The following is a 72,089-nucleotide window of genomic DNA, read 5'->3' on the forward strand; positions in this document are numbered from 1 at the left end:
CCTCTAACCAGTCAAAATAACTATCTGAGAATCGAACTACTGTCGCGCCCTCGTCAGGATGCCGGGCCATCACCGCAACCCATCGTATCAGCTTTGGCTGCTGAGGACCCAAGATATCAACAGTGAGTTGCTGAGGGATCAGCATTGGAATTCTCTCCAAGGCAAAGCTCACGACTATAGGCCCATATCCAAAAGTCTTTAGTCGTCCGTTCTTTGCCTTGGTCAGTTGGCTCTTCATATGAGCCGACACAGCTTCACACCAGTTGAAAATGGTGCCTTGGTAACAGTCAATTGCCATCCGCATTTGGGATCCGGAAGCAATGTGTAAAGCGGCCGCGCCGCAAATTCTGGTAACCGTGAACGCTATGACTTTGAGTTCCGGTAGAGTGATGTGTTTTATCTCTATGCCTTTTGAATGGTGAGCCCCAGGTGTGCACCAATCTCGCGGAGACTATCAAGGGATTGGCCACCCGGCCTAGTCCCCGCAAGACTGAGTTGCTCACCTCTGTTTGGCAAGCCAGTGAGAAAGTATACATCCGAGGGCTCTATCTCGAGCTGGTGCCCTCCTATGTAAAAGCATTGTTCTTGTACGTTCCATCGCTCAACCAGCCATTCCAAGAATCTTACCTGGCCCCTCATGCCCGGTATGGTCCAATATTTGTATAATCCGCATGCTCTTAGGGCATCCAGGGAAGGTTGATGATTTATTGCAGCTTCATCTTCCTCTACATGCTCTCTTTCTCTCCAGTCTAACATGATTAATGCCCTGCATATCAAAAATAGCAATTAGAAATTGATTTGGGAATTTTTGGTGGTTTTTTGAGAGAGTTGGGGTTTTGAAATGCGCGTTTCTCGGAGGACGCACCCCGGCTTTGTAGCACAGGGCGCCCGGACGCAGCTGGCCTGAAGGCGGGCTGCGTCTTCCGACCGTTTTCCCGTATGAGAAAAAGTCGGGGGACGCAGGTCACCCGAAGGGCACCTGCGTCCGCCGAGAGGCGCATTCCAAAACCAAAACCCCCCCAAAAAATGAAACTAAAACCTAAAAATTGATTCTAAACGGATAGAAATGCAGAGTAGGATGTGTAAAATACCTGGATGAGACGGCGTTCGATTCCGACGGTCAGATTTTCCGCAGCGACCACGGGAAGTTTCTTGTCAAAAGCTCCTTTTTCAACCTCAACAGTGAAACGGTAAAAATGACATGGTAAAAGGTCTTTTTATAGGTTTTTTGGATGAATTAGTTCATTTTTTACCATGAAAAGATGTTTTTGAATGTATTTTTGCCTATTTTAAACAGGTATGAGTAATGTGTTGCTTTTGTGCAGGACAAAGGGATTTCGAGGGAAATTGTAATTTTTCACAAACAAAAATATCAGAGTCATCTTTTAAGCCCTTTTCTGACTCCTAAAACATGAAAAGATCGCCGAGTGTTTCTTTTTCACTCGTTAAAACGGAATTAAAAGACGGTCCCCTTTTAGCTCTTTTCTGACCGCAAAATCAGGAAAAGATTGCCGGGTTTTTGTCGTTTCGAACTCGATAAGGAAATAAAACGACGTGTCCTTGATCGCTTTTTACTTTTCAGGTTAACGACACTATTATGAAAGTACTCCTTGGTCGCAAGATCAAGCGGTTCCCCCAGGTATTATTTTATACTTTTTCGGGCTTGAGGGACACAAATATACGAAAAAGTTCAACGTGGAGTCTCCTTTAGTTTTTTCAGACTCTCTAAAATTGAAAAACGCCGAGTTTCTCCTATACTGGGCTCGTTAAACTTTTACAGTAGAGGACCTGTTCAATTACAAACAGGAACGAACCACTCCTTCCTAGGGTTCGAATTTAAACTAGGTTGGACTCGTCCGAAGGATGAGCTTATAATCAAGCATATGTTATCCTCCTCAAGCTTGTTAAAAATAAAGAGGTACTTGCCAGAAATGGTGGGGGAAAAGAGAGAAGAATGAACCTGTTTGTCACCTTTTGTCTCAGAAGAAACTTTATTACCACTCTTGAACACGACACTTTTCATTCACCTGGGTTGGGAAATCTTTTACCTCACAGTTGACCAAATCACTTTGAAAATCTTTAACTGGGTTCAGGGGTTAACTTTGAGTTATTCGTCACCAAGCCATCTGTCGTGTCGTTATGTGTTCAAGAGGTCTGCAAGCAAAACTTTCATCTGCAAAATACTTGTCATCCATTTGACCATCCCTGAGTCAGTCCTTACAGCAACATTTCTTCAACTTGAACAATGATTTCGTGTTGCGGGCTTGCCTGCAACGGGTCGCTTTCTATCGACATCGACACATTATCTAGAAAGATGACTTAGGAATCGACAGTACCTTGAAGTCTGCATGCATCAATGGCAGGTTTCTCGCCTTTGACGTCAGTTTACATCATTGACTTTCGATCAGAGGATTCCGTGAAGTGTTCGACATCAAAACATCTATTCACATTTCACGGGTTGTGCTTGGTACTTTGAGAACCATTGACATTACTGGTGGTTTCTCTCACGCTTGTTAACAGTTTACATCATTGACTGGTAATCAAGTGGTTTCTACCATGTTCGACATCGAATCATTTAATCACATGGCTAGAATCGTACCAATTCGGGAAGTAGAAGTGAAGACCCTGGATCTAGTTTCTACCATCCAGGCTGCGAGGAGTTTTGTATTCATTATCTATGTAGACTAATCATAAACAGATGGCTGCGTCCATACTGTGTCTACAAAAGTCTATAAAAATGATGTACTGCAAGATCATTCCTGTATCAGAATAGTTAGTCCATTAGTTAAAGTTTTGAATCTGAGTATGGGAATGCCTACCTCAGTGATGATATAATCTTATCCATGTATTTTGTGTTGAAAATTGCAGGTTCCAACCAGGCCATCCACAAGGCAATCCTTGAAATGATAAAGCGCTTCACCCTTCCTAGAATTACAAAACCCTATTCTATTCCAGGCTTCGCACTTTAGGGGGCAATCTGTTACACTAAAAAATGTCACCTTGACTACTTACAGTTAGTATGGCTCAAATCAACAGTCATGCTACCCTCTTAGGCAAGTCTCATGCCTCTGTTATCCATCTCAAACTCAAAGAAGAGAGAAAGTCTTGTAAAAACTATGTTTATCTCTGGGGTCGCAGGTTCTCTCTAGCCTTACCTGCGGGGACGCTGACCATGTTCACAAAATATGCGTCCATGGACGCTCTGTATGTTAAGGGACAGGTGCGTCCCTCTGTAAAAGGCAAAATGCGCGAGTTTTATCTTGAAAAAGTTACTTGTGGTTACTTCTAGAACATTCTAGAGGTCGGTTTGATGAAATGGATGCGCCTCCAGTTGGTTCATGTATCTCTATTAGGGGGAACTTATCCCATCAATAAGGGAGCTATCCCACCCAAAGAGGGGGATGATCCCATTGATAGTGGACCTGAATAACCTCTTTACAGCACTATAAATAAAGGCATTGAGCCAGAAGGAGAAGAGGTTGGAGCTATACATTTTCTTTGGGTAAATGCTGCAGGATTTAGGTCTTCCATTAGAGCCTTTGTGAGGAGAGATTGTCTTCACTTGATTCTACTTGGGAGAGGGTGAGCTTTGTCAAAGTAGAGGAAAACCCTTGATGGACCCTGGGAGGAACTTGCACAACACCAAGGCCAGGTTGTAAGAGTTTCTTTGTTTCGTTATTAATACAAACTGGTTTATTTTTCTCAATAGCTTGTGTTAATGAGTTATTTCATGTGTTCCTTGGTCTGCATGTTGAATATATGTTTTATTATATGAAATGCAAGTGCTTGGTAATTGTTTGATTGTTTGTGGTTGCAGGAATTGACTTGAAGGAGGAGCTCATCCGGATCGTCAAGAACGGACTTCAACAACAGCGTTTTGGAATAAGGTAAGCCTAAACACTTGTAGTTTTCATGTTGTAAAAGGTGTATTTAGAGAAAGATCACTCCATTTTGTCTTGTTTGTCATTAGAATGTCTTAGACTTCTAGGAAGGTCAGTCGTGTCCGCACCCTTGACAGATTCCGTGTGACAAAGCGAAAGAGGAAATTTGAGTCTAAATTGGGTAGAAGAAATCCCAAAGTTAGAGTAGAATTTTCCCTGTCATAGTTCAATCCATACATAGATCAAGATGCTCATGCATCTAACATAATTCACTTTTCCACTGGAATCTACATGAACAATGAGAATCCACCTGCCACCAAAGAAATTGCCTCGCCTTGCGAACAAATACCATTAGCCTACTAACTGCATTCTCATCATTTGAACTCCCTCTATGGTTAAAACATTAGGTCTTGAAAATTCCCATGCCTTAGAGATCGAATCAATGATGAAACACATTAAATCTCCCCACCTTATATCTATCAAAGAGCTTCGTACGAAGATGAGAGAATAAATGAAGATCTATCTGATAGAAGATGTTGCCACAGGTAATAAATGTATGGGTCGTGGCTTGCACGCACACCATTAGCCACCTCATCCATGTTGACAGGCCCATCATACCAAATTAAAAATGAATTACTATTAATATTGGAGGAGATAGTGGGCTTAATAAGGGATACCTTAGAGACCTTCATATGATAATTCTATTGGTGCACATATTCAACCACCCTAATGTTGAGAAAAAGGAATAATTCATGGACGCAGAACTTCATGGTATAACTTTCCATCCAGACAAGCCATTGATAATGAACTGACCTACTTCAACAAGACAACCTTGGGTAGCCTGTGCATTCACCTCCTTGTTTTGACTTCTTAAGATGTGATAATAGGTGTTTTGATAAAATAAATCTAGGAGACTAATTATTATGTTGAGAAGGATTCTAAGATGGTTGTTCTTAGGAAGAGAACCCCTTTGGAGGTGTTGAATAGTGATAAGAGGATTTCCTATGATCACTATATTGGAGACATCCTGATCTTTAGCCAATTAGAGGACCAAGAAAGAGCTTGTACCTTTCTGTGAGGTTGTCCATCCTCTTACGTTGTCCCATGAATACTTTACTTCTTGATTTCCCTCGGGACTTAAGAGAATCCCTACCCCTCCTACAACCCCTTCATTTTTAACATTGACATGGAAAAAAATGTGCCATTACATATGTCATAACTCTTTTATAATATTTGCCATTACATATGTCATAACTCTTTTATAATATTTAGTAGTAATATTCTTTATTAAAAACAAAACCAAAAGAAAATGTGAAATTTACATTCTCAAATTGAAACACAAAAAAAATATGTCATTACGTGTGCCATCATTCTTTTATTGATATTTAATAATAACACTTTTTATTAAATATTAAACCATAATTTAGAAGAAAAGTGTGAACTTGAGCTATTGAAGTGTCCAACTATTTAAATAAATATTACAAATTTCAAACACTCCCTTCTAAAGTTGACATGGGAAGTGTCATTACATACATTGCAATCCTAATTTTATTAATAGATTTTAATTAATGCACTCCTTATTAAATGCTAAGCAATGTTGGAAAGTCAAGTTTTCCAACACTAAATCAATATTACAAATTTCAGCAATTACTTTTTAAAATTAAAATGAAAGGTGTCCATATATAATATAATTATATATATTCTTTTAACTAAACGAAGGTGTCATTATATACAATATATAATTATTTTAACAAAGTTTAATAAGATCACTTCTTATTAATGACAAAATAATAAATTAGAAGAGTCCTAAGAGCTTGAGCTTATGAAGTTTCTAAGGCACTAAATATTATAAATTTCAATATTTCTTTTTAAAATTAATACATTGCATTGCATTTCCTTTATATCATTACATGTTTCGTGCTTCATAATTTCTCTAAGTTAATATTACAAATTTCAGCATTCCCTTTTAAAATTAACATTTACATATTGATATTGATATAGAAAAAAACATTACACGTTTCATAACTACTTTAAATTAATAAATTTAGACATTCTTTTTAAAACTAACATAAAATTTCAACATTTCCATTTAAAATTAACCTAATAAGAAATCTCATTACATACTTCATAACACTTTTTAAAAGTCTAATTAGAGCATTTCTATGAAGAAACCTTGTAAAATTGTTCTTATTTAATATTTTAGTAAATTATGTTTAAATTAAATAAATTGATTGGAGCTTTAATCTTTATTTTTAAATTATTTCCTGTTATAATTAAGTTGATAGGATTTTTATTATGAAGTTCTTCCTCACGACATTGTAGCATATTCGCCGGCCTAGAAAGAATATACCAATTCAATGGTGGTTATTGACCCACAATTTATCAACAGTGGTTATTGACTGACAGTTTAAACAAAGACCCAAATGCACATGCTCTTAGCCTTAAGGTGCTAGGGCGTTTAGACAGCCCAGGGATAGGCTAGTATTTCTTACCCTTAACTTCTTGAATTCCCCACTTTCCACAGCCAGAAGTGATCAATTGTGGTGGCCTTAGTGGTGTTCCAGAATTATAGTTATTGACTCATCCATCTTCTTTACACTATCATAACCCAATATTTCCTCTAACATTACCATGGTGCTATATCAGAGCTTTAACTCATCGGAACTTCATTTTCAAAGACATTAGGAAAACACTGAGTTTCGATGTCCTTGGCCCTTCTATGCTTAGCTCCTCCCCATATTTCTCATCACAGGACTACTACCTGTGACCTTCCACTTAGCCTTAAGGTGCCAGGGCATTTTGTTCCTTCTGAGGGTTATTTATCCTTTGTTAAGCGTTTTCTACCCTAGGTCCTTTAAACACTTCTCAACCATGTGCGAGCCCAATATCAGAGCCCCCTTATCGGAAATTTCCAATCACCAACTTCTATAAAGTGCTGAAATATTCAACCTCCAATATGCTGACCTACGATATGACATCATCATATTCCACATGGCACCTTGTGAGTGGTGTCACGTGTCACCCATATTTGACCCCTTAGGCCCCTCAAAACTTCCTACCACATGTCTTGTCCTGTCGCCATGTCATGCTAATGTCAGATAACATTGTAGCTTTATCAGAACCAATCATATGTTGCTAAATGTCTTTATCGGAGCCAATCATATGCTATCATTTCTAGCTTATCGGAACCAATCATATGTTGCCACATGTCCCATTACAGGAGAGAGAAAAGGGCACGTAAACATTTGGTTTTGCGAGGAAATCCTTTGTTAATCTTTAATGGTGCTCCCCAACTGTTTTTAATGATACCGACACCTTATGCATATCGTAGCTTTTTAAAGGTTTTCACCTTAAGAAGTTCTAATTCCTCGACATTTCGATGTGTCGATTCTCTGATATTGGGAGCACTAATGTGCCTAATGCTCTGATGTTGCGATCTCCAATATGCTGGACCTTCGATATGCAATGCGCTGATATACAAGACCTCCGACATCCTGACCTCCAATATGCGGATATTGCGATCTTTAACCTCTGATATGTTGACCTTTGATATGAAGTCATCATATTGCACGTGTCACCTCGTAAGTGGTGCCACATGTCACCCAAATTTGTCCCCTTATGCCCCTCAAAATGCCAAAACTTCTTGCTATGTGTGTTGTCATACCACCACATCATGCTAACGTCGGATACCACTGTAGCTTTATCAAAACCAATCATATACTGCCATGTGTCTTTATTAGAGCCATTCATATGTTTCCATGTGTAGCTTATCGTAACCAATCATATATTTCCACGTGCCCCGCTAGAAGAGAGAGAAAAGGGTCCATTGACCTTTGGTTTTGCGATGAAATAATTTGTTAATATTTATCAACGCTCCTCGGTGGTTTTTAATGCTATTAGTACTTTATGCATATTGCAACTTTTCAAAGGTTGTCACCTTAAGAAGTTTCAATTCTCTGATTCGCCTACCTTCCAATGTGTCGATGCTCCGATATCGCTTTATGCCCTAGGTCCTTTAAACGCTTCTCGACCATGTGCCATCCTAATATTGAAGGCCCCTATCGGAAGTTTCCAATTGCCAACTATTATAAAGTGCCAACATCTTCAACCTCTGATATGCCGACCTCCAATATGATGTCATCACTCCATGTGGCACCCCTTAGGCCCCTCAAAATGTCAAAATTGCCTACCACATGTCTCGTCATACCGCCACGTCATGATGGCGTTAGATACCATTGGAGCTTTATTGGAACCAATCATATGCTACCTTGTGTCTTTATCGGAGCCAATCATATGATGCCATTTGTAGCTTATCAGAACCAATCATATGTTGCCATGTGTCCCGCTCGAGGAGAGAGAAAAGGGCTCGTAAACCTTTGGTTTTGCGATGAAATCATTTGTTAATCTTTATTGGTGCTCCCCGATAGTTTTTAACGCTATCGACACTTTATGCACATCACAACTTTTTAAATGTTGTCACCTTAAGAAGTTTTGATTTTCCGACTTTTCGATGTGTCGATGCTCCGATATTGCGATGTGCCTAATTCTATGATGTTGCAATCGTCAATATGTTGGACCTCCGATATGTGATGCACTGATATGGAGGACCTCCAACATCCTAACCTCCGATATGTCGATATTGTGATATTCAACTTTTGATATGCCGACCTTTGATGTGACATCATCATATTCCACATGGCACCTCATGAGTGGTGCCATGTGTCACCCATATTTGTCCCCTTATGCCTCTCAAAATGCCAAAACTTCCTCCCACATGTCTTGTTGTACTGTCGCTCCATGTTGACATCAGATGCCACTGTAGCTTTATCAGAACCAATCATATGCTATCATGTGTCTTTATTGGAGCCATTCATATGCTTCCATGTCTATATTATCGGAACCAATCATATTTTACCACGTGTCCTACTAGAGGAGAGAGAAAAGGGCCCGTTAACCTTTGGTTTTGTGATTAAATATTTTGTTAATATTTATCGGCGCTCCCCAGCAGTTTTCAACGCTATCAGCAATTTATGCATATTGCAAATTTTAAAAGGTTGTCAGCTTAAGAAGTTCTGATTCTCTGATTGGTCCGCCTTCAAATAGGTTGATTCTCCGATATTTCTTTACTCACTGGGTCCTTTAAACGCTTCTCGACCATGTGCCAACCCAATATCGGAACTCCCTTATTGGAAGTTTCCAATCACCAATTGTTATAAGGTGTCGACATCTTCAACCTCTGATATGCTGACCTCCAATATGAAAGAATCACTCCATGTGGCACCTCATGAGTGGTAACACGTGTCACCCAAAATTGTCCCCTTAGGCCCCTCGAAATGCAAAAACTACCTACCACGTGTCCTGTCATGCTACCACATCATTTTGACATTAGATGTCATTGTACCTTTATCAGAACTAATCATATGTTTCCATGTGTCTTTATCAAATCCATTCATATGTTGCCATATGTAGGTTTTCAGAACCAATCATACGCTGGCATGTGTCCCGCTAGAGGAGAGAGAAAAGGGCCTGTCAACCTTTGGCTTCGTGAAGAAATCCTTTGTTAATATTGTTAATATTTATCAGTGCTCCCCAATAGTTTTTAACGCTATCGACACTTTATGAACATTAGAGAGGCAAGGTGTATCGAGAACCTGCTAACCATATAAGTGATACAACACTCCCTCTGACCTTCGATATTCTCTCCATGTCAATATCGCAATGCACCTCCCCCTCCAACTTTCGATATGTTCCAACCTCTGATATCCATCTGCACTCGCCATTTGTCACACTTTGGTTTCGACATTGCAATATATCAGTGGTATTACTTATACGTGGCAAGAACTGAGTAGTATTGGAGGTAAGCTCATCAGAACTTTTGAAATGAGACAAAATGAAATAGTTGCAATATTGGGCGGGTCCAATATGGAGTGGATTCGATATCACATTCAACTCCCTTCTTCTCTTTACACAACTTAGAATTCAAAGAGACCAAACCCCAATCACATAAATCACAGATCTGTGAAATAATCTCCTATTCTAATAATTCCTCTCTATTCTATTCTCTACTATGTCTTGTGCATTACACCCCCCCCCCTCGACTCATCCAAAAAATCATATTGATACAGGGAGTAATAGTAACAATCCCCCCCATATCTCCCAACATCAGAGTTTATTAAAAGAATATAGATATGGAGGTTATGCTTCTGTTGGAGCTCTTGTTCAATATAGATTTCCATGGTTATGAAAATGCCCAGCTTGGTTAGCAGTTTGATAAGATTGTACAACTTGCATTGAAATGATAGGTGGAATTCACAAACATGGTGATCTTTGAATAAAAACTTCAACAACCCCTACCTATTTTAAGTTTGTTTCATGCCACCTGGAGGATTTTCTTCGAGAATGTTGACTAGATGCATTGATTCTCATCGAATCTATATGCCTCTTTGTTATAACAAAAAATAAAATTAGTTGTAAATAAAGGATTTTTTATTAAAATAGCGAAAATAGGTCAAAACTGTTTAATACATATAAAACATCATTTATGCCATGAGACCCTTTTTAAATTAATTAAGTGGTTTTTTATTACATGGCAGGAGATAAGTGGTATCAGAGGTGATGATGTAGGAAGACAAGTGGCGAGCACAAAGGTATGTCGGAGATTGTCCAATATCAGTAATTTCTATCGTGGTTACATACGAGAGCTCCAATATGCAATGGACATTATACCTTTATAGACCAGAATTAATAAGATATCGGGTCCAACATATTGGAGCCTAGTATCGGAGATCAATGATATGAAGATATCAGAGTATCGGGGATGTCATATATCAGAGGTCAGAAGGATTGATTATCGTAATATCAACGGAGTGCCATATTGTAATATCAACGATCATAGGGATATGAATATCAGAAGTCGGAGAGGCAAGGTGTATCGACATATCAGAGTGAGAGGTTATATCATTATCAGAGATTTGAAGGAGTATTGTATTGGAGTTTTTAAAATCTTGTTCAGTTGAAACTCTGCAATAACTATTGACCCTGCCAGGAGCGGGAGTAATGATTTGGCAAGTGGGTCCTCCCATCGGCTATATGGTTGGAATTTAGGTTTTGATTAATTTTTAATATATGACATAAACCATATAAATATGAGTTTAGACTTTGAATATTTTTAATATAGCTCCAATACTATATCAATATGTGTGTGTGTGTGTGTGTGTCACTTGTTTTAAGCCTTCGACTATGACACTTTTAAATGTGAAAAGTTTAAATCTTCTTTTAAATACTAAGCCATTACATAATAAAAGACTTGGTCTCAGGGGCTACGAAATGCATGATACGAAATAAAAAATAATATTTACAAAAAAATAATTATTTACAAAGAGACAAATTTATAACATAAAAGTTAAAATACATTATATATGGCCAAAGCAGTGAAAAACATCCAATCTTCAATTAGGCGTTATTTGCAAACCAAATGTCCAAATGAGATCAAACGAGTTTTGATAGAAAAACAAATCGAACTCATCAGAGCAATCCAATTTCTCAATAGTCAAATTGTAATATGACCAATCATTTAGTTAAAGAATCCCCATAATGAGAATTAAGTGAATAGTAGACGGGGGTGTGTTTTTACCACGACACGGTCTTGGAAAAAAAAAAAAAAAAAAACCTAACCTAAATTAACAAAATAAATGTTTTTAGATATTCTTCTTATAGTTGGTAAGTTGTTAGTCAGAAATCCCCAAGAACAATTGAAGTGAGGATTCAAAGAACCTTTGTTGCTTCCCAATAAGTAGAGGTGAGGACTCCTTAGAGAATTACTCTGTTTTCAAGAAATGTCGTTACTCAAGTTAATTTCATTGATATTCTCTGGAAATGAAATTAAATTGTTGTTACATAACTTCAATGTAAAGTCATATGGAATACAAATTAATATCGGCTCTTAGATATGTAAAATTGACGTTCCCTCAATGAAATGCAAATCCTTGCAGGAATGCTATTTGAGAATAAAAATATAACATTTATATTATATCAATGTTGGTAACCAACTTGCCACGGAACTCTAAGAAATTACTCCTTCCTTAGGTTTTACATGTCTGTGGTCATTAAAAGCTAATTTGGATTAACTATTTAATCAATATTACTTTCATCATTTAAGGGAATTACTTCCAATTTTACTTATTAATCTATATTAATAAGTAACATTGGAAAATTGTAAAAGCATGTCAACTCAATAAAAATCAGGTACATTTACTTAATAGCCTTATAGTTTACATTATATTAGAGTAATACGTATGCAATGTGTTATCACTGAAAATTCTGTTGCCAAAATTGCTCAGACTAGCTTAAGGACAAAGTGTTTTCGCAGCGCATAAATTCTTTAGCAGTTTCGCAGCGCAACCTGTTTTAGTGATTTCGTAGCGAAAAACACCGACTTTGCACTAACTGCGCTACGAAATGGGGAATTCGTGCTGATCCATAGCAGCTGTCATGCAAAATAGCTCTGGGGTGAATGCACTTTACAGGAGGCATGTTCTCAAGTTCCTGCGTGTATGCTTGTCATCAGTTCTGAATCTGAAGGTGACAGTTTTAGTGATTGCAAGGTACTACCTCAGGTTAAAAGCACCCTTGTTGTTTATCCCATGGTAGCTGTTATTCAATGAAGGAACGAGATTGCTCGGTTCACTGCTGAAGGAGGCACCAAAAACCTGACCTTTTGGTGCAGTACATGGAGAATATCTATGCACCTGTACTAAGCACACCAGCAGTGAAAGTTACAGTCCTATTGGTGTTCAGTGGTTTTGCTTCTGCAAGCATTGCATTAACTACAAGTTTTCAACCAGGTTTAAAGAAACAAGTGGTACTTCTAAGAGACTCTTATCTCCAGGACTATTTCAATAACATATCTGAGTTTAGGTTCAACATATATCAGAGTTTTCCATTCAAACTCAAGTAAGGCAGTTAGCACTCGTCCTGTACCTTTCCATTAATATTTTCAAGCTCTATTATGGAAATGAGGGCCTTTTTGAGGCCATCACTGGTTATGGTCTTCGCGGGTCTTCAATGGCTCTTTTGGAAGAGTTGGTGGAGGAATTTACACTATAGCTGATAATGTTGGTGATAATGTTGGAGACATAGCTGGCATGGGCTCAGATTTGTTTGGATCTTATGCTGAAGCCTCCCTGTACTGTTCTTGTGGTGATATCCATCTCATCATTTGGCATTGATTATGATTCTACGGCCATGTGTTTCTCCCTATTTATCAGTTCAATGGGTATTGTGATCTGCTTGATTACAACACTGCTTGCTACGGACTTATTCGAGATCAAGGCTGTTAAAGATATTGAACCTACTCTGAGGAGACAGCTGTAGGTGATGTTTTCTACAAGCATGTTTCTCTGTTTTAAGTAGTCAACTTCCAGGAGGTATTTAGAGCAGCTGAAAGAATATTTTTGAAAAATGAAAGAGGTTTTTATTCCTAACATACTGAACTAAAAAAACCTCTTTCAGTTTCTTCAAATTGATTATGAGCTGGGAGAAACGGGTGACTAAAAGTTGCGCTACGAAACTGCTGTAGGTGCAGTTTTTAATTTCCTGTTTTACACATCTTCTTCAAGGATCGATTCTGGGCAGCTGGAGTAGTTTTTAAAAAAACCAAGAGAGGTTTTTGTTAAGCACGGATTGGTTCACAAAAACCTCCTTCAGTTTTTCCAAAAACGTTTTCTGTGAGAAGTTATGAGCTCTGTCCCAAAACATATTTTTCAGCCAGAACAGCAGTTTCGTAGCAGCTGAAGCTAAATAACCCAATCTCAATCACTAGTTTGAACTGCAAGTGGAAATTTTGAAAAGGAGACAAGGAAATGTGCATCAGCAGTAAAATTGTTTACCAAGTTCAAGTGCATAAAGAGTAAATACGTTGTAGGTAAACAGAGTTATCTTCAATAACTAAACCAGCATGATAAGGACCTTTTCAATCTACTTGCACAGGTTTTTGGCAATGGTAGCTGTGTCACTTCTGATTCAGATATTAAAAGACAAGACAAATCTGGTGCTCCTTTTTAAGGCAATGAAACTGAAGATAAGGTATACAAACATTGAGACCTTTACTGAAGACTGTGTTTTTGAAATTACACAGCAGTTTCGTAGCGCGCTACGAAACTGCTGTAGGTATTGTTTTATGATGAAGACAAACAGTTTGATGGTGGGAGCAAGATTAAACTGAAAGGAAACGTCCAAGGAACATAAAGGAAACCACATGAGGCTATCCTAGCCATTCAGATAATGACAAGTGTGCCTTTTTGTAAAGGTGAAATATTTTGTCTCAAGTTAAAACTTTTATAAAGGTACTTTATGACCAGTTAGGGTTTGGCAGAAATGGAATACGAGGAGTATTGTTTGGTTGGCACACCTGTCTACCAAGGAAGCCTCCAGCATATCAGGAGCATGGTGTTACCCTATTCTCTTGGGTTATTAAAGGATTAAAGTATCCACTGCTGCATACTCGGTGATGGGGGACCAGAACCGAAAATTTAGGGATATTTTCAGCCAATACAGAACAGATCAAAGCCTTCGGTATTCAAAGCCAGCATGGGACATTAATTGCCCATCTTATGCCATCTCATGCCATCACAGCCACCGCCAGAAGGAGAGCAGCATATCAAATACCGACAAACAGGGGCCTATGTTTCAGGATAACAGAAAAGATGTGTCATGGAAAACAAACATGGAGCATTAAAGGTTTATTACAGCTATCTCAGCCAAACTCCAGATGTCAGAGAACGAAAAGGATTGAAGATCAAGGCTGTTATGGAGTTTAAGTCCTATTTAATTTAGAAGTCTAGAAGATTTAGTGGAATTAGAACTTTAATTGTTTTATGATTCCAGCGCTGTCAATTAGTAATCAGCTGTAATTATTAGTTAGTTAAAAGTTAGTAGGTGTCATCATAGGCAATCATCGAGCTCCCCTCATGTTGGAGGAGGAAGCTCGAATGAGATAGAATAAGCACTTTATAAATAGCTGAAACAGAGATAGACAAGGGGTTGGATATTTTGAAGACTGTTTTGGCTTGTGTGTAAACAGAGTTTTAGTAATACAGAGGACTGTTTTTCTTCTCAGGATTCACAATGGATCTTCTTGTTCAAATGTGTGATGGTATAGTTTATGTAATGTTCTTTTACAGTTTGGTAAATGCATAATCACTCAGAACTCATGGATCATGCTCTGACTTCCTGTATGCCTTTGCAAACTGTGGTTTCATGTAAGTATGTTTGAACATTTAGATGTAAAGTGCCCTGACTTCTATGAAAGATAGTGTTGTTGTTTACTGAGATATGAGTGACTCCATAAGCCCAATGGGAATCAATTCAATGTTGTCCAGCCAATATACTTGTTTATGTGTCTTATAAGAGTTAGCCATCTTGTCATTAGTCTACATTCATAACCTTTGAGAGAGCCCTCTCAGACTAAGGAGGCTAAGCCTTAGTCAAAAGCCTGGTTTGAAATAGTTACACAGAGTCTTGCTGATTGGCAGCCTTCAGTACCTGATTTTGTGATAACACAATGCATACCTTAGAGTTATAGTTTATCTTTCATTTATTCATGTATTATACACTTGTTCTGTAAAAGGATAACTAGTCCCATTATACTAGTCGGAACCACCACTTCAACATATATAAATCTAAGTTACAAATCTTTACTTCATGGATTTCCCCAAATGTTGATCACAGCGTTTTTCCACCAAATAAAACAAATATATACTGACAATGTTTTCCAATATTTTATTTCTTTTTTTTTGTAAACTAGGGAGAGACCTTCTTTTTCTATTATCGCAAATTGAAATCACTACATGCTTGTGGTGATCTCAACCCACCCCGAGGGGAAACCGGGTTTATTGACCACCTTAAGTTTTTTATAGCTATCCAAAAATAAAAGGTTCTCATTCTGTCTTTCCATGCTTTATACACATCACCCTTATGGCTATTAAAATTGGTTTTTGTCTGCATACTAGAATAACAAAAAGTCCTACAGATAAATAACTATAACTAGAGAGAGATTTTATAGAAACCTCTAATTATCATGCTTTCTCTACTGGTTCGCTGTGCCTGCCTGTTGCTCCTTCTCCTTTTTGAGTCCCGATCCACTCGCTTGTAACTGCTGCTGAATTTCGTCCATCTTCTTATCCTGCATGAACAAGGTGATTTGGATGTTCCTTAGCTCCTTTTTCAGATTTGGTATCCCTTGGGATAATTCTGCCATTTCCATGGCCACTTGTTCCATAGCCTTGGCAAGCAGTCTCTTCATAACCCAATAGATGTGAAGAGATTGTTTGTATAGTGTCATGCGACCACGCGTATTGCCCGGATCCGGGAGGAGATATTCCCAGTCCTCTAATTTCGACTCCGACTAACCCTGAATTGCCTCCTCTTCCAGCTGCTTGATAATCCTCCTGATTTTTGGATTGGTATTTTTGCAATAAGCCCTTTCAGCGAACTGCACTTTCCTGCCTATAGATTTCCTCCCCCTCCTGACATTCCCTGTTACGCTGTCCTCTCCGATTCCTGCCGTTCCTCCTCTGCCTCTTCTTCCTTGCCCGCTTCTCTCTCCAGCTCCTCCTCTTCTCCTATATCCTCCCCTGCCTCGCCTTCTTCTCCCTCCTGCCGGACTTCCGCATTCCCCTTCTTCCTCCTGTTCCTAATAGCCCCCTGCGTCATCTTTTCCTCTTTTCGGAACCTTGGCCCTTCCTAAACTTCCTGTCCTGCCGAAATTCTCACTCCCTGGTTCTCCTTTCTCTCTATCAGAGTCGAACATCTCAACGTCGTCCTCTGAGTCATCATGGATTGAGAGAATTTCCTTCTCTGTATCCACCTCCATTATTCCTTTGCCTTTTTCTTCTCGGTCCCCTCGGCCTTGGTTTCCTCCCTCTGTCTTACTCCTCGTCCATCTTCTTGAGGTCATTCTGCTCCCCTCAGCCATATTCTCCTTGCACTCTGACTTCCTCCTCTGAATTACTGCTCTCTCTTCCAGATTCCTAATCGTCCTCCTTCTTCGTTCTGTGTTCGTCATTGCTTTGCCAATTTTCCTCGTTCTTCTACATGCACCTTTCTTGTTCCTTCATTTCTGCCACCTCTTCTCGCTTATACCTCCCCTCCTCCTTCGCCTCTTGTGGTTTGCCTCCCTTTTCATCTTTCTGCCCATTTCCTCCATGCTATCATGTCTCTGTCTAGTCCCTGACACCCTGACAAATCTCCCCTCCTCCATCGGTACTCTACCATCTCCTCGCCTTGAGATGATATCCTTTGCCACGATCCACTTGTCCTCGCTCATCATGACCTGATCACCGCCTGCTTGGTCCTGCATGCTAACTTTCCAAGCATTAATTATCTTGTGCGCTGCCGTTCTCATTAAAAATAAGTTATTCCATTTTGTAGTCATATCGACATATCTTCGCGCCCTTTCCATCCAAATGCTAATATATTATCCACTACTAATGAACTAGACAATGAATAATTTATAGGGTACTCATATTGTAAAACAATAAAACATTAAAACCTATTCGAGGTAAATAAGTTACATAAAAGAGTGCATTATTGTACTTTGTCTCTTTCTTTTTTCACATAGACAAATCCCTGTAGAATTCTCCAGTTTATATACTTCGGTGTTGTCTCTTCAGTCACAAAGGATTACCTACCTATCACACGTATATTAATGTATATATTAATTTTAAAGAGATCATGTGTCATGCTAACTATATTTAAAAATAAAATGTATTTTCTTCAACGAGTGATTAAGAATAAATTCAATAACAATATATTAATTTTTTTTAATATATTTTCCTCGACGAGTGATTAGGAATAAATTCAATAACAATAATTTATTAATTAATTAATTATAATTATATCTTTGGGAAGATAGAATCAACTCTATAACACTTTAGAGATACATCAATAACTAATTTTTTTTAAATAGGCTTTAATTATAATTATTTATTTCGAAAGATAGGAAAGATGAGAGTAAATGTACAATTTTAAAAGAAGCTAAATTTTACTTTCTTAATCACCATTAAAAATAAGAAAATTGAATGGTCATACTGAAATATAGGGATTTATTAATCAATGTTATGGAAACAACACTAACATGTTAAATAATTTATTCATTAGTGGTAAAAATGTCTCAATTCTTATATAAAAATTGGCACTAGAATGGCTAGACAACCTCTATCTTGGGTTTTTATGATAACATCTACACATGTTATTGACTCAAATATAGATTACATAAAGAATGAGAATGCAAAGAGGTGAGAAAATAATAACATGAGAGATCAACCTTAAAGAAACTAGTTAGACTATTAAAATAATAGGCCTTGCTCCTCTCAAAATCTCTACAAGAGTTCTTTAGAAAAATATCAGTCCCCTAGAGTTGTTGATGCCCCCTCTTATAAAGTTTGTCTCCCATATCACTCACAGGTTGTCTTGCACTTCCCATTAATTTGTTAGGCTTGGCGGCTAATTCTCCTACTAGCTATGCGAAATTAAGAAGGTAGTGGGAAGGTGCAACCATGAATGATTATATGCTCATTTCCACCCCTTATCTACTTTGGAAGTCAAAACATTTTGAGATTATACATGTAGTCCCATTTTCTCAATAGGTGACCTTGGTCAAGTTGTCAATTAATATTAAAGAACCACATATGCAAGTGAAATTTGAGCAAGTTGCAAGATATCATGTGAGGCGCACAACTCAAGTTTCAACTAGTGACTTTTGACTGGGTGTTTTCTATTCTTTTGGACTTACTTAGAACCATGTTACAAGATGATCATACACCTTTGTAAACCCTATGACACATTTTTTGGGAAGTTTTCTCACCCCACAAAATTCTAACGGCTTTTCCAAATTCATTTGGTTTATAAAAATTATTTGGGATAATGTCTAAGTGATGAGGTTTATGATGGTCATGATGGCCACCAAACATTGAATATTTCTTAAGATGCCCAATATCATTAAGTCACATATGTTGAAAATTAACATTCAAACTTAGTTTTTTGGAATTTAGATTGAAAAAAAAATACCCTCACCAACCATTAAATGTGAATGAAAGCACCTCTCCCTTTAATATAGAGCAAACCATCCAAAAAATAAAAATAAAAAAACTTAAAGTAAAAACATTTTGAATATTACAAAATAAAAACTAAATAAAAAACTTAAAATGAAAACATTTTGAATATTACAAAATAAAAAATAAATTAAAAAAATATATATCTTGAAGCATAAGAATACTAAAACCCTTAAATACCATGAAGCATAAGAATACTAAAGTGAATACACTACTCCTCCCAGTCTCAACTTCACTTTCTTATGCAATTACTTGAAATTGCAAAATAAGGTTACGTTATAAAAAAACACATTTTAGATTTTCAAATTCAATACAATAATTCAATAATTATGCCCACTATTATTCTTTATCATTATAATAATATTACTTTTGTAACACATTTTTTAAAAAATGTAAAATAAATATACCAACTCATTAAAATATGAACCAACCAACAATAATATGTACATCATATTATTGTAAAGTATTATTTTTTAACACATTTTTTTTAAATTTAAAATAAAAACTCAAACCCATTAAAATATGAACCAACCCATTAGAATATGAACCATCACATTATTGTAAAGTATTATTAACTAAATGTAGAATGAGATTTCATTCTAAAGTAGATCTCAAGCCATCCCAAAATGATAAGCCATCTGTTTGAATGATATAATTACTGAAAATATTATTAATAATTACACTGTGGTTTTTAAAATAATTTAATATGTGTTCAAAATCTCATTAGATTATTAAGAATTAATTTAATATGTGTTCAAAATCTCATTAGATTATTAAGAATTTATATAAAATATAGACATGTAGAAACATCAAAATACTGTGTTTGAATTGAACATTTTAAGAAAAAAAAAAAGATTGTCTAACTAGGATCTAGCTTGGGGATGATCATTTTCCCTAACATGGGAAACTAGATGGTCTCCCTAAGAGTCTTGAGACCCATTTTTAACAATAAAATACCAAACTAGCATATGAAAAGGACAATAGAATAACATAGACTAATTGAAAGTGATCGGGGTCATGTTGAAAATTACTTGAATGGATCACCCTAAATTTTCAATAGCCATGGTGATCTTTCCCATTCAACAAGTGTCCCTCTAGTACTAATGTTGACTTCCTATTGTGGTGTCTCTTCTGTCATATCATTTGTTGTTGCTACCTTGCTGACAATGGCTCGCTCCTTTGCCTCATTGACTAATGAACCTAGTTTTCTTGATTGCTTCTCCTTCCTTTATAGAGACCCCAACTTCTCAGGGGCGAGTGGATTTGCCCCATGAAAGATCAAATCTGGGGAACTCAAAGAAGAGGGATCTAAGTTGTTTGGGGAGTTGGATGAGGGAGGAGTTGGAGGTGGTGGAGGGTACTAGATTCCTAGAGCACTAGCCAAAACTCCCAGAGTCAACCGAGCTTGAACTAGATGGAAATCATAATCAGTAATCCTGGCCTCCCCAACACACAAAACTTCTTCCTGGTCCCTCAAGTGCTGAGTGAGAAAATTTCTAACCACCTAATGACCATCCCCTGTATTTCTTATTTCCTCATATTCTATTATCACGACCATTCACCTGAAGTTTTGTGGCATGCCCTCATCAAATTGATATGCTTCTTGTCCATGCCATGGAGGAGGAGGTTGGCAACCGCTTCCTCTCTCTCCTCTCTTGGAGAAACCACTTTTATGAACCAAATTTGTCTAGTAAGAATGACCTTTTCGATTCCTCCATGCTTTGTGTCCCTCTCCGATTTTTTAACGTTGGAATGAATAGCCCACTTGTGGAGCTCTGCAATTATTTGAACTAGTATTCATGTGCGGAATAAGGTCAAGGTCTACTTCAAAACTTGAAATTAAATGTGTGGTTCTTGATATCTAGGTACCCCATCCCTTGAAATGAATGTGGTTGGTGAGGATAGAAAATGGGGAGCACTATCATTCCCTAACTTTAAATGTACTATAGTGAGCTAGCATGGGATCATGCGCTACCACCAGTCATTAATGGGGCACCTAGATCATGGGAATATAATTCAACATTACTCATGAAGAAGTGGAAGAAATTAATTTCATTATTGTAAGTACCATATAAACCATAATTTTTTTGTGTAATGCAATTCAATGAATGATTATGTGTTCTTTATGCTTGATACAAAATAATGAACATAGTAGAGCATATGAAGTTAGTCAAAAAGATATACAAATTATAAATGAGAAAATAGATATTAAGAGAGGATGAAAGTAGGTAAACAAATAAGGAATTAAATTTCAAGAGAGGATGAATGTCCTTGATGATTAGATTTGAAGTTTTAGTTTTCTTAAAGATTTAAAATCCATTGATTAGGTTGGAAGTTTGATTAATGTTGTATATAAACTTAAATTTCTTTATTTTCTTTTTTCTTTTCAGTATTAGGATAATCGATAGACTTGTCGCCTATCAATAAGGAGGCATGAGACTGAGTTGGAGGGACTTCCCCTATACTCCTAAGCCATAATACGAGACCCAAAAATTTCATATAGGAGGCTACTACTTACATACATCTTACTGACAACTCTACAACTATAAGCACATATAAATTGTCTAAACAAAAAATCAACTTTACAAAAGGCGATTATAAATCATGGAGGGGAGTCAATGGACCTCTATCCGATGGGAAAACGAAATTTCTAATTCTTGTGTTGCGTTGCTCATTGTCATTTCTCTGAGATTGGAATCATGCAAGTTGACAACTAATGGCCTCGGTCTCATCTTCCTATTGGTTTAGTTTATCTTGGAGATGTTTCATTTCGTCAACCAAAAAGAGGATAGTATTTGATTGTTTATGAATCTTCCTTTAAAGGTCATCACTCTTAAATTCCTAGTCGACAGGGGGTTGAGGACATGAATTACATACATTGGTGCATCCCATGGAAACTAGAATAAAGCCATTGTTCTCCATAAGATTTAGGAAGCGGGAGGAGGAGATAAAATTCAAAGTCATAGAGTGACAAATGGGTTGGGATAATGATCCTAGAGGGCTAGGAGATAGGATGGATGATCCAGGTGGCTTTCGGAAGGCTAAAGAGTAAAAAAAAATGGATTTCGTCGAAACCAAGACCAAAATGTAGAGCACATCAACTTGAATCCAACAATGTAGACGACACTCAAATATGACTTTGTACATGCAAGTTATTGAAAGACAAAGTTCAATTCAGAGAGAGCACTATTTTTGCCGCCAACTAAATTTGGAGGCTCACTAAATCTGGCAGGATCCGCTAAAATTGGCAACAACTAACTCAATGACAGTTTGGAACTTAGCGGTTGAAAGAAGTGGTCAAATGGTTGCTTACTTAATTTTTCCATGACCCCTAAAAATATGGCAACATTTTTTTATTATTGACAATGAAATTATATATATATATAGATAGATAGATAGATAGATATATAAAATAAGATGGCAGGCTCAACGGACCCAACAACCTTATTGCCCATTAAACAAAACATTATATATGCAGGGTTCGATGGGGGTCGAACCCGGCCAACCCAGCCAATGAGCAGCCCCATAATTGAATACAACCACCAATTCATACAAAATCCAAACGAAAGTAAAACCAACTGGCATAAAATAAAATGAAAAACCTTGTTTTCTAAGAAAAATATGTCACAAGCATGGCTTGAACCCGAGACCCCGCCGGGTCATATGTCCTTACCACAAACATGCCAATTGAGATTCCAGCAAGGCTGGCTTTGAAATTGACACAACGAAAATGGTATATAGGTGACTTCTGCCATGCGAAGGAGAACACGGGTGGAACAACAATCACGAATTAGAACTAGGCTGAGGGGGTCCTGCGCAGGCACATTTATCGAGACAAGAATATTTTGTGGAATATTTCACAAATATATTCTAGGAGAATATTCTAGATTCTGAAGGAACATTCTTGTGGCAAAATATTGAGGAATCTAAAAGATTCCCTAGTGCCAAATTTTGATAGTGTTAGAAATATGCCAAGTTTATACTCATATAAACTAATTTTTCACTAGGAGTCTAATGGTGTAGTCTGTTTCTTCATTTGAGCCGCCAATTTTCTTCCCATCTCTAAAAGAGAATTTTGTGAGGAATCTAAAATATTCCCAGAGAGCCTAGATTTGACCGTGACAGAAAGGGGTCCTCCTTATACTCAATTTTCACAACTTTTAACTAGGAATTTGATGGTGTAGACAATTTTTTGATCTGAGCAGTTGATTTTCAAAACATCCCAAATATAAGGTGTATTTTTGTCATGTATTCATTTGATTTTATTGTTGATGAATGAAGAGGCATCCCCACTTTGAGCAGTGCCTGGAGGCGTATTCCACATTAGACGAACTCGGTTACCAATTTTTGTGTGTTCCTTGTTTTTAAGGTTTCCTTTGATTTTACTCTTCTTTAAAGTGTATGCACATGTGGTTTTCATGCTCTTTTTACATGAAATTCTCTTATTACATCATTGAATTAAAATATATCAGATCAATGGAGTTGCCCACAATAGGAGGCAAAAATAGGGAAGGGAAGGTTATCCTCATAGAAATGACCAACCAAAATGGAGGGCCAAGATACCGGAGGTACAAGAAGTGCTTTAGACCAAAAGATAAGCAGGAAATAGCCCAAGAGTCTGGTCACAACAAGATTGAAAAATATGCAATAATGAAGTGAAGATTTAAATTGGAGAAAGGGTATCTTTTAAAAACCCGTAAGCTCAAGATTTCCTACAGCTGATCACACGTCAATTTCCCCAATTCAGAATCGACTTTGACCATAGAATAAGAGGTTGGAAGTACACATGATGGCAGAGGATACCCTAATTCAACTGAAAGAACCATTGAACCGACTTGAAAATACTAAAAAATAACCGCTTGTGTCTTCTAAAATACCCCCAACATGCCATAAAGGAAACATTCCCCACTTCTTACCAACCGAAAGAGGAAATTTGAGTCCGAATTGGGTAGAGGAAATCCCAGAGTTTTAGAGTAGAATTTTGCCAGCCATAGTTCAATCCAGGCATATATCAAGATGCCCATGCATCTGACATAATTCACTTTTCCACTGGAATCTACATGAACAAGGAGAATCCACTTGCCACCAAAGAAACTACCTCGCCTTGTGAACAAATACCATTAGCCTACTACCTACATCCTCATCATTTGAACTCCTTCCATGGTTAAAACATCGGGTCCTAAAAATTTCCATGCCTTATAGATCGAATCAGTCACGAAACACATTAAATCTCCTCACCTTGTATCCATCAAAGAGCTTGGTATGAGGATGAAAGAATAAATGAAGATATGTCCGGTAGGAGATGTTGCCACATGTAATAGACGTATGGATGCATGGCTTCCATGCACACCACTAGCCCCCTCATCCATGGTGATAGACCCACCATGCCAAATTAAAAATGCATTATTGTTAATATTGGTGGCGACGGGGGGCTTAACAAGGGATACCTTAGAGACCTTCATACGATAATTCTATTGGTGCACATATTCAACCACCCTAATGTTGAGAACAAGGAAGAATTCATGAATGCATAACTTCATGGTATAACTTTCCATCCATACAAGCCATTGATAATGTATTGACCTGCTTCAAGAAGATAAGCTTGGGTAGCTTGTGCATTCGCCTCCTTGTTTTGACTTCTTAAGATGTGATAATAGGCGTTTTGAGAAAATAAATCCAGGAGACTAATAATTATGTTGAGAAGGAGGCTGAGATGGTTTTTCTTAGGAAGAGAACCCCTTTGGAGGTGTTGAATAGTGATAAGGGAATCACCTATGATCACTATCTTGGAGACGTCCCGATCTTTAGCCAATTAGAGGCCAAGAAAGAGCTCGTACTTTTCTGCGAGGTTGTCCATCCTCTTGCCTTGTCCCCGTGAATACTTTACTTCTTGGTTTCCCTCGAAACTTAAAAGAAGCCCTCCCCTCCTATGACCACTTCCTTTTTAACATTGAGATGGAAAAAATTATGCCATTACATGTGTCATAACCCTTTTAATAATATTTAGTAGTAATATTCTTTATTAAATACCAAACCAAAAGAAAGATGTGAAATTTCCCTAATAAAATTGAAATAGAAAAAAAATGTCATTGCATGTGGCATCACTCTTTTAATGATATTTAATAATAACACTTTTATTAAATATTGAATAATAATTTAGAATAGAAGTGCAAACTTGAGCTAGTGAAGTGTCCAACGCTTTAAATCAATATTAAAAATTTCAACATTCCCTTCTCATGTCCAATGTCATTGCATGTGGCATCACTCTTTTAGTGATATTTAATAATAACAGTTTTTATTAAATATTGAATAATAATTTAGAATAAAAGTGCAAACTTGAGCTAGTGAAGTGTCCAACGGTTTAAATCAATATTAAAAATTTCAACATTCCCTTCTAAGATGGACATGAGAGGTGTCATTACATGTTGAGCAATAATTTAGAAAAAAAGTTTGAAAATTTGAACTTTTAAATGTTCCAACACTAAATCAATATTACAAATTTCAACATTTACTTTTAAAATAAAATAGAAAATGTCATTATATATAATATAATTCTACTAACAAAGTTTAATTAAAACACTTATTAATAACAAAATAATAATTTAGAAGAGCAATAAGAGCTTAGCTTATGAAATGTCTAAAGCACTAATCAATATTATAAATTTCAATATTTCTTTTTTTAAATTAATATATTGCATTGCATTTCCTTTATATTTTTACAGGTTCCGTGCTTCATAATTTCATAATTGTTCTAAGTCAATATTACAAATCTCAACACTCCTTTTTAAAATTAACATATTGATATAAAAAAAGTCAGTACATATTTCATAACCATTTTAAATTAATATTAAAAATTTAAACATTCCTTTTAAAATTTTAATAAAATTTCAACATTCCCTTTTAAAATTAACATAATAACATAAGAAAGCTCATTACATAATTCATAACTCTTTTTTAAATCTAATTAGAGAATTTCTACATAGAAATCTTATAAAATTGTTTTTATTTAATATTTTAGTAAATTAGGTTTAAAAGAAATAAATTAATTTGAGCTCCAACCTTTACTCTTAAATTAATGCTCGTCATAATATATGATCCACTACTAATGAATTGGACAATGAATCATTTAGAGGGTGCTCATATTGTAGAAAATACAACATTAAAACCTATTCGAGGTAAATAAGTTACGCAAAAGATTGGATTATTTTATTCTTTTTCTCACATAGACAAATGCCTTTAGAATTCTCCACTATATATATTTCGGTGATGTCTCTTCAGTCACACAAGATTACCTACCTATCACACTTATATTAATGTATATCTCAATTTTAAAGAGAGCATGTGTCATGCTAACTATATTTAAGAAAAAAAATGGTATTTTCTTCAACGAGTGATGAAGAATAAATTCCATAACACTTTAGAGGCATATATATATTTTGGGAAGATAAAATAAACTCCATAATATTTTAGAGGAATATAAATAACTAATTTTTTTTAAATAAGTTTTAATTATATCTATATATATTTGAAAAAATAAATTAGATGAGAGTAAATATACAATTTTAGAAGAGTCTAAATATTAGTTTTTTAACAACTATTACAAATAAGAAAACTAAATCACTATACTCAAATATAGAGATTTATTAATTAATTTTGATAATTTTGATAAGTAAATGAAAAGATATGTTAATATGGGAACAACACTAACATAACATTAACATGCTAAATCATTTATTCATTAGTGGTAAGAATGTCTCAATTCTTATTTAAAAATTGGCACTAGAATGGCTATACAACCTCTATCTTGGGCTTTTATGATAACCTTTACACATATTATTGACTCAAATCAAGATTACATAAAGAATGAGAATGAAAAGAGGTAAGAATACACTAGCATGAGAGATCAACCTTAAAGAAACTAGTTAGACTATTAAAATAATAGATCTTGCTCCTCTCAAAATATCTACAACAGCTCCTTAGAAAAATCTCAGTCCCCAAGAGTTGTTGATGCCTCCTCTTATAAAGTTTGTCTCCCATGTCACTCACATGGTTGGCTTGCATTTCCCATGAATCTATTAGGCTTGGTAGCTAATTACCCTTACTAGCTATGTAAAATTAAGAAGGTAGTGGAAATGTGCAACCATGAATGATTATATGCTCATTTCCACCCCTTATCTACTTTGGAAGTAAAACCTTTTGAGACTATACATGTAGTCCCATTTGCTCAACAGGTGACCTTGGTCAAGCTATCAATTAATATTAGATGACCATATATTCAAGTGAAAGTTGAGCAAGTGGCAAGATATCATGTGGGGTCCACAACTCAAGTTTCAACTAGTGACTTTCGATTGGGTATTGTCTATTCTTTTGGACTTACTTAGAACCATGTTACAAGATGATCATACACCTTTTTAAACCGTAAGCCACATTTTTTGGGAAGTTTTCCCACCCCACAAAATTCTAATGACTTTTCCAAATTCAATTTGTTTGTAAAATTTATTTGGGACAATGTCTAAGTGATGAGATTTATGATGTTTATAATAACCACCAAACATTAAATATGGCCTAAAATATCCACTATCATTAAGTAGTGTAGGTTGAAAATTAACTTTCAAACTTAATTTTTTATAATTTAGATTAAAAAACAATACTTCACTAACCATTAAATACAAAAACACCATCCTAAAAACATAAAAATTAAAAAAATTAAAATAAAAACATATTGAATATTACAAAATAATTTTATTATTATTATTGAAAACCAAAATACAAGTGAATTCTTCTTATTTTAAAAAGAATAATAATCATCTTTACAGTGAAACCCTTAAAATACCACGAGGCATAATAATAATATAGATTTAAAGTGAACACACAACTCCTCCAAGTCTTATATTCACTTTCTTATTCAATTACCACAAATTGCAAGGTAAGGTGACATTATAAAAAAACAAACACATTTTAGATTCTCAGATTCAATAACTATACCTTATATTATTATTTATCAAAATAGTAATATTACTTTTTGTAACACATTCTTTTAAAAATGTAAAATAAAAGTAACCAAGCCATTAAAATATGAACCAACCAATTAAAATATGTACATCATATTATCATAAAGTATTACTTTTGTAACACATTCTTTTTGAAATGTAAAATATAATTACAAACCAATTAAAATATGAACTAACCAATTAGAATATGAACCATCGTATTATTTATTGTAAAGTATTATCAACTAAATGTAGAATGAGCTTTCACACTAAAGTAAATCTCAACCCATTCCAACATGATAAGCCACCAAATTGAATGATATAATTATTCATAATAACATCAGTATTTACATTGTGATTTTCAATATAGTTTAATATTTTTTTTAAGCAAGTAAAATTTCATTAGATTATTGAGAATTTATATACAGTATAGATAGATAGAAATATTAACAGACCATGTTTGAATTGAGTATGTTCAAGAAAAAAGAAAAGTTTGTCTAACTAGGAGCTAGCTTGGGATGACCATCTTGCCTAAAGTGGGAAACCAAATGGTCTCCCCGGGAGTCTTAAGACTAGTTTTTAACAATAAAATACTAAAATAACATATAAAAAAGACATAACATAGACTAATTGAAAGTGATCAGGGTCATGTTGAGAATTACTTGAATGGATCGTCGTGGCCTTTCAATAGCCATGGTGGTATTTCCTATTCAACAAGTGTCTCTCTAGTGCTGATGTTGGCTTCCTACTGTAGTTTCTCTTCTGTCAGATTGTTTATTGTTGCTACCTTGCTGACAATGGCTCACTCCTTTGCCTCATTGCCTAATGAACTTGATTTTCCTGATTTCTTCTCATTCCTTCGCAAAGACCCCAACTTCTTAGGGGAGGGTGGCTTTGACCATGAACGATAAAGTCTGGGGGACTCAAAGAAGAGGGATCTAAGTTGTTTGGGGAGTTAGAGGAGGTAGGAGTTGGGAGTGGTGGAGGGAATTGAATTCTCATAGCACTAACCAAAACTCACAGAGTTGACCGAGCTTGAACTATATGGAAATTTGAATCGGTTATCCTGACCTCCAAAACATAGAGAAATTCTTCCTAGTCCCTCAAGTGCTGAGTGATAAAATTTCTAACCAACCAATGACTATCCCCTGTATTTATTATTTCCTCTGCTTTCATCGTCGCCGCCATTTACCTAGAGTATTGTGGCATGCCCTCATCAAACTGATATGCTCCCTATCCATGCCATGGAGGAGGAGGTTAGCGACCCCTTCCTCTCTCTCCTCTCTTGGAGAAATTGCGTTCATGAACCAAATATGTCTAGTAAGAATGGCCTCTACCATTCCTCCAAGCTTTGTGTCCCTCTCAGCTTTGAGAACGCTGGAATGAATAACCACCTATGAAGCTTTGCAATTGCTTGAATGAGTAGTCACACACAAAGTAAGTTCGAGCTCTACTTCCCAAGATGAAATTAAATGTGTGCTTCTTGGCATCTAGGCACCCCATCCCTTGCAATGAATGTGGCTGATGAGTATGGAAAATGGGGAGCACCATCATTCCCTAGCTTTAAATGCACTGTAGTGAGCTCGCATTGGAGCATGCGCTACCACTGACTGTTAATGTAGCACCTAGATCAGGGGAATATAATCCAACATTAATTGTGAAGAAGTGGAAGAAATAAATTTCATTATTGTAAGTACCATATAAGCCAGAAATTTGTTTGTCTAATGCAATTCAAAGAATGCTTATGTGTTATTTATGCTTGATACAAAATAATGAAGATAGTAGAGGATATGAAGTTAGTCAAATAGATATACAAATTACAAATGAGGAAATAGATCTTAAGAGAGGATGAAAGTAGATATACAAATAAGGAATTAAATTTCAAGAGAGGATGAATGTCCTTGATGATTAGCTTAGAAGTTTTAGTTTTCTTAAAGATCTAAGATCCATTGATTAGGTTAAAAGTTTGATTAATGTTGTATGCAAACTTTTTCTTTCTTTTCTTTTTTTACTTTCAGTATTGGGATAATCGGTAGACTTGTCGCCTATCACTAATGAGGCACGAGACTGAGTTGGAGGGACTATCCTCTATACTCCTAAGCCAAACACAACTTCCCACAAGCTACACTAGGTGGGTTAACCATGTTTCTTTTTTTTTGCTAAAGCAAGAGTAGGTCCTTCTATTATCTTGTGACTGAAAATATGATACATAAAATACATCGCACCCAAAGAGGAAGAGGGTTAAAGACTTAGGAATCACTTCAATCTTTGGGGAAAGAGTCAACTGCTCATTAAAAAAATAGTCTGCCACCACCACACGAACCTTGGACCAAAGTCAAGCAGTCAAGGAGCAGAACAGAACAAAAACAACTTAACCCAACAAACTGTGCTCGGATCCGAGGAGGTGAATAGTGACTATAAAATAAATATTTCAGGTCTACGAGGGGTTACCCGGACCCACTGACCAGCTCGAAAAACTAGAGCCCTTGATCTACATCTGCAAGATCCAACGGCCGAGGGAGATATTGGGTGGAGAAGAAGCCGGAGGAATACCTTCCCGATGAAGGCAGTATTCTCTCTCCTCCGGAAGCCACGTGTTGATCGCTGAGTGGCATTGGAGACATTTCTAATAAACCACTTTAGGTTTTGAGGACGCCCGATAACCCGGAAACCGCTTGACGCCTGATAACCTGAAAACCACTTTATGCCTGCTAACCACTCGTCGCTAGATAACCGCTTGCCGCGAGATAACCACTTGACGCCTGAGAACTGTTTGACTCTTGATAACCTGATAACTCTACATTACTGCCATCCAATCGACTGAGCCACCCAATTGGACCTGTGCCTCGCAGTTTAGAGCAGATCATCACCATTTTTCTGACTACCTGCTTGCCTGAAGAACCCACGAGTAGGCAGCCTGTAGTATTCCACTGTGAGGCCCGAATGTGCCAAAGCTTAGGTTGACTAACAATCAAACCCTTATCGTCCATTGTTTATAGGTCAACTGGCGGATTCCCCTACATGTGTTGATAATGCTCCTTGTCTGTGAGGGCTAGAGTGTGGCAGCTCTCACGCAGTTGTCCTGCAAGTATTGACTCCCACAAGCAGCACTTGTTGTCTTTTGTGCATCTCACCCCTTCATTAGCGAGCCAGGCCGCTACTTTATTGGCATCTTGTTGATGCCTCGAAAATCGCTGCATCAACATCGGGGATAACCACCCGGTCCGGACCTTAAAGGCAACTCCTTTTCCGTTTGGTGTGGTGGCTCCGACTAGATATAATGGGACCAGTTTCCCAATTATTGGTAAATGGGATGGATAAATAATTGATTTTCTAATATCTAATGATAATGGATGAATGTTCTAATCTAAAAGTAAAATATAAACAACTATTCTATCCCGGGAAATTGCTGTTTTTAGTGTAATTTTGGATGGTCTTCATTCACAACAGGCATATAGATGACTCTTGTTGGTAAGCAAAGATGTTTATTCATATGATAATTACTAAGCCCAAATAGTTGAACAAAGCAATCAAGCAAACATTATTACACTATTTCTCATATATATCATAGACATAGATATGAGTGAAAGAATAACAGTCCTTAGACATTCAATAGTGAAAAGTACAAGGATTGCTGTTAAAACACACACACACACACACACACATATATATATATTCAATGATAGCAAAATTTAAACGAATGCAGATTCACATAAAAATGACAGAAGAGCATAGATAATAGTACCATATGTTTATTCGAGTCACTCCCAATATCAATTGCATTCAAATTCCTTTTTTCAACTTAGAAACACTTCCAGAAAAGGCAATAGTGCACAGATCATCAAAGCTTTCTTTGTCAAAATTCAAAATACTAGCCCAGTCTTTATAAAAAATAGATCAGGAGCACAATAGTGTGACTTCCTGATTTGAGTTTATACAAAAACTGAGGACCCTTTCCAAATGCATGAAAGGGCCTATAAATACTAATTAAGCTAACTAATTACAAAATAAAAATGTTAATTAATTGGTACAACTATGCTATGAATATCTCCTCAAAATCGGCTTGAGCTCAGTCGACAACATGATTCATTGCTTTAGATGATCTCCCTTCGGCTTGAGCTAGCAGATATCTAACATCGGTTGCAACTCTGGGGGGCGGCTTAGGTGAGAATTCAGTTGAGCTGAATATGTGGCATCTTGGATCTCGGGGATCATGCAACTAATAGCATCAGTTAAACATTTGAGCGCGGCCCTCTGACTGTATGGCTTGATTAAGAAAAACCAAAAGGTATCCCAAGTTAAACTTTGGATGCCAGCGATTAATCTTCCTTTCTTTTCCAACTCCTGATTGCATGTTTGTTCCAAGGCTTTGGCCGATGTTAATTTTCCTGGATTACACTATGAAATCATATTAGACAGATAAAGAGTGTCGTTGACAAATTCAATTGAATTGCTAGTAGATAACCAACATCTTGAGTTTCTCTTTTTGCCTTCATTAATTGGGTCTGCCATTCTAGGAACAGGATGTATTTGTGTGACTCAAGAATTTTAGGTAGATCCGAAGCCTGTCGTTCAAGGGAGTCTTGCCAAGCAAGAAAATTGGTTAAGGTCTCATCGGCCTGTTCTAAATCCTGTCTAGCTTCAACTTATTTGTCAACTATAGATGTAGTAATTTCACAAAGAGGTTCAGCCAAAGAAATTTTATGACATAGCAGTTTCAACGGTGTAATCAATTCCTTATTGATTTGTAGAGCTTCTGTTCTGAACTCTGCTACTTGAGGAAGGCTCCTGAACTTTTCCACTTCTTGTGACAATTGAGCGATTTTCTCATCCTTAGTCTTGCTCATTTGTTTGTTCATCGCCTTTAATTTGGCCACTGCTTCAGACAGTTCCTTCTATTTCTGCACTGCACTTGAATCTATCCTTTGTTTCTCTTTGTGTAACTTCTCATTTAATTGGATGTTTGTTTGCCCTGTGTTAATATTTGTTGTTCCAATTTTTCTATTTTCCTCTGTGCTTCGGACACCTGCAACTGCAATGAATCAATCGTTTGATCTTTTTCCTTAAGGAGACTGCTCACTTCCAAGGCTTTATCCATGGTGGCTGCTGAATAAGCTCCGGCATACTGGGAGAGTTTCGTAAGGTCATCGGAAGGGTTCAGTTCCTCCTTCCACACCACATTAGCCATCTTTGTTTGATCTGGCAAAAGGGAAGATTGATCAAGTCTCCTCCTTTTCCTCTATCTTTTCACCACAGCCCTGTGTTTAGGACTGTAAAAGATGTCTACTGGTGGTATGTCTTCTACCTGTAAAACAATTTGATCGGATGGATCTTTGGGGTTATTTCCGGATCTTTACTACTGGGTAGGCTGCTGGTTCCTTCCATCGGAACCGTAGTTGTGGTTGTTTCTTGACTGAATGTCACTCGTGGTATGCTGAATCCTGGTGGAGTCTCGAGGTTGTTTATAATAGAGTCAAATTGCTGCCACTCTTGGATGATTTTGGGATCAATTTGAGTCTCTAAATCAATAACTTCACTGTCATGTTTCTTTCCTTTTTCCTGCTCCGTTTCCTGCTCTGTTTCTTTTTCGGGAATTTCCTTTGTAGCGGGAGACTCGTCAATACTCTTCTGCCCAGGCTCACTTGACTTAGTTGTTGGTGTAGTATCCAACAAGTCCAGAGGTAGAGTTTGCAACCTCTATTCTCTGAGCCTATTGAATTCTACAAGTCCTCCATCATTATATTTCATCCTAGCCAATGTTTTAACCTGAGACAATGATTCCGCTGAAGAAAATAAATCATCAAATTGATCTTTTTCATGGTCAAACTTAGTAAGTTTGGCCTGTTCAAGCACATTATAAGCAACCTTCCGGGGATCGAATTGCCTTCTAGGGATGGTCGCAAGATTGAGCATATTTATTTTTCCTGCCTCCTTCTCAACATGTTTCCAATCAAGTATGGTATAAACACCACATCTTAAAGGGAATATGGGCCATAGCTACTTTTTGGAAGTCCTAAGAGTTTTGGACATTCCAGCGGTTGTGATTTGGTAAGCTAATTCACGTGCCGACAGTTTATCGGGCACATTTAATGGGAGGACATGGGGTTTTGTGGCACTACCAAACACCCATATATATGTGAATTTATCTTCCCCGAACCAATTGCCCACAGCAGTCAAGTCAATTTCGGCCTCTTCGGAAATCCTTGGGGCAGGCTTATCAAAGATAGCATAATAGATAGGCAACATGAAACCATTACAGATTTGATACAAGTGGTCTTTATAATGTGCCTTCCATAACATCTGATGGTAGATGTGAATTGGCTTAGGGTCCTGTGGCGTCCACCTCCACCCAAGTATCGGGTATTCGGAATTAAAACAAAGCATATCCATAACATAAGCACTGTAATAGAAGGGAGGAATAGTCCGGGTGGTTTTGTGTGAATTGAATCTAAAATCAAGAATTGCAGAGGCTAATTTATCAGACAATATATTGGCCCAATCCATGATATAACTACTAGTTGCCGCTTCCATTAAAGGAACCATTTCGATATCAAATTTTGCAGAATCATGCATTCCCCATATCCTACACATCATTGCCCCAGCGTAACAGTAAGGAGATGCTAAGGAATCCACGGAGTACTTACCTGATGACTCATGTTTGTGCTTTTCTGGATTCTGTCTCCACTGTCTAATCGGGGCTGATTCCATCTCATTCTCATCTGTGAATTTCTTTAGAAAAGCTTTGTTGTATTTCTTTTCCGGCTCGGGCAAATGGTACATTTTCCTCAAGTCGTCAAGCTGAAATGAACCGAAAACTCTTCCAAGAACTGTGTAAAGGGTCCTATTAGAAACAAGAATTTGTTCGACCACCCATCTGACCACATCAGTGTAAGGGAGAATTTTCTCTCGAGCTGCTATCTTGTGTAAAAATGAGTCGGCCAAATCTTTCAGCGAGGCTTCTGATTTGTTAGTTGAGTCTGCAGTAGCTTCTTCTTCTATTTCCTCTGGTTCTTCCGCCTCAATCAAATTATAGATGCTTTTCCAGCTTGTATTTCCCAGGCCGAGACATGTAGTGTCTGAAATTAGTCCCTTCTTGCTTGGTCCTGGATCACTGGTGGGCTGGACTGTAACTGCAGGGCCGCTGTTGCAGCGGATCTCTTAGATTTCTTTCCCATTTGCTTAAAACTTGAAACTTCGACGGAATTCTGCACAAGGAAGGAAACCAGCGTGATACAGAGAAACAGATAGCAAGAGCCAATATGAAAGAGTTATATCTTTTAACGAATAATAAAAGATCGTGGTAAAATTGCCGCAGATAGAATCTAAGTGGAAAATCTCGGCATAACTGCTTCATTAATTGGCCGCTTCACCTGTCAGTCATGATAAGGAGGCTTTTAAATAATCCATCATAACATCTATTGATTCAAGCGTGGCTTATATTTTTGGTGGTTAATCGTATTTGATGATTGGCGTCGTGAAAGGGAGGGTTTACATAATAATCCAAAATATCATTCAATCACCAAAGGTGATACAATGCATGCCAATCTTTAATATGTTTAGAAACACGTGCCCTAATTTAATGCATCGCAATCGGGGCAGGGCTCGGGTCACTTTATTTATGCCATTGCGAAATCGTCGATCGCCGATGGCGATACGCCTTATCGCATCGGGGATTTGAAGGTGCCACAATTAACGCATTGATTACCACAGCCGATTGCTGATAGCGATGCCTTTATCGCATCGGAGGAATGGGGGATGCCTTATAACTGATGCGCTTTGTCTTTCCCCGATATCCGATAGCGATTTCCCTCTTCGGATCGGAGTTATTCAATGGGCCTTAATTTATGTTCCTTTCATTATTGCGATATGCGATCTTGCGATCGCTTTATCGTAATAATAAAAGCTTTATGATTTGTTTAAAAAGGCCTTTTTTATCATTGTTTAAAAGCGATATCATATTTCAATTGGACCTTTTGATGAGGGTTTTTCTAAAATATAAGTTAATACCAATTTATTCACACATCTATGTTTAAAAAGGGACCCATTTGATATTATGGTTTTTAAGAAAAATTCTATGAAATGGGGGGTTGTACAACACAACACATCTCTATGCACATGAACAAAACTAAGAGTTCTGAGAATTCTTAGGTGCGACTAAATACAATAATAGACCTGCAAAAGTCTCCAGTGTCTCAAGACTTTGTCAGGTGCAGGACCCGTGCCTAGCCACTTAACTGACTTAATTATTAATTCTGAGTGAGTCTCGATGATTTTATTATGTAAATTGAACTCTATAAGAATCTCTAAGCATTGTTCAATGCCATGAGTTTAGCCATATTATTATTGGCCCTCCCCAAATGACTGTGAAAGATGACTTTTATGTTGCCCTCTTCATCTCTTATGACTCCTCCATAGCCAACATCCCTAGGGTTACCTTTTGAGGCTCCATCAATATTGAATTTTAAAAATCCTTTGGGAGGGGGTTGCCAGAAAGCCTTTCTAGTTGATATTCTCTTTGTTTTCTTGCTTGTTCCCTGAGGGACGAGAGACTGGAGTCCCAACAGTTCCAGGATGTGAGCATCTCGATGACCCGGGGGTTTCTTAGGAGGTTGCTTCCGATGGACATTGATAGTTTCTTTGCGCTGTTTTAGGATTTGAACTATGGTGCTTTGAGTTGAGCCAGATTTATCTTTGAAGATCCTACTGTTACGTTCTTTCCAAATGTCCCAGATCAAGAATCCTAGAATCAGAGCCCAAGCTATGTTTATTGTCTCATTGTCCGAGAAGTCCTTCCTCCAATTATTTAAGTTGTCAGTGATGTCATTTTCGTTCCTGTCTATCTGCTTGAAGATATCAGCTACCCAATTCCATAAGGTGGAGGTGAAAGAGCAGAGGTTGAGAAGGTAGTTTCTTCCTGTTTTCCACATAATTGGCATCTTGATGGCCCAGCAAAACCTCTCTTTCTGAGATTTTCCCAAGTTAAAATCTTTCTGTGCTGGACCAACCACCTGAATAGTTTGATCTTCGTCCAATGTGGGTTGTTCCATAAGTCTTTCCATGTCTTATCAGGGCTTGGGTAGTTAAGCCCCATGGCTATTCTTTTGGCTTCTTTGAGGTTGAAGATGCCCTCGTTGTTTTTACCCCATCTTAGAAGATCATTCAAGGTAGAGGTCAAAATTTGTCTTTTCTCCAGAATATCTTTCAGCACTTTAGCTTGGGTCTTCAAGGGGGTTTCTTCACTGTAGTCTGGTACCTTCCAAATCCTCCATTTACCAGTGTCCCTTGACTGATCCTAGTAGTCACTTACTTTTTCCAGTCCTTTGTTAATGGTATTGATTTTGATAATATCTAGTCCTTCTCTACTGAGGTTATGTTCCTGCTGCCAGTTGTCCTCCCAAAACCATGCAAGCTTCCCATTTCTGATCTCCCATAAACTGTGTTTCTAAACTAAGGCTCTATTTTCCCACGCCTTGTTCCAAATGTGGGAACCTTTGATGTGGCCTGTCATTCTGATGTGGTCCGTTTCTTGCCAATCCCTTGCATATTTTTGTTTCCAGAGTTTAGCCCAGGGGTTTCTTATTTCCTTTAGCCATCTCCACCAAAGTTTCCCCCCAAAACTTTATTTAAAATGCCCAAGTCATGGAGACCCAAACCACCATGGGTTTTGGGTTTTCAGAGCTTGTCCCATGCTACCAGAGCCCATTTCCTTTTCTCTTCCCCTTTACCCCAAAGAAAATCTCTTTGAATGTTCCCGATTTAATGTAATACTCCTGTTGGTGCCGGAAGGGTTGATAACATGAAGATTGGAATGGTTTGTAGCATAGCTTTTGTGAGAACTAACCTCCCAGCTAAATTCAAGGATCTGTTTGTCCATTTGCTAAATTTATCCTTCAGTTTATTGATTACAGACTCCCAGATTTCCTTGCTCAGTGGTTTATCAGTGAGGGGAATTCCCAGATATTTCGAGGGAAGATGATCTCTTTAAAATCCTAAAATTTTGGAGAGATTTCTTTGTATTGAAATATCAGTATTGAAAAAGAAAACTTTAGATTTTTTGAGGCTTACCTCAGTACCCACGGCCATTGCGAACTCGTGCAGGATTTGTTTGAAAGCTTTGGCTTCCTTGACTGTTGGTGTGCCCTGTAGCATAGTGTCATCCACAAATTGTTGATGGGTCAATGTGTCCCCATTCAGAGTGAGTCTAAGTCCTTGGATTCTTCCTTCCTTCTTGGCTGAAATGATCACTCTACCTAATCCTTCCATCATGAGAATGAAGAGGAAGGGGGAGAGAGGATCTCCTTGTCTGAGGCCTCTTGATGGCTTGAAGGTTCTGGAAGGAGAGCCATTAAGAAGAATTGAGCAACTGGCAGTGGTGACGAGAGCCATGACCCATCTTATCCAGTTGTGGTCGAAGCCATATGCTTTAAGAACTTCCCTTATATAAGACCAGCTTAGCTTATCATAAGCTTTCACTATGTCCAGCTGTATTATCATACCTGCTTGCTTATTGGTCCTGAGGGAATGCACCACTTCGTGAGCTTGAACGATGTTATTGAGAATTTGTCTACCTTCCACATAACCAATCTACTCTTCTGACACAAGTGTTGGAAGAAGGGGTTTGAGTCTGTTAGCAATTACTTTGGAAATGATTTTGTACACCACATTGCATAAAGCTATGGGTCTGAATCTATCTAGAGTCATGGCTTTTTCCTGTTTGGGGATTAAGGCTATGAAGGATTCATTAAGTGCTCTCAGAACTGATTTTGATTTTCTCGAGTCCTCCACCACCTCCAGGATGTCGTTTTTTACTATTTCCCAGCAAGTTTTGAAGAAGTCTACATTGAAACCATCAAGGCCTGGAGCTTTCCCATTGTGCATCTCTTTGATTGCTTCATTGAACTCTTCCTCCATTACTGGTCTGTTAAGATTATAATTGTATTCTCTGGTTACCAGTTTTGGAATGTGCTGAGTAAAACTTTTAGTAAATAGATATTTGTCTTCCATGGTCTCCTCTGCTATACTTTGGAAATGTTGGACCAGAACCGCTTCCATTTCCTTGTGGGTGTTTTGCTTTGTACCCTGAGGATCTATAAGTTTTGTGATTCTATTATGAGCTCTGTGTTCCATGGTGGATTTGTGAAAGAATCTAGTGTTTCTCTCCCCTTCCTTAATCCATTGCACTCTAGATTTCTGTCTCCAAGAGATTTCCTCCTGCTGGCATCTTTTGTCCCATTCTCGTTGAAGTGAGTACACTTTATTTTTCTTTTCCTCTGTGAAGCCTTCTGTGATGAGAATTTGATTAATTCTTGTAGTTTCCTTTCCACTTTTCCCTTGGCTTTGAATATATTTCCAAACTCATAGTTATTCCATTCTTTGAGCTTTCTCTTGATGTGTTTGAGTCTCTGATGTAGGAGGAACATTTTTGTGCCTTGGGTGGGTATTTCTTCAGCCCACCACTTTCCAATGTTAGTGATGAAATTAGGGTGAGTAAGCCAGACATTTTCGAACCTGAAAGGTATGTTCCTCGGGGTTCCAATAAAGGAGGCTTCCAGCTGGATGGGCCAGTGGTCCGAATCTCCAAAAGGGAGGATGAAAGCAGTCATGCTATGGCTGGTGAGAAGGAGATCCTCTGAGATTATGAATCCTTCTAATCTCGAGTCCACTTGGGAAGTTCCTCCTCTCTTGTTGTTCCATGTGAATATGCCATTTGTTGTGTCCATATCCACCAGTCTCATATCGTTAAGGAAGTTCTAGAAGGCCATTGAGTCTCTACCAAGTGATCTGGTTCCTCCTTTTTTCTCTGTGAGAGATCTGATCATATTGAAGTCCCCTCCTAGAATCTAGGGCACTGTTGGATGTCTCTCTCTCGGCTCTTCCAGAGAGGTGAGGAGCCTGAGTTTGTCTTCCAGAAGTTGAGGACCATAGACATTTGTGATCAAGTAGCTATCCTTGTCCCCCAACAGTTGGATAACCATTGAAAGGTGGTTTCTTGATGCCTCAGCATCCAAGATTCCAAATTTCTGAGGATTCCATAGAGTAAGAATTCCTCCAGCTGAATTATTTGCTTTGACTTCTAGATAATCGTACTTAATAAGCCATTTGTTGTGCAGTTCTCTTATTTTTTCTACTGAGCATTTTGTTTCCTGAATAAACACCATATCTGGTTTTTCTTCTTTTATTCTGTTACTGAGATTTCTTTGTTTCCTTTTACTCCCTAGTCCTCTAATGTTCCAGGTTGTAAGCTTCATAATGATGGGTTTGTAAAAGAGTAACTGGTGAGGTCTTTCATCTTACCTGAATTAATCATGAGTTTTCCACACTCTGTCAGTAGTTCATTATGTCTCTTACATCCTCTTTTCTTGCCTGGGTTCTTGGTGGAGTGTCCTGTTATTTTCTCCTTTGATTTAACCCCTCGGTTCTCCTGGCTATCGTGATTCCTTTTAACTCCTGTTGCCTTTGTGTGAGACCTTCGAAGGAATAGTTGTTGTACTCTATCAAACTCCTCTTGTGGTAGAGAGTCTATTCCTATGTTGATTCCCTGCTCCAAAAACTTTTCTAGTTCCAGGTTCTCCCTCTCTAGGATCTCCTGTAGGTCTTGGTCCTCCGTACCACCGTCGCTTGGGGTCATCTCAAGGTCTTTCCCAGGTTCCATTATGCTCGGTATGTCCTCCTTTTGTCTATTGTGCTCCTGTATGATTTCCATGTTATCCTCTGTTTCCTTTTTTATTTGATAGTCTTCAGTTTTCTTGTGCGTTCCATTTTCTCCTCCTCCTTCTTCTAAGATCTTGAAACTACAATTAGAAAATTATATATTACGGAGCAATGGAACACATAAAATATTGCAGAAATATAAAAACAGAAAATGCATAAAACAAGAGAGACACAGATATACGTGGTTCACCCAGTTTGGGCTGCATCCAGGGAGAAACAACCAGTCCTTCCTTTTATATTATCCAGCAAACTGAAGAGATACAACCTACAGAAGATCTGTTGTAACACCCTCTTTGATCTCAATCTCCTCTCTCTTCCTCACTCAGAATACAGATATCCATAGATGCAATACAATTCCCTCATATATAGTGAGGGGTTTCCTTCTAGGGCAAAAAACCCTAAATTAAACATAAATTCAGATCATCCACCTAATCAATGGCCCAAATTGACTAGAAATTACTAGATTTTTACAAGGCAATTTTACATCTATTTTTAGCTTTGGGGGCGCTGCCCCTGAACCCCCGTCGGGGGACCGCTGGCCCCCGGACCCCCATGGAGGGGACAAGTCCCCCCTGCACCCCCCTGCGTGGAGGGGTGTACAGTCTTCCTGGGGTATACATCCAGCTGAAACAGTTGAATACAGAAGATAATTAGGCTCCACACCCAGCAACTATTATAACTTGGTATCTTGCTTTCGCTAGATTTCTTTTGGGACTTTTTCCCCCTCCTTTTCCTCTACCTCCCACTTTGGTGAAGCCTTCAGGGTCTTTTCCTTTGTTGGTTTTTAAGAATTCCTCCCTTTTTTTGAGTGGGCAATCTCTGAAGAGATGCCCATGTTCATGACATTTACAGCATCTGAATGTGATGTGTTCATAGTCGACTGCCTGGATCCATTCCTTGTAATAAACTTCCAGGATGACTTCATCCGGGAGTGCTCCCAATAATTCCATCTCGACACATATGCAGGCAAAGGAGGTATATTTCCTCCACAGAGTCGCCTCTGATATCTTTATGAAATGCCCTAATTTGTTTCCTATAGCTTTTAAAGATTCTGGCAGCCAGTAGTCTAAAGGTAAGGAGTGTAATCTAATCCATACCAAGACCGAAGTAAATGTTTCTCACTCTGGAACAAAGTTCATCACCCAGGGTCGCATGTAAAGTCCTGCAACAGCATAGAAGTAGGGTCCTCCTTCGAAAACTCTGTCTTTGTCTCCTAGGTTAGTGAAAACCACTATGAAGAAACCCTTGGAGCCAAGATGTAGATTTATTTCTCCCTTCGATTTCCAGTTATTTCTTATCCAAGTATACAGTGCTTTTTCTGCTAGCCATATGCCCATGAACTTGCAAATAATTGCATATGTCGCCATATGTTCTTTGTGCACTTGTAGGGCCGGATCATTTAAGAACACCCGGGGTTTAATGTTAGCCTTGGGCTTACATGGTCCTGTTGCAAACATTTTCTCAGTTCTTTGACTGGTGTCACCAGGAATCTTTTCCTGCCTAGCTTCCTTGTGGGTCCCTTCCTTTTCTTGGGAAATGCTGCTTCCCACCTTGTGAGTGTCAGTTATCTTTGTTTCTGCCTCGGGTGGATTCCAGAAATTGTTCAGACTCACCTCTTTGCTTTTGTTTGAAAATACATTACTGTAGGAGGGAGTGGAGCTCCCTCCTCCAAGCCCTTCCATCGTTACCTACTCGCATTTGTCGCCCCCTGTTCAAAATCCTAGTTCCTCAGAGCTCTCTTAAGCATTCATGTTGAAGTTTATTTTTGACCGTGGGTTAACCACGTTTCAAGACTGAGTGTATAAACATTTTTTTTGTTATCAAGAGAATCAATTGACCCACCGCCTAACATAAGGAGGCTTGAGGTCAAGTTGGAGAGATGGATATTTTTAAGTTTATCTTTTTCTTCTTCTTCTACTACTTTCTTTTTTTTTCAAGAGAATCAGTAAACTTGTTTCCTGTCACCAAAAATACTCAAGGTTGAGTTAGAGGGATTTCCCTTATATTTATAGGTCGAATGTAAATGCCTACATAATATGTAAAAAGAGATATTAAAGACATTTATTAATAATTAAAAAATAAATAGTTATTTACCTAATTGAAACTTTTTCACAAAAATAAAACATAAATATGGATGCAATTTAGAAGAAAATGAAGTAAAGATAGAGATATTCAATTTAATTTATATATTAATTTTCATTGAAAGCCAAAATTGACCCATTTCATTCTAAGAAAAAACCTTTAAAAGGCTTTATGATATAAACCTTTAGAGTGGAAAATGTAATATCCATACCGCCACTACAAATTATGAGACATAATAACAAATGTAAAGGTTATAACCCTCCCTGTCCATACCACGGAGGAGGAGGTTGGCGACCCCTTCCTCTCTCTCCTCCCTGGAGAAATTGCGTTCATGAACCAAATTTGTCTAGTAAGAATCGCCTCTACCATTCATCCAAGCTTAGTGTCCCTCTCAGGTTTGTGAACGCTAGAACAAACAACTACCTACAAAGCTTTGCAATTTCTTGAATGAATAAACACGCGTGGAGTAAGTTCAAGATCTCCTTCCCAAGTTGAAATTAAAAGCGTGGTTCTTAACATCTAAGAACCCCATCCCTTGCAATGAATGTGGCCGATGAGTATGGAAAATGTGGAGCACGACCATTCCCTAGATTTAAATGCACTATAGTGAGCTCACATGGGAGCATGTGCTACCACCATCCATTAATGTAGCACCTAGATCAAGGGAATATAATCCAACATTACTCGTGAAGAAGTGGAAGAAATAAATTTCATTATTGTAAATACCATATAAACCATATTTTTTTTTGTCTAATGCAATTAAATGAATGCTTATGTGTTATTTATGCTTGATACAAAATGATGAATATATTAGAGCATATGAAGTTAGTAAAATAGATATACAAATTACAAATGAGTAAATAGATCTTAAGAGAGGATGAAAGTAGATATACAAATAAGGAATTAAATTTCAAGAGAGGATGAATGTCCTTGATGATTAGCTTTGAAGTTTTAGTTGTCTTAAAGATTTAAGATCCATTGATTAGTATAGAAGTTTGATTAATGTTGTATACAAAATTTTCCTTTCTTTTGTTTTTTCTTTTCAGTATTGGGATAATCGATAGAATTTTCACCTATCATTAAGGAGACACAAGACCGAGTTGGAGGGACTACCCCCTATACTCATAAGCCAAACACAGCTACCCACAAGCTAGACTAGGTGGTTTAGCCACGTTTCAAGCCTGAGTGGATAATTTTTTATTTTTTTTTGTTATCAGGAGAATCAATTGACCTACCACCTAACACGAAGGAGGCTTGAGGTCAAGTTGTAGGGATGGATATTTTTAATTTTATCTTTTTCTTCTTCTTCTTCTTCTACTTTTCTTTTTTTTTGTCAAGAGAATCAGTGAACCTGTTTCTTGTCACCCAAAAGGCTGAGGGTTGAGTTAGAGGTATAGCCCTTATATTTCTAATCCTAATGGAAATTCCTACATAATATGTAAAAAGAAATATTAAAGACATTTTTTTAATAATTAAAAAATAAATAATTATTTACCTAATTGAAAAAATTTCACAAAAATAAAACATAAATGTGGATGAAATTTAGAAGAAAATGAAGTAAACATAGAGATATTTAATTTAATTTATATATTAATTTTCACTAAAAACCAAAATTGACCCATTTCATTCCCAAAAAAACCTTTAAAAGGCTTTATGATGTAAAGCTTTGGAGTGGAAAATGTAATACCCCTACTGCCATTAAAAATAATGAGATGTAATAACAAATGTAAATTTTATGCTGGTGAATTTAATATCTGAGATTAAATTTATTTATAACTTATTTGAGAGGAGGATTAACAAATGAAACAAAATGAACTATCAAATAACGGTTGATTCCAAAAATAGTTACGATCAGTATGTAAAATCCATTTGACAATATATAAACAGTTACGATCAGTATGTAACATCCATTTGACATTTATATATATATTTATATTTATATATTTTGATTAACCATCTTAGTTCTTTAAGAATTAGTTACCAACTAAACATGTAGAAAACAAAAAGGGAAAAAAATGGATATGGGACTGGGCAGATTCATAATGGGGGGTCTGTTGTTTCTTCCCCTATTAACCTATCAACAGAGGGAATAATGGCAACTGAGATAGAGGCAGGTGGAGTCACATATACACTATTGATTGAAGCACCATGTTTCATTTGAGTTTCATATCTATATTGAGAGCAAAAGCTAACATTGTTGATTCATTAGTCAATCAAGTCTCAAGCTACAGGGGATTGGGGTCATTGGTTATGACTGTGGGTAAGAGTGATGAGGATTCTCTTTGGGAACAGGCTCTTTCACAATTGTGTGCTTGGAAACAAATACATTCAATTGCGAGAAAGTTTTATAAAGTTTTATGCCGAGAGAGTCTCTACGAAGAAAGATAAGTATATCATTAATTTTCCTAAAAAATATTTTTCATGTGATGCCTTTGTGCACTTGAGGTATGCGAGTTAATTAGTTTAACTCTTGAAAATAGTTTTCATATGTGAGTTTCTTTTTGTAACTCTTGAAAAGATCTGTCATAAGTTATTAAGAACGAATAAGATTTAAGTAATTAAATTCTTGAAGGTAAAAAACTATTATTTTCATGTAAGTAATTAAGATTTTTCATGAAAGTAATCATATTACTTTACTGAAAGAAAATTGTATGGGAAAAGATAAGTTAGGGATGTTGTTTTCTTAGAAAGAAAACACACATGAAACTTGCACACAAAAAGACTAAAGAAATCTTGGTATTTTTCATGAAAAGAATGTACAGTTTTATTATGAAAAGAGAAATAAGATAAGTTATTTCATTAAAAAAAAAGAAAAAGATATTAGTGTGGTTCCTACACACTCTTAATAGGAATATGTGCAAAATAATAGTATCCATTATATTTTAATTCTTGAAATAGATTTATTTGTTAATTCTTAAAAGGAAATATTAATTGCATGCAACATTGTATTCGATTTTGAAGTTGAATGTCCTTACATACATTATCATATTAGATTCTTGGAAAAGAGGGAAGATTGTGCATGCATTATTGTATGTGTGTTTAATGCACAAAAATGACAGCTAATTGGGATAGATTTTCTTGAAAAAGAAATGTAAAAAAAATAATTAGATTACTTTTCTTGGAAGGGTTTGCATGAATCGGTATGCATATTTTTCCCACGTTATTTAGTTAAAGACTGCATGAATTTGAGTGTAGAAAGATTGCATAAGATTTTTGTGCATGAATTGATGGAAAATAAATACTGTTTTCTTAAATGATGCATATGAAACTTGTTCATACAAGAACAAAAATGCATGCTTATTTCTTGAGAAGATTATGTGCATTGAAGTAATTGTGTTAGGAAAAAACACATGTTGCATGCACAAAAGGGTAGTCATTGTGATATAGAAAATATGTTATTCGGTGTAGATAAATAAAGTTATTATGTTAATTTTCTTGAAAATAATAATCTCTTGAAAAGATTGTCTAGCTAGATGAATTGTATCAATTTCATGATTTAGGTGCATAAAAGGTTAAGTTAACCTTGTTATTGTTGGCTAGATTCTATGCATAATGATGATTATCTATGGTAATTTCTTGAAATGGAAGAATGAGAAACTTACATATAGGAAGATAGAAAAATGAGGTTATATTAATTTCCTTTTGAAAAAGAAGTATGTGTTTGTTTACATGAAAATAATAGCTAATGATGGTAGAATTGTAAAGAAGGGAGTAAGTGTTGTATCCATTAAAGAAGGGATATTATGACAAGTTTTTACATGCACAAGAATAGTCATTGTGTTATAGACATATGTTATTTGCATGGACAGAAAAGCTATTGAGCTATATTTCTTTAGCAAAATTATATGTAATTAATTTTATGTTATCATAACTATTATCTTAGTTTATTTTGAAATAAGATGTATATGCATGCAAGATTTTTGTTAGCATTCATTTGGAAATAATATGCATTTGCATGTAGGAAATGAAAACATGTTGTGTTAGCCTATATTGGGAAAGATCTTTTTGGAAAGTATATGCATTTTCATGCATAGGAAAAACATCCATTGTGTTAGCTTTCTTACATATTTTCATGTTCTATTGTGTCAAGGATTATTTTGGAAAGATACTTTTCAAAAAGGTTCTTGCATTTGCATGCATGATAATGGTATCTATTATGCTATCTTTCTCTTAGAAGGGGACATGCATTTGCATACAAAATAATAACAATAATAATATTTGTCATATTGGAATGATTACTTAGTTATATGTACAAAGAAGAAGCTCAGGGGCTAGCTTTCTTGAAGAAGTTTTATCTAATTATATGCATGGGAATATAAGCTATGATGCTAGTGGATGGTTACAATAGTTATCCCTTGGAAAAGAACTTGTGCTAATATGAGAAGACTAATAGTAATGTGGTATTTATTTTGGCATGCATTGATAATTATTTGCTTATAATTAGTTCATGATAAATGTTGTTAGAAGAAGCATGTTGCAATATTATATTTACATTTCATGTATGCACATGAATAGATGTTGAAGAATCATTACTAAAGATTGATTCTTGTTTGATTAATACTTTATATAATCATGATATCAAAGTATACTAACAACAATAATGGCAAGAAAAGATGGTGACCTCTGTAAAGGATAGATTATGTTTAACATTGTTGCAGATAAAGGATTAATGGTCCATGCGCATGAGTGCAAGCTACAGGATGGTCCACTGATGGAATGATTAGTCCAGAAAGATATAAATATTGAAGATCTGTGAGTAAAACACATCATGATGATTGTAATAGCTTTTAGCTATATATGTTCTATTTAATGATATTTCTTTGTAAGATTTTATGAAAATGGTTAAGGAATGGACTCCCTTATAAGCCATTGAGTGAGGGGTGAACACCCTCATGAGCGTTTAATAATAAAATTAAACATTTGTTTGTTTTCACCCTACGGGGTTTCCAGGGTATATCGGTGTTCAATGATGTGATGGATTGTTGTGTTGATATGATGATGATTGCTTGCATGGTGTGATATTTATAATGTCAAGTATGTGATTAATTAGTATGGTTAAGGGAATCATGAAATGGATGCAAGGTTCATCATACAATTTATGTTAATATACTACAACAATGGTTGTTAATGGTTATGCAACTTACTATTCCTTTATTAAAATTTAATCTATGTAGTGATGAACATTTTATCTAATGGTTAATGAGGATATGGAATATTGATTTAGATAATTACTCGTGGGCAATTAGTGTAAAAAATTTCTAACTCCCTGCATTTTCATGTGAGATCAACAAAGGATGTTGCAAGTGGTATCATAGTTGAAGTTTGCAGCACTGGCGCCTGTGGAAGTTGTTAATAAAAAAAAATGGAGGTATGCTACTAGTGGGCATCAACTCAGGTATGAGTCTAACAATCTACATATTGATATATGCAGTAGACTACTTTTGACTTGAGATGCATGGTGCATGTTTATAACCACATTGAAGAGTAATAAGTAATAAAGTCTGTTGCAAAATTGTATTCATGACATTTGAATCCCGATGAGGATAAAGAATAATAAAACATCTATTACACCTATGAACAATCTTGAACACTCACTAGTGAAAGTGAAATTTGACTACCAACCTTTGCAATATGGAAATATTAATGATACATTCAATGAACATGACTAAAGTTACAATGCACTACTTTTAATGAGTGAATGCATGAATGTAAAATATGGGGAATGTCCTTAAAGAGGATGAAATTTTTTTAAAAAGAATATTGGAAGAACCCCTTTAGATATTAAAAATGAAAAATGAGTTAAATAATGAGACTTGACTGTAATAGCTAGTTGTTGATTAAGTCTTGTCATGGTTGCATGAAGATGGTTGGTAGAAGTGATTAGTTAGTGTCACATGACTAACTATTAAAAACTTATATGCATGAATTGGATTTGATTTAAGATTATTGCAAGTTGTAAACAAATGATTATGGTAGTTACTTCATGTACTGGTCTGTTGGTGACAATACACTATGGGAATTAGAATGTTTGGATTGTTACCTTAATTGTTATTGACATTTACACATTAATGAATATTTATATATACTTTTATGTATGACATTTTTGTATGCATGAAACTAAAATAGTTACGAAAATGAATACTTGTTTAAACAATGCATATTTATGATTAACGTTGTTGATGGGATTAAGCAGGCGTAGCTTAATGGAAACATGAAATCATGTGAAGGTAAAACGTTGCAATATGAATTTCAACCATACATGAGAAAGTATAATGTTATGATATCCATGATTGTGTTATTTGGGAAATAATAATGTATAACATCTATATGTCAATTATGTTCCCTGTCAATCTAGATATTGTGGACCCATGCTGAAGGCCAAGCATGATGTATGATTAACATAAAATTTTATTTTTCTTTATGTATAATGTGCATATGGTTCATTATGTAAATTATTGTGGGAAAGAGTGCTAAACGATAAATTTCACATGCCAAACAGTTGTGGACAATGGACAATTGTGAAAGGCCATAAGCCTTTAGGTTGATGGCGGTTGCCTGCCCAAAGGGGTTTATGGCGCTTTCCTGCCCGGATTTCCTTTCCCTAGAGATAGATGATCTCAGTAAGGGAAAAGAGTTGGCCAAGATGGTGAAGAGGGGAAAAATTATGAGGCAACTCTGTTTATTTTGGAGTCTATTGGAGGAGACCCAAAATTCCTCATAGACAGGACACTGTCAGAGGAATAGGTAGGACACTGCCAAGAGGAATCTTGTATTGGACCCTTTGTGGTCATTGGAATTCTTGAGCTGGTTGGCCAGTGGAATTCTAGACTGGACCTGGTATGGTCTCTGCCAGATAACTATCTGGATGTGAAAATGGCTTGATCTGATTGTGGAAACCAGTTCCCATTGGTTGGGAGGAGCATTCTTTTTCCACTGTGGTTCTCATTATAGAACAAATTAATTAATCATTTTTGCGTTGTGTTGAAAATAAAATTTCTATATAATTTTCTAAGCATGTTATGTACATCTTTACAGGAAATGAGCCTAGTGCTTGGTAAGGAATTATTGGCAGTGAAGTTCCTTTATTGTATTACTAATCTTTTAAATGTCTTATGAGGGATAGGACAGTATGCACTTGGTGCATTTATTTATCATTTTGATGATTAGGGATCTAGGTTATTTCTAAGTACTTTTAGAAGTACTATGTGGATGTCTTTAGTGGGAGCTAAGATAGTGTGCACGTGGTGCAGTGATTTATCATTTTGATGATTAAAGTGTTGGTGCTCTCTAAGTACTTGTAGAAGTACTGTGATTGAAATATCACTTGACATTACATAAATGATTGATAGTTAAAAGTATTTCATTTGATTGAAAATGTTGTGACTAATATGATTATGTTGGATTTGTTAGTCATATATTATAGGGTTCTTGTCATGGAGTGTGGATAGGTTGTCAAAACACTCTTAGAAAACTTGCATAAAAGTGACCATGACTTTCAAGAGTAATTGGTAAGTTGATATAGAGATTTTGTTTTGTATTTTATGAATTTGAATAATGGCTAAATGACATAAAGTAGAACCTGCATAATTTTACAGTTATAAATGCTTATGACTATTGATAAAACGTTATTTTTTTCTTATGAGTAATACCTAGAAAACAATTTCCTCATTTTGAAGGGAAGAAGTCCCTTTTTGGTTGTTTAGAGATGCATGTCATTAGCAAAATTTTATGTTAAACGTTGAGGATGGTGTTTAATTTAAGGGGTGGAGTATGTAATACCCCTACCGCCACTGCAAATTTTGAGATGTAATAAAAAATGTAAAGGTTATACTGGTTAATTTAATATCTAAGGTTAAATTTATTTATAACTTATTTGGGAGGAGGATTAACAAATGAAACAAAATGAATTATCAAATAGCAGTTGATTCCAAGAACAGTTACGATCAGTATGTAACATCCATTTGGCATTATATATATATATCTGTAATATTGATTGACCATCTTAGTTCTTCAAGAATTAGTTACTAACTAAACATCCGGAAAATAAAAAGGGGAAAAAAACGTATAAGGGATTGGACGGATTCACAATATGGGTTTGTTGTAACTTCTTCTCCTATTAACCTATCGACAGAGTGAATAAAGGAAATTGAGATAGAGGTAGGTGGAGTTACATATACACCAGCGATTGAAGCACCATATTTCATTTTAGTTTCATATCTATATTAAGAGAAAAGGCCAACATTGTTGATTCATTAATCAATCAAGTCTCAAGCTGTTGGGGGTTGGGGTCATAGGTTATGCCTAATCGAAATGGGTAGGGTTTTAGAAACAATTCCTCTTGAATAAGATGTGAGAAGATTGTGTCTGCGGCTAAGAGTTATGAGGATGCTCTTTGGGAGTAGGCTCTTTCACAACTATGTGCTTGGAAACTAATACATCCAATTGCGAGAAAGTTTGACAAAGTTTTATGCCGATAGAGTCTTTGTGAAGAAATATAAGTATATCATTATTTCCTGAAAATTATTTTTCATATGTGATGTCTTTGCATACTTGAAGTATGTGAGTTAATTAGTTTAATTCTTGAAACTAGTTTTCATATGTGAGTTACTTTGTTTAACTCTTGAAAATATTTGTCATAAGTTATTAAGAACGAATAAGATTTAAGTAATTAATTAATCAAGGTTTTTCATGAAAGTAATCATATTACTTTACTGAAAGAAAAATGCATGGTAAAAGATAAGTTAGGGATGTTGCTTTCTTGGAAAGAAAACACACGTGAAACTTGCACACAAAAATATTAAGGAAATCCTTATATTTTTCATGAAAAGAATGAATGTACAATTTTCTTATGAAAAGAGAAATAAGATAAGTTATTTCATTAAAAAAAAGATTGTCGAGAAATAGTGAGAGAGCTAGATTCTTGGAGATATTAGCCTGATTCCTACATACTCTTAATAGGAATATGTGCACAATAATAGTATCCATTATATTTGAATTCTTGAAATAGATTTCTATGTTAATTCTTGAAAGGGAAATATTAATTGCATGCATCATTGTATTAGATTTTGAAGTGAAATGTCCTTACATACATTATCGTATTAGATTCTTGGAAAAGAGGGAAGATTTTGCATGCATTATTGTATGTGTGTTTAATGCACAAAAATGACAACTAATTGGGATATATTTTCTTGAAAAAGAAAAGAAAAAAAAAAGTTAATTAGATTACTTTTCTTGGAAGGGTTTTCATGAATTTGTATGCATATATTTCTCATGTTGTATAGTTAAAGACTGCATGCATTTGAGTGTAGAAAGATTGCATAGGAGTTTTGTGCATGAATTGATGAAAAATAAAGATTGTTTCTTAAATGATGCATATGAAACTTGTTTATACAAGAACAATAATGCATGCTTGTTTCTTGAAAATATTATGTGCATTGAAGTAAGGGTGATTGTGTTAGGAAAAAACACATGTTGCATGCACAAAAGGGTAGTCATTATGATATAGAAAATGTGTTATTGGGTGTAGATAAAGAAAGTTATTATGTTAATTTTCTTGAAAAGAATAATCTCTTGAAAAGATTGTCTCGCTAGATGAATTGTGTCAATTTCTTGATTTATGTGCATAAAAGGTTAAGTTAACCTTGTTATTGTTGGTTGGGTTTTATGCATAAAGATGGCTATCTATGGTAATTTCTTGAAAGGGAAGCATGAGAAAATTGCATATAGAAAGATAGAGAAATGAGGTTATATTAACTTCCTTTTGAAAAAGAAGTACTTGTTTGTTTACATGAAAATAATAGCTAATGATGGTAGAATTCTAAACAAGGGAATAAGTGTTGCGTACATTAAAGAAGGGATATTATGATAAGTTGTTGCATGCACAAGAATAGTCATTGTGTTATAGACATATGTTCTTTGCATGGATAGAAGAACTATTGAGCTATATTTCTTTATCAAAATTATATGTAATTACTTTTATGCTATCGTAACTATTATATTAGTTTCTTTTGGAATAAGATGTATATGCATGCAAGATTTGTGTTAGCATTCGTTTGGAAATAATATACATTCGCATGTAGGAAACGACAACATGTTGTGTTAGCCTACATTGGAAAAGATCCTTTTGGAAAGTATATGCATTTGCATGCATAGGAACAACATTCATTATGTTAGCTTTCTTTACATATTTGCATGCTCTATTGTGTTAAGCATTATTTTGGAAATATGCTTTTAGAAAAGGGACTTGAATTTGCATGTATGATAATGATATCTATTATTTATCTTTCTTTTAGAAGGGGACATGCATTTGCATAATAATAATAATGATAATAATAATATATTTCGTATTGGAAAGATTACTTAGTTACATGCACAAAGAAGAAGCTGAGGGGCTAGCTTTCTTTAATAAGTTTTATCTAATTATATACATGGAAATCTAAGCTACGATGTTAGTGGATGGTTATAATGGTTATCCCTTGGAAAAGAACTTGTGCTATTGTGAGAAGAATCATAGTAATGTGGTATTTCTTTTGACATGTTTTGATAATTATTTGCTTATAATTAGTTCATGAGCAGTGTTGTTAGAAGAATCATTTTATGATTTTATATTTACATTTCATATATGCACATGAATAGATGTTGAAGAATCACTATTAATTATTGATTATTGGCTGATTAATACTTTATGTAATTATGATATCAAAGTATGCTAACAACAGTAATGGCAGGAAAGGATGGGGACTTGTGTAAAGAATATATTATGTTTAACATTGTGGTAGATAAAGAATAAATGGTCCATGCAGATGAGTGCGAGCTTAGAGATGGTCCACTAATGGAACAACTAGGTTAAAAAGATATAAAGATTGAAGATTTGTGGGTAAAAGACATCATGATGATTGTAATAGCTTTTAGCTAGATATGTTCTATTTAATGATATTTATTTGTAAGATTTTATGACAATGGTTAAAGGATGGACTCCCTTATAAGCCATTGAGTGAGGGGTGAACACCCCCACAAGTGTTTAATAATAAAATTAAATGTTTTTTGGTTTTCACCCTACGGGTTTCCAGGGTATATCGATGTTCAATGATGTGATGAATTATTGTGTTGGTATGATGATGGTGATTCTTTGTATGGTGTGATGTTTATAATGTCAAGTATGTGATTAATTAATATGGTTAAGGGAATTATGAAATGGATGCAAGGTTCATTATACAATTTATGTTAATATAATACAACAATGGTTGTTAATCTTATGCAACTTACTATTCCTCTATTAAAAGTTACTTTGTGTAGTGAGGAACATTTTATCTAATGGTTAATGAGGATATGGAATATTGATTTAGATAATTACTCGTGGGTAACTGGTATAAAAGATTTCTAACTCCCTACATTTTCATGTGAGGTCACTAAAAGATGCTACAGAAACACAATTCCATGTAAATTATACTAGAACAATAAACCTTAAGATTAAAAAAGTGTAACAAAAGAAGTCGATTGGAAAAAAATCGCCCGTCAAAATAGAAAATATCGAAAATATCAAAGAGACTCGTGAATAAGAAAGTCCTATAAAATGAAAAAAATGGAGAACATTGAAGAAACTTGTTAATAAAAAAGTCATTTTTTTAACACGCGGAAGAAACATTTCTAATATTCCAATATGAAAAAGTGCTTGATAAACGTGATGCTAATGGTATCCTTGGTCTTATAACACCACCTTCATGTTGTCAGAAGGGTCTCTTCCCACTTACGTTGTAAGCAGAAACATTTCTAATATTCCAATATGAAAAAGTGCTTGATGAACATGATGCTAATGGTATCCTTGGCCTTATAACACCACCTTCATGGTGTGAGAAGGGTCTCTTCCCACTTACGTTGTAAGAAGACCAAAAAGAAATAAACAATTTATTTTATTTTATTTTAAACTACTTCCTTTTAAAAATTAAGGTAAAGTAAAATACTTGTTGCTTGGTAGATTTTTTTTTTTTTTTTTAATATTATTTTAATTTAAAATATTTATAAATATTAAAATTTTATAGTTTCAAATTTAGAGTTAGATGTGAATTTTTTTTTGTGAGTTGTTATTAATCACAATTTTATTTTTTTAATTGAAATTTTAAAATTAAAATTAATGATTTACCTAATTTACTATTTACAGATGGACAAAAAAAATAAATCAATAAATTATAAAACAAATAAACACAAAGCTCATAAAATGTGACACTTTGACTCAAAGTAATGTGAATAAATTCTAAATTGTGCTTTCAAAACTAATTCATAAGTGTTTGATTACAAACAAATTTAAGATTAAAAGTGCAATTCTTTATGATATCTTGTTAAGTGAAACATGCACTGCTCCTATTGAAGCAATTGCTATGGTGCGAGTCATAAGATATTTAAAAAAAATTAAGCAAATGGAAGAGGTAGATGGCCTAAGGTTGTCTTTAATGATAGATTGTGCAAGAGCGAAAAAACTTGGATGTAGCAAAATAACAAATGGTTTAGTAAATGGGTTATTTGCTTGAACACGTGTCCCATAAACAACAAAGAGATAAAAGCTATTGCTATGGAAAAGTTCCACAAACTTTCTTGGGATAAGAAGCTAGGAAGAAAGAAAAATTACTATATTGAAGTGTTTAATCCCACTCATAATCATCAACCAAAAGCATACATAGAGGCCAATATCTCTTGGAGAGCCAAAATTCTTATTGCTCAGTTAATGACTAATTCTCATCAACTCCGTTGTGAAACAAGGCGCTGGAAAAGGTGAAAGGAAGTGTGGGAGGAAAGGGTATGCATTTTTTGTTCTTCCGGAAAAGTGGAAACATAAAAACATTTCATTTTAGAATGTGAGGCCTTCAAAGACAACAGGGAAAGTTATGCAGATATGCTGGCAGCTGGCTCTTGGGATAATCCATTTAGCAAGGGGTTTGTCGAGAAGCTGTGAGCATTTATTGTGAAGCTTCACAGAAAAAAGGCCCAATACATCAAGAATATGAGGGACAAATTACAATCTCTCTCTCTCTCTCTCTCTCTCTCTCTCTCTCTCTCTCTCTCTCTCTCTCTCTAAAAACTTTAATTTGGTGTAACTAAAAAAATTTAAATCTATCCTTATAAGCGAAAATATAAAGTCTCTCTCTCTCTCTCTCTCTCTCTCTCTCTCTCTCTCTCTCTCTCTCTCTCTCTCTCTCTCTCTCTCTCTCTCTCTCTCTCTCTCTCTCTCTCTCTCTCTCTCTCTCTCTCTCTCTCTCTCTCTCTCTCTCTCTCTCTCTCTCTCTCTCTCTCTCTCTCTCTCTCTCTCTCTCTCTCTCTCTCTCTCTCTCTCTCTCTCTCTCTCTCTCTCTCTCTCTCTCTCTCTCTCTCTCTCTCTCTCTCTCTCTCTCTCTCTCTCTCTCTCTCTCTCTCTCTCTCTCTCTCTCTAAACTTTAATTTGGTGTAACTAAAAAAATTTAAATCTATCCTTATAAGCGAAAATATAAAGTAGATTAATGATAACGAAAGAAAAACAAATAGTGAAAAGAACCATTGGAAGCGATCAAACCTTTAACGGTGGGAAAAGAAGTCTCGTTGTCTTGGAAAACAACGTTCACCAATTTTAATCTCCAGCTAAAGGGTGCTGAAAACTTCTAAAAACTTTAATTTGGTGTAACTAAAAAAATTTAAATCTATCCTTATAAGCGAAAATATAAAGTAGATTAATGATAACGAAAGAAAAACAAATAGTGAAAAGAACCATTGGAAGCGATCAAACCTTTAACGGTGGGAAAAGAAGTCTCATTGTCTTGGAAAACAACGTTCACCAATTTTAATCTCCAGCTAAAGGGTGCTGACCACTCGTTATCCATTTTTCCGTGCAGTCATATCCTTTAAAGCGCACAATTTACTTACGTTTCTGTTAGGTAAGTAATTAAGCAAACCAATAGGCATACAGGAAATTAAATAAAAGCTGCCAAAAGAGTGACGTGACTTACCAAATTTAGTTATTTGGAAAACCAAGAGTGATAACTTGGTGAACAACTTGAGCTTCAATTGTTCTTGTTTATAATTATTAAATTAAAATGACAATTTTCTTTTAGTTTAATACTAATATCATTTATTAATATCTATTCTCTCACTCAAATATACAATTTAATTATATCTATTCCCTCACACTATAAAACAAATTTACATAATAATCATTATCTAGCATTATAACAAAAAATGAAACAATTCATAATAGTTTATTCATGTTTTTTTTAAGTTAATATCATATTTATTGTTCCAAGAAGAGGTAGATTGGAAGAAAAGGGCAGGTAGTCTCACATTGACCATTCTGACCAGATTTGTTGACTACCGTTAAAAGTAGATGATAATGAAACAAAAAAACATAAAGAGGCACAATCCACAACTTAAGAGGCCATAGGCACCAGTAAACAAACAAAACATATAAAACACCTGTATCCATGCTAGTCGTCAGAAGTGATGGAGGCTGGGTTGTTCGAGGTTGTTCTAGAAGGCGGCAGAGGACGAAAGGAGCATTGGACATGCTCCTCGAAATGGGTCATCCAAGCCTCCAACTTCTCAAGCTTCTTCGATAACAAATTTTGGCCTCGCCAGACCACCACTACACGCTCTCGGACATGGCACTAGAAGTAATGCATTTTGTTCAAAGTTGTTATCAATTCAGTATGCTCCTCTTGTCGAACCCGCTCTGAAGTCTCCAAACACTCTAGAATTGACTGAATCAAGTCTCGACATCGCTCAACACAACAAACTTGTCGTTGACCATGATGTGCCAACACACGACACAAAAAAACACCACGACGAGCTGAGCCCCCTCGCTGCTAGACAGGCGAAGTGTATCCACCTCGACCCAACATCGAGCCCCCGCGCCTACCACCCCGAGCAGCAGGCCCTGCGTGCCTAGAGTGCCCTGATCGCCCACCTCCTCTGGCCCCCGATGTTGCGCGACTCGATCCACCATTGCTTCGACCACCCTAAATCGGGCCACCGCTGCCACTCACCATCTCGAGTCTAGACCTGGACGTGTTCGCGCCAAAACTAGCCGAATTGGGCTGCACTTGGGCGGAGGAACGCCCCGAGCGAGGAACAGGGTGCATGGTTGGCTTCCTGACACCACTGGAATGAACAAAGGACCACCTGCCTGATACTGCCCGAACTTCCCACACAGAAGGAGACACCACCGGCCCTGGCTAAACGTCCACACCCCATGGTGGCGAGAACATGCGATACACAAAACAACCACCCTCCACGAGCTAGAAATATGCACCTCCCCTGAAGCAACCACCTACAAGTTGCACCAACCAAAGCCCAAGATTGTTGCTCCAATGGCTCCACCCAGCAACACAAAATGTTGTAAATGGATCGACGAGGATCGCTGCTACTCGCACGTTCTAGAAAAAACTAGTTCCCACTCGACCTGGACTGAAATCGCGCAAGATGAAATAGAAACAACAGAATACCACCCCAAATAAACAACCATACCTTGCTTTCCTTGCACACTCACAGTGACGAAGCCCAATTCAGAAATTAACAACGACACACACTCGAAAGCAGGGGAGGAAACGTTGATGGTGATGTCGTCCCCTCGCCTGGACAGGGGAACCTATGCAACTCTCGCTTCTTCCCAAAATACCCACACCACAGACGCCAATACTCGTGCATATGCAAAATGGTCAACGAACACCCTTGCCACCTTCCATAATGTTCATACACTTGCCACCACCCTCAAGGCCCAAGGCGACATGAAACCTCACACGTCGGAAATTACTCTCTCCTATACTCAAGGTGTTATGGGAACGTAGGGAGGCCAACCCACCCACTTGAAGCCGTGTGCCTAACATGAACGCCCACGCATTCCCTCAAAAATACCATCCTCTTCCCTTCTCACCCCATCAGGGAAATAATCCATCCATGTTACTTGTGGGGAAACCACCTTATTTTTAAATTTATTTATCCCTCTAATATCGTGCTAATATCTTATGCGTGTTGACACGTGAAACCAATGTGTGTGTGTGTGTGTTTTTTTTAATGAATTGTAGCTCTAATAAAATAAAACAAACCTCTATTGTTAAAATATACACCTTAGGAGAGTGTGAAGTACTTCATACATGAAAATTACATGCACCTCTACCCAAACTAATATTTTCCGGTAACAAATTTTTTTGGTGAATAGTAATAATAAGGTCATATTTTGAGAGATCAAATTTCTTCATGTGCAAATTTTTTTAAAGTGCAAAAAGACCAAATAAATGTTTTAACCATAAAAACTTATTTTTTTCATGATATATAGATAATTTTTTAAAATGATAAATAATATATAGTAATTTACATTATTTTACATCACATGTAAATCCAAACATTTTATCATGCAAATTAAAATGGTTTATTATTATTATAATATTTTTAAGTATATGTCAATATTAAACCCTATTAAAATATGTTATTGATAATCCAGGTTAAATATTCTTTATATAGAACATTAAAATGTTTTATTTTAACAATTTTTTTTTTTATATATAGATATATAACATGGATTTTCAAATAGTTTTTTGAAAAGTATAAGGTTTAAACATCTTATTCATACTTTTTTTTTTCACTTCTATTTATTTTTTATTATTATAGCCAACATTATTTTTCTATTTAGAACATAATTTTTAATTTTAATTTCTATTTTAAAGAGAGGGGATGAACCGACAAATTTACACATCCCCTCATACTAAACTATAAAATGACCCTTTTGACTCAATAAAATAAATCTTTTTTTTATTATATTTTAATTTAATAAATAAATATAATTATATTTTAATTAAATTAAAAAATATACATAAATAAAATTATATTTTATAAAAGATATGGTTAAATTTGATATATTTGATCTATCGCATATCAAAAAATCAAACCGTATAAATCCATAATAAATTAAATACAAGCATTATCTTTAAGTTCATAATCATTATTTCCAATTTAATAGTAATATTTTATAACATATCTATTTTTAAAAATTCTATAAGAACTCAGTAACATCTATAAATAAATTCAATAACATCTATTAAAAACCTCTATATTATATATAAAAAAAATTCCACGTACACTAATACTTTGATGGCTATGAACATGTCTTTTTATTGCTCCCACCAATTAATTATCACAATGTAGTTATCTTAAAATACTTTATTTAATGACCAAAATCACTATAACGGCTTGAGCTGTCAATGAAAATCTAGAGCATAAATATGCAAAATATATTTTTTATATTAAAGATACAAATGTACACGCTAATACAATTGATATGCTTTTCCTTTGAAACTAAAACTAAGGAAGACAAATATCTTACAAGGTTAGAAGTTGTAAGGGGTTGTTTTTCAAAAAATTTGGTGTTGATTAACTTAGCTATGTATTTGATTTGACATTTAAAATATTACACGTTGGAATAGTGGTTTTAAAAATATTTATTTTCAATTTAATAAATTATTATAAGATTTAATAATTTATTTATTTTTTAATTTAATCAAAATACTTAAAATTTTTATCATTTATATTGTAACCAATGGTATACATATTAATTCCTAATTGCTAGGTGAGAATCTCTTTATTATAAAATTCCATAGTTCTAACATTCACTTGTATTAAACAAGTTATAAACCTTAATCAACTAAAGTTATAAACCTTAATCAACTACGAATAACTTCCACTATTTATTTGTCATCATTAAATAAATGGCATTGTTCAATTGTGTTAAATGAATACTTATTTTTATTTTAATTTAGCTATAAATTACTTTTAGCATAAGAAGCAGGTACTAAGCAGTAAGTTTTTTCATTATTATTAAATTGTCAAAACTATGGTTATTTTTTGGACTTATTTTCATATTACATGTTTTTTTTAAATTATATATATATATATATATATATATATATATATAGTGTTGTTTGATAGACAGGAAAATCAATGTCTTATTACGACGTTTAATATTCTCGATGTATATTTCTCTTTAAAATATTTAGATCATCCTAAGTCCCAATGATGTGTATATAACAATGGATATTGCGTTAATTGCTTGTTGGTCGCTTTGACTTATTTCCATATTTTCTATCGCCTAAGTTTTCTATCTGCATTTATGCATCTTTATATTTTAGCTACCACTGCCCCAACACTAGCTACACTTGCCATTGCGAAACCACCACCTCTCTCTACCAGCACATCTGGGCTCATTTCTTAAACATGATGTTTTTGTCTTATAATTATCATCGCTCAATCTTCCTTCCTAGGGGGCTTGCTCCCCCTTTGCAACTATCTATACATATGCTATTGATTCACCAAAAGTTAATCGGGTGATGAAGGTGATCTAGTTGGTCTAGCAGCAAAGAAAGTACTATTAGTCACTAACGTTGTAGTTGATTTGCTAGTAGTTAATCAAATATTTACACTACCCACCACTATACATTGATTGTAGAAGACATTGTAGTAAACATTCTAAAAGCAACTAAATGCATATATTAATAACTCAATTAAACTTGCACTGTGATTACTAGATTACAAAATTACTAGTGTATGCATTTGAAATGAGATTACTAGATTGTATGGATAATTGAAAGCATGACACAACAAAAAGTTATTGATAACCACGTGATGGACTAAATACAAGTAATTTAAATTCATAGTGCAATCAATAATAAACTATTCAATATGTGAATCTACTAGTTGAGGCGAAGAGAAAACTGAGAGATACTCAGCACATACAATACATATATGTCAAGGTGTCCCATGTGATAGGACCCTTGCCATCTTCTCTGCTAGGACCCTTATGTATGGACACCTTGACATATATGTATGGTATGTGCTGGCCATACATTGGGCTATAATTTATTATTGTAGACCAATGTTTTATACTTCCTACTCATCCAATTAAAACCCATGAAAGTCCATTTTAGGATGGTATGAATCTAGGAATGGTGCCATAGTTTAAGGTCTTTTGCACATAAATTTATGTTCCATAATACTACTACCAAGGTCCTTTAAATCTGTAGAAAAAGTGCTCAAAGGCCTTATGTAATCCCATATTCAACGACTAGTTTCACATAATTCAAACTACATAGGGGATGGAGCATGAATTGATTGAACCTACGAAATGTAGAGGGCCAATGCAATTTGGTTAACACATCAACTTAGTTGCTTAATTTCTTAGCCCCTTTCCTAGTTATCAGTTATAGAGTGGATAAATCTCAAGATGCCATCTAAATAGGAGGAAAGTGTCATACATGCAAGTAGATCACATATATGGCACTTTGCATGGGGATCATAACGACAAGTAAAATGGAAGCCATTTATGGATACCTTGTTGGCACACATAGGGAAGACCCAAGTTTAAAGTGAGACTACCAACAAAACCCATTAAACACTGGCCCTTTCAGCATCACCCACAAGCAAGTGAAATTTGAAGTCTTGCTTGAGGAATCTTATGAGGGACTGCAGGAACAAGGACAATTCTGTAGTGGTGAAGGAGACATGGAACCTACGCTATGGCTATCATTCTCAATACAAAACAAATTTTAAGAATACCCCTAATTCAGAAAAAAAGTCAATCATTACCATAGAACAATAGATAGAGAATAGGTAAATCAGATCATAAAATAATGCATAATAACAACTAATGAACCCAACATATATTTATATTACTTCATAAAATCCTTCATTCCATTACAACTATCATAGCTTGTTAACGTAATCCATCAAGTTATAGTGTGAAACATACATTCGATCTCTAAGATTATCTTCATCTATGGATAAGACCTATTTCCCTGATTACATGACAACTTGATCTATTTATAGTTTTACATTAGGGCACAAAGCCGACAAAACAACCTACTTTTACCAAGGGAAATTCTTAATATTATGGGTTAAAACCCAAAAACTAGCCTATAGGCTTTCCTTCATTCTTCGCTCTAACTTTTTTTTTACCCTTCCATGTGAAATCCTTCTACGAGGTGCTCCTTTTCACATATACCAAAAGTCCTCCTCAAAATTGTTGCTCCAATAGATCCCTAACAGTCACATGTGGCTCGTCCGAAGCCACTCAGTGATTCTACTCTTCCATGTTTCTTCTACCATTTCCATGAGTCTATTACCCCAGCTTTGGTATTGGCTTCAAAATTTGGTTCTCTAAGTCTTTTGCTACTACTTTCTTTTCTTGTGGTACTACCCCTCGAGGATGCAGGTATTGACTCCTACACCTCACTTTTCCACAGAGATTTGTATGCCACCTCTCAATGCATGCAAGGTTAACTCCTTTTGAATGTTGTAATCTATGCAACTTCAACCATCTCAACATTGCTTGTCAAGTATGATACTCCACTATGGGATATGTGAAACATACCCATGAATTCTATGACCTATTATTGTGCTTAAGTTCCTTGGTGATACATTTCCTTTTGAAAACTATCTTTGCACTGCATCATCTTATCTCAGTATTTTGACTAGATTTTCAAAAGATTGCGCAAAGTCTATGATTGCCCCTGGTGGCTTAGTTCTGGCCTTCTTCTTTGATGCTCCTCCCATAATCGTCACTACTTGAAACTTCTAGTGTTCTCTCACTTTGAAATTCCTAACCATTCTAACTTCCTTTCATCACTCTCCATTGTTCGTAGACAAAGTCAAATTTTTCAACTTCGTCTCTAAAATTTATAACTTTCTTGTCGTACTATAGTATAATGTGAAACCTTTCCAATTCGATTTGGCCTACTTTTGAATTTCGTTTCTCTGGTTTGTATGCTCTTAGTGTGCGTACTTGAGCCAGTAGAATTCCTATATCCAACCTCTCTTGTCACATTTATTGTTTTGAATATATCATTTCCACTATGGCTTACTCATTTTATCATCGATGAAATGGATTTTCATTTCTTCAGTGGGTATGGTGTCCTTATGGCGTGGCTCAATGTGACATTTCCCAGTACTTCACCTAATTTCTACCCCATGGTTTTCCTCGTGCCTAAGAGTAATCCATTAGGTCAAGTCATGTCGGTGATGTGCTCTTACCTCCATACTTATATAGGATTTCTTGTTAGAAATATTCATGCTTCTCTCTCTCTCTCTCTCTCTCTCTCTCTATGTTGCATAAATCCCCTTTCTATGTAGTGGGTCGATCGCTCCTATATAATTTCATCCAAAGCCCATTAACAAATCCTTTGATAGGTTCCTTATTGAGTTTCTCTAACTAGACTACTCTTGTCTCTGTCACACCCCAGAAAATATAAGGACCTAGCCAATGCATCTAAAATTTCCCTGGATGCTTCATAAATTTAGTATCATAGAGCAAGACTAAATCCCTAAGTTGGTTATTATTCTTCTTTATGCATCGATCATGTTAGGATATTTTGTGTGCTTTCTAGACATTCTAATGGAATCTTGCCACTATATGGTCTTCCTCCAATTTTAATAGTTCTCACATTCTTTGTTCTATTGTACCTATCTCTATTAAATTAGTTAAGGCTACGATGCATAAACTCGACACAATGAATTCTTGGGGCATTACTGCTTCCTATCCATATATTAACTTGAAGGGTGTATGTCTTGTCATCCTCTTAAATGTAGTTCTATATGCCCATAGTATCATCCTATAAATACCAATCATATTGGTTTTCATTCTGGACATTTTCCCGAGTGTTTTCTAAATTTTTTCTAGAAGCTTCAGTAGTACAATTTCCTTGTAGATGATAGGGGGTGCTCTTCGGGTGATAAATGTGGAATATTTTCTTTGGCACAACAATTATTGGTTACAACATGGTGTTGGCATTGATTTCAACCACGGAGAGTCAGCCAACTGGGCATTGATGACAACAACTAAGGAGATCTTGTACATGGTGTTGCTGATGTGTTAAGATGTTCTGGAGGTGTACACATGTTGCAGAGGTGTATAAGGAAGTGGTGTTGTAGATAATTGTAGATATAGGTTGAAAAAATTTGATTTTTCCAAGAATAACAACATTTTCTCTAGCTTGCTTCCTCATGCCTGTGACACTTGCAAAATATGCACTAGCTTTCCTTTATATTCTCGTGACAATATGATTTGTCTTGCCTCTCTATGCCTGCGACACACCTTACAGGTGAAAAATGTGATCTGTGCACACATAGAAAATACCATGTAATTTTCCCAAAGTATTTTCCCAGAGTTTTTGGTAGTGATGGAGTTGATGTGAAATGGTCTTTGAAGATTTGACTTGATCTCCATTGATTTAATTGAAAATGATGAGATGTAATGGAATGAAATTATTGCAGGCTTCTTCTATTATAAAATGTTGGAATGTACAAAGGAAGATGATAGATGGCATGAGAATGTCAGGTACAGTAATGTAGAGTGTGGATAAGAGATCAGATCTAAAGCAATAGTACAAAAATGCTGAGAGTGATTGAGGAGAGTAGTTGATCAGAGCTTGTATGTCGCTGCTAGTATTATGTTGCTGCTAATATGGAGAATAGAGTATCATTGTAGTTGTTGCTGTAGGGAAATTTGATTAGAAATTAGATGGATTCATTGTTTGTGTATGTTGCTAATCTAGTTGTGACAAGTATTGCATGAGGTTTTGATGGACAAAGTTATAGGAATGGTTGAGTGTTTTATTCTTATTTGAATTTAGGCTTTTGTGATCCATATTTTGAATAAAAATATTTTCGAAGAAATCACATCAGAAGAATTAGGTCGACGTGTTTCGAACCAACCTATGTGGTTCATCATCAAGACAAGATGAAGAATCAGATCATAGCTGTAGGTTAAATAAGGAGAAGGGTTTTCTAACAACTAAAAGGAAACGGCTATAAAAACAGCTATGTTTGACTTGGTGAGGAAAACCAAGAAAAATGAGAAGGGAATTTTAGTTAGTTAGATTTTTTTTATTTATTACTATTTATTATTATTATTATTATTTTTAATATAGTAAACTACTAGTCAAATAATATATATTATTTTAATGGAATTTAAACTAATAGTCAAAGGGTAGAATAATAATTGCTAATAGGTATATTGTTAATTAGATAGATTTTAACTAATCTAAAAACTAACATAGTGGTAAAATAAACATTTTTTTTTGTTTTATTCTTGCTATGGAGATCATAGCGTTGGTGTAGCTACTGTATATTTCATATTGTTGATAGTGTTTTTGCATGGAGTATGTTGCAAGTGCTAGTATTGGTTGGTTTGTATATAGCTGTGGCTAACCTATAATTTGTATTACTAATATAATATTTCTAAGTGATCCATGGTTGAGTGAGAGGGGTTTGATGTGTTTGTTGTGCTGAGCAGATTTGTTTGTTGAGTAGAGGATTGTGTTGCATAGAGGTTTGATACTGAGATGAGAGAGTTTTTGTGGGTCTAGTGTGAAAGTAGATGAAATGAGGCCTATAGTTGTTTCAGTTAAGTTTCATGGGCCTAGTTTGAAAATGCATGAAATTTGGTGTTGGGCATGGAATCCGCCCCCACGGCATGTTTTGGGGCTCAAAGCCCAAGTTTTGAGTTGATATTGTTGTAAAGCTCCACGAATTGTGGGCGTGAAATGTATGTTAGAGTCATAGGGATGTCTGCCCTAGTTTTGAATGTAATGTCGGCCTACCCATGGTCCGCAAACCATGGGATTGTATAAATAGAGTTAGGCTCTAAGTTGTAAAGACATCTAGTAGAGGATAAACATGAAGGGTCTTAGAGATTAAGTAAAAGTGTGAAATGTGTCTTGGGTCATAGAGTAGGAAAAGTCTCTACAGCTGAGTGCATAGAGGCCTAGTACAGTCCACAGCTGAGTGCGCGGACCCCTGCAGCTAAGTGCGCAGGGTAGAGTTGAGTCTGTAACTGGAGAAGAGATTAATAAAGAAAGATTTTGTCACCACTTCTGTGTATATGTTCTGTGTTATTACATGTTTGATAGCATTTGTGAATATAATGTTTCTTTACTGCGCGCACTTGTATGAATTGTGAACATTGTTAAGTATAACTAAAAGCATACAGATAAGCTAAGTTAATAAACTAATATTAGAATATTAGTAAGGACTTGGGTAATAACATTGTTCGGCCCCCGAGTAGGGCTACGAGAAGGCATCATCTTAGGCTGCGAGGTGCGGGTAAGTGTGCGTAGCAACGTGCGCGCAAGGTCGAACCACATACCACTTGAACTCATTAGACATCTCCAAGGTGCAGAAACCTGGTTCTAGCACCCACCCATACTACTTCGGGTGAGACCTAAGTCCACGCTTCGTGGAGTGTTGTCAAAAGGGCTAGTAGTACCAAGATTTGTTTGGCTAAATCACCTTCGAACCTGGGTAAAGACCCAACAAGCCAACAAATGGTTCCGTTGCCGGGACTGGGATTTGCATAAGGGATGTCTAATGTCGTGTCACTGGAATTCGACAAAGAAATAAATTGAAAAGTGGCTGGACAGAAAGATTCACGAGTTCGCGACACAGGAAAATAGGAATCCGCGAGTATCGAAGGAACAGTGGTTAGAACACCACGTGTATACGGAAATCCACAAAATTTTCTTTTCATCCTTCCCCTCTGAGTTGTGTGAGTGGATCGCAAAGCTAGCAGACAGTTAGGGAAGGTGTAGGCTCGACAAACCAATTGTGTGGACTCTAGAGTTGGTGCACAGACTAGAAGCATCGGAAGATAAGATTGCGCATGTTGTGGACCATTGGCTCGATCGAATTATAGGAGGATTTATCACCGAGTTTGTGGTAGATATGTTAGTCAGCTATAGCGAGGCGGAATGATGCTTCCTCAAAGGACCGCGAGGTAAGTATATTAAATATTTGAACACTTGGATTAAAACTCTACTGTGTGAAAAGCGGGTTATGCGAATAAATTGATCTTTGGGGCCACGTGAAGTGGGAAGATCTACAGAAACGAAAGTAGTGAAGAATTAGAGACTAGTCCCTTGATTTCACCTCCGCGAGAAAGTGAGGAAGATCTCACGAAAGTTTCACCAAGAAGCACGATCAGTCTGATAAAGCAGTGAATTCCACGTATACCACCCCCTCCTACATCGCCACCGGTTTCACCATCGTCACCTCCAACTCCACCCACACCACCTCCGTGATCAACACAGTTCAGTATGGCGAGCACAATAAAGTTGTCGGTATTCAAAGGAGTAGGGAACGAAGATCCAGACCAATTTTGGTTCATGATAAAAGCTGTATGGGAAGCGCAAGGGGTCACAGATGACAACATAAAGAAGGAAACACTAGTAAGTGCATTGCAAGACCATGCACTAATGTGGTACATTAAGCACTCTAATGAAAATCCAAACACAGGGATCGCAAATATCCAATTTCCACTGAACAAGGAATTTAGCAGGCCAAAATCAGAGACACAGTCAATTATCGGGTTTAAGGAAACCATGATGCTTCCAGGCGAGATCCCCTGGGAGCTGGATCAGAGACTGAAGGGAATGATTCGCGAAGCCAACATGACCTTGACAGATGGACAACACCGCACATGGTTTGTAGCATCACTAACGCCACATCTAAGAACGGTGCTGTCGCAGCAGAAGTTATCCACCCACGCCAAAGCTTTGGAGATTGCAATGAGACTACATGAGACCCCAATACAAGATCTTGGCCTGGGAGTCCAACAAATCCACGTGCAACTGAAAAATTTATGTCTGGAAATGCAGAGTTTAAAACAGGACAGGACAACTCACCTAGAGGTGTGCGAGGAGGTATGGTGCATAAAATGCAAGGGACAGGGACATGACGAGGACCATTGTCCAGTATTCGTGAATTACTTGGCGCGAGGAGGGCCAATGCCATTGAGACGAGAGGCACAAGCAAGAACGAGCGCGATGCTTTCATTATGGTGCGCGATTTGTCAGATAGGAGGAAAATGTGTTACGGATAATTGTCATCTATTACAGAAGTATACACAGACGTCCCAACAATTGTTCTGTAATTTCTGCAGGTTGGTAGGTCATGATGAGTGCACCTGTAGAAGCTATGAACTAATGATGGATCAAACCCCTACCTATAGGGTGCAGACCAAAATACGAGCCCTCGATCAAAATGCAGGGATGGTGCGCACTGGATTTTAGGGGTGTGGACGAGGTCGAGGTGGAATGGGACTAGGAAGGGGTCGTAGACAGTTGATTTGTTACAATTGCGGAGGGCTAGAACATTATGCCCGCGATTGTACAAATATGACAAGAGCATCATTTTTGTATTGTACCAAATTTGATCATGAGACAAAGGACTACCCTACACTGATAGCGAGGTTGCGCGATAAAGGAATACTCCAATCTTCCCCGAATTAGAACCTACTAATGATGAGATCTGAGCCACGTGAAGAGGACCTAAATGTAAACATTGTGCTTCGAAGTGGTATCATGACAGGAGATGACAAAGGTAAGCGTCCTAAAGAAAGTGCATGGGTTCACAAGGCTCCTACAAAGGAACCTGAATTTGATTTGGAGCGTGTGAAGGAGACATTCATGGAAGCTAAGAAGAGCTTCATGGAGGCCTCCACTTCAGGTAGTAAGGATCAACTAGAACCGGAGATGGATCCTTCAATGCTCACTACCTTTCTGGAGACATGCATGAAGCTGTTGTGTGATAGCAAAGCGGTGAAGGGACTGCAGGAACTTATCACTAGGTGCGCTGGGTCAGGAGAACCTCGCGTAGTCTGGAAGCTCGGAAAGCACACATCGCAAACAGGAAGGGAAATGAGATTGACTACGCAAATCGGGGAGTATGAAATGGATCAAGTAATTTTGGATCTAGGATCGGACATGAATGTACTGCCAAAGTAGACATGGGAGTGCATGGGCAGGCCCGCGTTGCAGTGGTCTCCTATTCAATTATGAATGGCGAACCAACAAAAGACCCTACCCATGGGAAGATTGCAGGGGTTAACAGTGGATATTGAAGGTGTGAGCGCGCTTGCCGATTTCGAAGTGATAGAGATTGTTGATGACAACAATCCCTATCCCGCACTATTGGGTATATATTGGGCCATTGATATGAATGGGGTGATAAATCTCAAGAAGTGCTAGATGATTTTTGAGAAAAACTCACTACGCGTAGTGGTACCGCTAGACCTTGTGGAAGGAGCGTGCTACACAGAACCGGTGCACGACGATGATAGTAATGAAGATCTCGACTATATCTACAAGATAACTGTGCGAGAGTAGGATTGGGTGAATCCAATAGCAGATGGCAAGATTTCGTGGGAGGGCGAAAGCTCCTGCACGTCGGATTCAGACGAGGAAATAGAAAAATGGTAGAACCGGTTACACGAGGTAACCACGCTAAACTGCAACATGATGATAAGGTCACTATGATGTGTAGCAACAAAGGTGAGGGATCTACCTATTTATGACAGGTTGATGAATTCCTGAACAAATTTGAAAGAGAAGTGCTAGAACAACCGCGGTTCGATGCTCTGAAATGGGCACTGCGCGCAACGCCTGCAAGGTGGTGGGGTATGCACTAGCAGAGTTTTGGGGACTGGCACGAATGTAGAAGGATGATGCGCCTACGATTTGGGAAGCCTCAGATGTATATGGAAGCCAAGCATGATGGATGAAACAGCCTGGTGCCCACCTTTCCAAATGGGTATAGGCATATGGTACGCATCCCGCACGAATGTACACCGCTCTCACGATAGGAAATAGGAACCAAAAGTAGAAGCAGGAAATAAAAGTGCGCGGATGGCGAGGTATGATAAGACCTAATGCACCAAAAATCATACACGGGGAAGCCTTTGACAAGGTGCGCAAAGTGCTAAATAGGGTCCACCATGTGATATGCACCGACTGGGACTTGCGTGTACCAGTTGTTGTATGGGCTTACAGGACCATGTGCAAAAATCTGACTGTGCAAGAACTTTCGAAGTAGAAGTATGAAGTAGAGGCTGTAATCCTTATGGACCATGCGAAGCTAAGTTTGCGCATAATTGTTGAGCTGTAAAAAGGGTCTTTTTAACCTCTATTTACCCTACATTAATTATAAATCCAGGTACGATTTTTTATCTCAAGAGTGTACTTAGTTTGAGGTGGTTACTTGTTCAAGAGTAATGTCTGCAGTATAGTGCTTACAAAAGTAATTGAATGTTGGAAACAAACTCTAATTGTAATGGAAAGAAACTTAAATTCTTTGTAACTAAATCATTCACTCAAGAAAACACAACAATCAGCAGTCAAGGATGCAGTAATGATAACTCTTTCCCCTGTAAATTGATGTAAATGAAAATCAATCAAAGACAAGACCTTCAATCTAAGAACTTAGACAGTAGTAGTCAATGTTCATTACAATTGTAGATCTTTCTATTCACACCAAAGCAAATGCTAGAAATGACAAAACAATTTGTAGAAAACGAACAACAACTAGTCTATTGAAAAGATTGAACAACAAAGCTTAATCTATAGAATTGATTTAAGAAGCAATCTTAAATGAAAGGAATTTAACAACACTCTTTAACTGATAAAGGAATTGAACATCGATCTGAACTAATAAAAGACTTGAATAGCAATCTAAGAAAGAAACAACAAACCGAAATAGAAATTGAACAACAAACTTAATTAAGTGTAAACACATAGCAACTATAGAATCAATAATCTTATTCTATCATAATGGGCACTAACCATAGTTATAAAGGAACGATAGTTGCAATGATAATGGAACAGTAATCTAATGAACAACAATCACAAATGTAAGTAAACTGTAGCTAAATGAACAACAATATCAATCTGTAAATGAACAACAATATCAATCTGTAAATGAACAACAATGTCAATCTGTAAATGAACAACAATATCCAAATTAGATAGTGCGATATTATTTTAGAATGAAGAACATAACATTTTTAGTTGCAAATAATAATCTTTCTATTTCAATTACGAATTCGATATAACAGAGCAAGTCAATGAAATGTTCAGGAACAAAAGATTACTGAATAAAGCGAATTTAAAGGAATGCAAAGGAAATCAAACCACACATGACTGTAATAAGAAAATAATGATACAAGAAGCAAGTGATCCACCAGGGCTGGGCCCTTAGCCACCAGGGAAGCGCTGCTGTAGTTACTCTAGGATTAGATAATGGAAGCACAACTGAGTTATATATTAATCATAAAGGCAGAGTTACAACTATTGCTCCTTAAAGAGAGTCGATGATCAAAGTTTAGATTACAATAGTAAATTCGACAAATCAACAATAATATTTCACCCCCTGGGCTAGCAGCGCTGTCTCTTTTTATAATGGCCAGGTGGAAGTATCAAAAATATAGATAAGTCTTGAGGTAGCGATCCCTCAGGATCAAAGGATCCTGAGGGATTCGCCATATC

The sequence above is a fragment of the Pinus tabuliformis genome, chromosome 8 (assembly GCF_031772625.1).
Source record: "Pinus tabuliformis cultivar Carrire ecotype Pingquan chromosome 8, CPIR1, whole genome shotgun sequence".
In the NCBI taxonomy this organism is placed as follows: Eukaryota; Viridiplantae; Streptophyta; class Pinopsida; order Pinales; family Pinaceae; genus Pinus; species Pinus tabuliformis.